The sequence below is a fragment of the Hyperoodon ampullatus genome (genome assembly GCF_949752795.1).
Source record: "Hyperoodon ampullatus genome assembly, chromosome: X".
Classification (NCBI taxonomy): Eukaryota; Metazoa; Chordata; class Mammalia; order Artiodactyla; family Ziphiidae; genus Hyperoodon; species Hyperoodon ampullatus.
This window is the reverse complement of record NC_136913.1, coordinates 43,659,058-43,731,146: the sequence shown is the minus strand read 5'-3', so window position 1 is coordinate 43,731,146 and position 72,089 is coordinate 43,659,058.

Genomic DNA, 72,089 nt, shown 5'->3' with positions numbered 1-72,089 from the left:
GTGGGGTCTATTTCTCCACTCTCTTCTGTTCTATTGATCTGTATATCTAACCCTCTGCCAGTACCACACTGTCTTCATTACTGAAGCTTTATGGTAAGTCTTGAAATCAGGTAGTATGACTTCTCCAACTTTATTCTGCTTTTTCAAAATTTTTTGGCTCTTCTTTTTCCTTTGCCTTTGTCATTATATATCAATTTTAGAATAATTTAATTAATTTTGTTTGGCTGCGTTGGGTCTCCGTTGCACGGGCTTTCTCTAGTTGTGGCGAGCAGGGGCTACTCTGTTGTGGTGCGTGGGCTTCTCATTGAGGTGCCTTCTCTTGTTGCAGAGCACAGGCTCTAGGCGTGTAGGCTTCAGTAGTTGCAGCACGTGGGCTCAGTAGCTGCAGTGCACGGGCTCTAGGGTGTGCGGGCTTCAGTAGTTGTGACACGCGGGCTCAGTAGTTGTGGCACACAGGCTTAGTTGCTCCGTGGCATGTGGGATCTTCCTGGACCAGGGCTTGAACCCGTGTGCAGGTGGATTCTTAACTTCTGCGCCATCAGGGAAGTCCCCTTGCTAGGATTTTGATAGGAATTGAGTTAAACCTATAGATCAATTTGGGGAGAATTGACATCTTTATTATGTTGTGTCTTCCAGTCCATGAACACAGTATGTCTCTCCATTTATTTCAATCGTTTATTGATTTCATCATCATTTTGTAATTTTCAACATACAGAGCGTATACATTGTGTATTAGTCTGCTCAGGCTGCCATAAAACGCCACAGACTGAGTAGCTTAAACAATAGAAATTTATTTTCTCACAGTTCTGGAGGCTGGAAGTCCCAGATCAGGGTTGGTTTCTGGTGAGAACTTTCTTCCTTGTAGACGGCTGCCTTCTCACTGTCCTCACACAGTCTTTCCTTTGTGCATCTGCAGAGTGAGAGGGAGCTCTGGTGTTTCTTCCTATTTTTAGAAGGACACCAGTCCTCTTGGATTAGGCCCCACTCTTATGGCTTCATTTAACCTTAATTACCTTCTTAAAGGCCCCATCTCCAAATACAGTCACATTGGGGGTTTGGGCATCAACTTAAGAATTTTAGGGGGGGACACAGTTCACTCCATAACAACATGGCATGTTTCATTTTTAAGCCATTGTAAATGGTTTTGTTTTAAAATTTCAGTTGCGAGTATTCGTTGCCATTATATAGAAATATGATTGATTTTTGTTTGTTGACCTTTGCTATGGTCTAGATGTTTGTGTGCCCCCAAAATTCACATGTTGGTATCCTAATGCCCAAGGTAAATGATGGTGTTAGCAGGTGGGGCTTCCTCTTCTTATTTATTTATTTATATCAGTAATACAGAATTTTTATGGATTTTAATTTTTTTCAGTGGATTATAATCCATTACTGTCACTGTTTATTTTGCTGCTCACTTGTCCCTGAGTTATCCAGCGGGAGTCCCTTTAAGCTGGCTTTTATGTCCTTCTGTCACATCCCGATAATTTTCTGAGCACTTCCTTAGTTTTGACATAATAAGGTGTTCCAGCCTCCATCTTTTACTTTCCCTACCCCAGGCCTAGAATCAGCCATTTCTTTTTTTTTTTTTTTTTTTTCGGTACGCAGGCCTCTCACTGTTGTGGCCTCTCCCATTGGGGAGCACAGGCTCCGGACGCACAGGCTCAGCGGCCATGGCTCATGGGCCCAGCCGCTCCGCGGCATGTGGGATCTTCCCGAACCGGGGCACGAACCCATGTCCCCTGCATCGGCAGGTGGATTCTCAACCACTGCACCACCAGGGAAGCCCAGAATCAGCCACTTCTTCAAGGAGCACTGGTTCCTGTTAGTAAATAATTATTTATAGAAATCAAAATCTGGGTGCTGGGTGTGCTCATTGCTTCTGGGCGTCATTACTTCTAGGCCCTTTCAGTGAACTCTGTGTGTGTGTCTCTATTTATATGTCTGTGTATGTATGTGTGTGTCTGTATATATACACACACATACCTTGAATTCATACAATATCCCAGGAATCTTCTTAGACCTCTCTCATTCCATATTTGCATCTGCCTTCACCAACAGTGAGAGCACTGGATCCTAGCATCAATATATTGACTCATTTGCTCAGTCTTACAATATACAGAAAGTAGAATCAGAATTCCTGCACCACATCTGTGAAAAATCAACCTATTGAGTACAGTACATGATTTGTTTGCATGCCTTTTATACTGAGGATATGTAATCAAAGTACTCTGTTTAGAAGTTACTTGAATTAATTTTTCCTTTTGGTTTTTTTTTCTTTTCCTATCTAGTGTGCTTATGTTATTTATTTGGTATACAGTTAGGTTCATTTTTTTCTGTTTGTATTCCATTTTAGATTTCCTTTCTTTCCATTTTTGTTGATTTAATTTTATTCTTTATATGTAAAATGTTAATATGATTTGAAGAGACAAAACTATACAAAAATACATACACATAGTTGTCACCTCTCCCCTGTACCTTCTACACCATTCGCACTCTACCTTGGAGATAACCAATCTTGTTAGCTTCTGATTTATGCTTATAGTGTTTCTTTATAAAAGAAACAGATAAAGGTATATTTTAAAAATTTCCCCTTCCTTATTACTCAAAAAGGTAGTATACTTTATTTATAGAGTCTTTTGCACTTTGCTTTTATCCCTTAACAATATAACCTAGAAATTGCTCCATGTATGTTTATAAATATTGTCCTCATTCGTTTTATTTTAATTGAGATATAATTGACATATGACATTATATTAGCTTCAGGTGTACAACACAATGATTTGATATTTGTGTATATTGCAAAATGATCACCACAGTAAGTCTAGTTAACATCCATCATCACAGTTACACGTTTTTTTCTTATGATGAGAACTTTTAAGATTTATTCTGTTAACAACTTTTATATATACGATACAGTATTATTAACTATAGTCACCATGCTGTGCATTACATCCCCAGGACTTATTTATTTTATAACTGGAAGTTTGTACCTTTTGACCCCCTTTAGCTATTTTGTCTACCCCCCCTCCCCACCACCTGGCTCTGGCAACCACCAATCTGTTCTTTGTATTTATGAGGGTTCTTTTGTTTGTTTGTTTAGATTCCACATATAACTGAGATCATATGGTGTTTATCTTTCTCTGACTTACTTCACTTAGCATAATGCTCTAAAGGTCCATCCATGTTGTCACAAATGTAAAGATTTACTTCTTTTTATGACTGAATAATATTCCATTATGTGTGTGTGTGTGTGTGTGTATGTGTGTTTGTATGTATCACATTTTCTTTTGTTTTTTTTTTGGCGGTACGCGGGCCTCTCACTGTTGTGGCCTCTCCCGTTGCGGAGCACAGGCTCCGGACACGCAGGCTCAGCGGCCATGGCTCACAGGCCCAGCTGCTCCATGGCATGTGGGATCTTCCCGGACTGGGGCACGAACCCGTGTCCCCTGCATCGGCAGTTGGACTCTCAACCACTGCGCCATCAGGGAAGCCCTATTTTTAATTTTTTGAAGAACCTCTATACTGTTTTCCCTAATGGCTGCACCAATTTACATTCTCACTAACAGTGCACAAGGATTCCCTTTTCTCCACATCCTTGCTGACACTTGCTATTGCTTGTCTCTTTGATAATGGCCATTCTGACAGGTGTGAGATGATAGCTCATTGTAGTTTTGATTTGCATTTCTCTGATGATTAGTGCATCTTTTAATGTGCCTGTTGGCCATCTGTATGTATTCTTTGGAAAAATGTCTATTCAGGTCCTCTGCTTTTTGTTTGTTTGTTTGTTTTTGCGGTATGCGGGCCTCTCACTGTTGCGGCCCCTCCCCTTGCGGAGCACAGGCTCTGGATGTGCAGGCTCAGCGGCCATGGCTCACGGGCCCAGCTGCTCCGCGGCATGTGGGATCTTCCCGAACCGGGGCACAAACCCGTGTCCCCTGCATCGGCAGGAGGACTCAACCACTGCGCCACCAGGGAAGCCCCCTCTGCTTATTTTTTAATTGGGTTGTTTGTTTTTTTGACACTGAGTTGTGTGAGTTCTTTATATATTTTGGACATTAACCCCTTTTCAGTTATATGATATGCAAATGTTTTCTCCTATCTGATAGGTTGCCTTTTCATTTTGTTGATGGATTCCTTTGCTGTACTGAAGCTCTTTACTTTTTATGTAGTCCTATTTGTTGAGTTTTGCTTTTGTTGCCTTGCTTTTGGTGTCAAATCCAAAAAAATCATTACCGAGACCAGTGTCAAGGAGCTTACTACCTATGTTTTATTCTAGGAATTTTATGGTTTGGGGTCTTATGTTCAAGTCTTTAATCCATTTTGAGTTAATTTTTGCACGTAGTATAAGATAGTGTTCCAGTTTCATTCTTTTGCATGTGGCTGTCCAGTTTTCCCAACACAGTTTATTTTAGAATTTATTGAAGAGGCTGTCTTTTCCCCATTGTATAGTCTTGGCTCCTTTGTCATAAATTAATTGACCACGTATGCATGGGATTATTTCTGGGCCTTCTATTCTGTTCCCTTGATCTATGTTCTGTTTTTATGCAAGTACCATACTATTTTGATTACTATAGCTTTGTAATATAGTTTGAAATTAGGGTGTGTGATGCCACCAGCTTTGTTGTCCTTTTTCAAGATTGCTTTGTCTATTCAGGGTCTTTTGTGATTTCATACGAACTTTGGATTATTCTGTTTATGTGACCCATTCATTTTTATAGCTGTATAGTATTCTATTAGTGGATGTACCAGTTTGTTCAACCATTCTCCTATGTACATGTGAATTTTGGTTGTTTCAGTATTTTGCAATTAAGAATAATGCTGAAATGAAATATATTGTGCATATGTTGTTTCCTTTTTGTGCAGGTATATGTTCTATGTAAATTCCTACAAGTGGCATTGGTGGGTCAAAGGGTAAACACAATTTATTAGATATTGTTAACTTCCCTTCTATAAGGGTTGTACTTTTTAACATTCCCACCAACAATGTGTGATAGTACCTGTTTCTCTATGGCTGTACCAACAGAGTATATTGACTGGCTTTTAAGTTTTTCCAATCTGCTAGGTAAGAAATGGTATCTCTGTATAGTTTTAATTAGCATTACTATTATTATGAGTAAAGTTGAATGTAATTTCATATATTTAAGAGCCATTTACGGGAGTTCCCTGGCAATCCAGTGGTTAGGACTCAGCGCTTTCACTGCCATGGCCCCAGGTTCAGTTCCTATTTGGGGAACTAAGATCCTGCAAGCTTGCAGTGCAGCCAATAAATAAATAAAATATGTATAAGAGCCATTTTTATATCTCTTGTTAATTGTCTTACGTTTTTTGTCTAATTTTCTATCACATATTTGTTCTTCTTTTCCCTTTGATTTTTAAGAGTTCTTTATATATTAAGGATATTAATCTTTATCTGTGATATATGTTACAGCAATCTTTATTTGTGATATATGTTGCAACAGATTTCCCCGCCTGGTTTGTTATTTGTCTTTGGACTTATGTCTTTGGACTTGCCAAAATGTTTTTATATTTTTGTGGTTGTATTTATTAATCTTTTATTACATCTGAATTTTTATTCATAGCTAGAAAGTCTTTCCCTCCATTCAGGTTATATGGACATTCACCCATGCTTTCTTCTAGTACTTTGTTTGGTTTCCGTTTTTTACATTTAGCCCCCTGATCCCTTTGGTGTTTGTACTTGTGTATGTAATGAGGTATGGATCCAATTTAGCCTTTCCCAAATTGCTCTCCAGTTGACCCAGCACCATTTATTAAAAAGTGGGTCTTTCACCCTGTGCTTTAAGAGAATGCCTGTATCAGAGTATGTTCTGGTATCTGGTAGGGCTACTCCCTTCCTCACAGTTTTTCTTTTCCAGACTTTTTCTAGCTATTGTTGCACATGTATTTATTTATTTATTTATTTATTTATTTATTTATTTATTTATTTGCGGTATGCAGGCCTCTCACTGTTGTGGCCTCTCCCGTTGCGGAGCACAGGCTCCGGATGCGCAGGCTCAGAGGCCATGGCTCACGGGCCCAGCCACTCTGTGGCATGTGGGATCCTCCCGGACTGGGGCACGAACCCATGTCCCCTGCATCGGCAGGCGGACTCTCAACCACTGCGCCACCAGGGAAGCCCCATCTTATGGCATTTTAGTCATATAATGTTTCTGGTGGGTGCCAAGTGGTGTCTCAATGTGGCTTAAATTTTCATTTACCTGAGTGCTTACAGGGTTGGGTATATTTTCTTATGTTCATAGAACATATGTCCATATGTTTATTTTTTCTTTTTAGTGAAGTATCTGTTCACATCTCTTGTCTATTTTTCAGCATTGTTTGTATGTTTCTTTTGATTTGTATGGGTTATTTTATATGTTCCAGATCAGAACGCTTTATCACTTATGAAAGCTGCTGATAATCTCCCCATCTATAGCTTGCCTTTACTGCTGTATTTTTAATCTTGTAACATGTGTGTCTTTTCCTTTATGAGTAGTGCTTTTCATGTCTTGTATTTGAATGTTTTCCCTACCCCAAGCTTATGAAAACATTTTCCTATATTATTTTCCAGACACTTCATTGTGTTACCTTTCACATTAGATTTACAAATTACCTGTAGCAGATTTTTGTATATAGTGAGAGTTAGGGGGTTAAATGTCATTTTTGTCCCCATATAGATTTCTGGTAACCCATCCACATTTACTTGAAAATATCATCCTGTCCCCACTGTTTTGCATTTTCAACTTTATTATAACTCAGGTGGCCGTACATATTTGGATTATCTTTTTAGTTCTACTGGACTATATGTCTATCCGTCTATCCTTGTGCTAATGCCACATTGTCTTAAATATTCTGTTATTTAATGTAATAGTTTCTCTACCATGACTTGTGATTTTTTTCCCCACAAAGTAGGTCACTAACTTGATAGGCATCCTGTATTAAGTTATCATCATGAACTAGGAACCCAGTCAGAAGTTCCCCTACATTCATTCCATCCTTATCACCCAGTGGTAAGCATATTAGAATAAAAGAATGTGCAATTATAGGGACTCATGACATTTGAGGATGTGGCTGTGGATTTCACCCAGGAGGAGTGGCAGTACCTGAACCCTCCACAGAGGAACCTGTACAGAGATGTGATGCTGGAGACCTACAGCAACCTGGTCTCTGTGGGTAAGAATGGCTTCCTCAGGTAATTTTGCTGTTTATGATTATTCTGTCCGATAGAACGCCTTTCCTTTCTCAAGTTTGGAAACTTCCAAGGCCTCTGAACTGATTGAAGAGTTTGTCGTTATATTCCATGGATCAGAGTTCCTTTTCCCCCTTTGCTTTCCTGACAAGGTGTTTGTGAACTCAAAACTCAGGTGAATTGGTTTGACGACCATTGTGTCAAGTTATATATCGCTTGTACTGCCCCAAACTCCACCTTCCTTTTTCTCAGAGGCTCTGAAGACCAAGGAGGTATCGCTGTCATTTCTCATTAGCAGGGCAGCAGGTTACCAAACCAGATCTCATCCTCAAATTGGAGGTAGAAGAGCCATGCCTACCAGAAGGAAAAATCCCAATTTGGAGCTTTCCAGGTAAGTAGGATTGACTCAGGCTATAGGGACAGGAGGTCCCAGCTTGTCAGTCAGGGGTGAGGACCTGTGAAAGGACTTTCAGGAATATCTCAGGAATGGTTGTTGGAGGACAGGGACATAAACACCTAAGACACCCCCTCCCCTATCCTACACCCACCAGACCACTCTCCTTAAGTTGGTGCTCACCGATAAGTTTCTGCACAGCTCCATTTCCCTGTATAAAGTTGTCTTGTAAATGACAGTCCCCTGGCCCCACACCCTGCCACTTCTATCGTTCTTACCTCCCACTGCTAATCTGAAGCCAGGCCCACATGAGTCACAGGCCTAGGCCCTAATGCTCTAATTCCAGATTGGGTTACCTGATTCCATCCAGTTTAGACATTCCTATCAGATTTGTTCTCCTAAAGCATCTTGATTCTCTCTTTAACAATAGCTTTATTAAGATATAATTAACATACAATAAAATTCACTCTTTTGAAGTGAAACTCAAAAACTCAGGATGTTTAGTATATTCACAGAATATACTGTCTAACCATCACCACTATCTATTCTAGAACATTATCATCACCTTCCAAAGAAACTCCTATCCCTTATCAGTCACTCTCCATTCCCCAACCCTCATCCCCTGACAAGCACTAATCTACTTTCTATCTCTATAGTTTTGCCTATTCTGGACATTTCATATAAATGGAACCATGCAAAATGTGGAATTTTATGTCTGGTTTCTTTCATTTGGCATGTTTTCAAGGTTTGTCCATATTGTAGCATGTGTCATCCCTTTTTATGGCAGAATGATATTTCATTGTATGGATATTCCACATTTTGTTTATCCATTCATCTGTTGATGGACATTTAGGTTATTTCCACTTTTTGGGTATTATAGATAATGCTGCTATGAACACTCATGTAGAAGTTTTGAAATGTACATTTTCATTTCTTTTGAGAACATACATAGGAGTGGAGTTGTTAGACCATGTGATAGCTGTTTGTGTTAACATTTTGTGGAACTGCCAAACTGTGTGAGTATCCTGTTCCTCCAAAGTTTTTACCCGGTGGTTTTAATGTTCACTGATGATTCTTGCCTGAATCAATTATTACTAAGATGGTTGGGAAAATGGTGCATTTTCTATCATTCCTTCTACATTTGTAAGTTGGCATTTTTCTGTAAAGAACTTTCCTTCTTTGTTGATTAGCTGGAATACTTCAATAAAGAGGGATTGCCCTCCATCTATTACAGTTGACCCTTGAAAAACACAGGTTTGAACTGTGCAAGTCCACTTATATGCGTTTTTCAATAGTAATGGTACAGTGCTAGATGATCTGCGGTTGGTTAAATCCACGGATGTGGGACCGCAGACTAGGAGGAGAAACTACCTATATGGAGGGCCAACTATAAGTTACAATTGGATTTTCAACTGTGCAGAGGGTCAGTGCCCCTAACCCCTGCATTGTTCAAGGGTCAACTGTATTTGGTTATATATGAGTTACATGTATTTTTCCATTTCTTTGTCAGTTTTCAAAATGAGTTGGTTTTGTAGCATCATTCAAAGCCTAGTATGTCTTTTTGGAGTATCATTTATGGACTTATGGATTTAAACACTTTTATGTTTTGATCCATTGCCTTATCCTTATTATAAATCAAACTGCTCTACCTCTGGCCAGTGGAAACCCCTTCAAGTTGGGTCCCTAGTCTTTGGTAGCTTCCTTGCTTTCTGTTGTTACAAGATGTTCCAGGCTCATATTATACAGCTCCTTTCTCTGCCTTGGAATCAGCCATTTCTCCAAGGAGCCTTGGTTCTTTTTAGTGGTAAATAATGTTTTGTGACCACAATTTGGATGTTAGGGAATTGTTTCTAGGCCTTTTCATTGACATATCTAGGAACCATGTAAACAAAGATTTTTAAGAGAAAGACATATCATGTATTCAAATGTATATTTCCAAATCAAATTCTGGACTTAAAGGTTTTTAATTTATTAATCTTACATCTGATGGTAATATTGTAAATATTATTCTGAGACTGCTGAATGTGTATAGTGGGTTGAATCAATTGAGGTAATCATGTTGGTGCCATTGAGAATCAAGATTTTTTAGCATGGTTATTAGGAAATACAGATGAGGGGATATTTATTACTATTAGGGAATCCTTTTATTTTCAATTTTGCTTTATGAGTATATAAAATATTTGCAAAATATTAACTTGGTTCCAAAATCAAACCTAGAAAATAAAATCGAATCTAGAAAACAAGGTATATTCAAAGAAGTCCAGCCTCTTTCCCTCTCCATCCTATTCTCTCTCTTCCTTCCCCCATAGGTAACCATTTATTAAAATTTAAAGATTTATCCTTCCATTGTTTTTTATAGCATGAGCCTATATTATTTTAAATATATACTTATATATTTGTTTCCTCCTTAGAAAAATGGTAGGCTACTGTGCTTATTTTTATACACCTTCTTTTTTCAGTTAATTCAAAAACATGTTAAATATACTGAGATAGTCCTTACTTCTTTTTATAGTAATGTAGTGACTTAATCATAATAGTAGTAGCTGTATTGCAGTAGTGGTAGTTGTTGTTCTAGTAAACATTTGAAGTGCTGTACATAAACATTACATTTCAGTGGGCACTGTTATAATTCCTGTTTTCCAGGTGTGAAAGTAAGATGCAAATGGATTAGCTAATATGCCTAAGGTCACAGAACATGTAAAAGTCTGATCCAGGATTTGATCCTGGCCTAGAGAACTTATGACCCTCGCCACATGTGCTATGTTGCTTCTTAACCACCTAAGGAGGTCCAGATTCAGTAGATCCTTGGTGGAGCTTGGGTCCCATCAAATGTATTTTGTAAAAGCTTTTCTTATGATTATGATATTCACTCTCAGTTAAGAACTAGTGCTTTACTATGGAAAGAAAGGAAGTCATAGGAAGAGAAGCCACAGCTGCATGATCCCTTTTAAAATTCAGTATTACTCTCAAATGTTGTTATTAAATCTAAGTGGTAATATGAGTAGTTATTGTACTCTTCTTTCAACTTTTCTGTATGTTTGAAATTTTTCATATAAAATTTTAGGAAAAGGTGAGAAGAAAAATTAAACTACAAAAAATAAAAATTCAGTGTATGTGCAAAAAGTATTTACTGTCCAGGATACCATTGGTTTTAAGACACACCACTGAGAAATAAAATTTGCCACCAATTTATAACATGTCATTGATTGTAAGGTGAATCTGGATTCAGAGGTTTTAAAATGTGGAATAATATGCACCTTATAATTGATGAAGTATGATATATTTAAGACAAGGCCTTGCAATTTTAACTGTCTAAATGAGTGGTACAGATAACTGACTACTTTAGAAGTTAATGAAAGTTAAAGTTATTGAGGAAGATCAGATTAAGCTTTTTTGAAAAGACTGAACTGCTTCTTGAAAGTTCTCTAGATTCTGAATATAGCAAAATATGGAGGACTGGGCTATGTGAGTGACGGAACACGAGGAAGGGTTTGGAGTTAATAATAGATGGAGTTTTTAGTGGAATTAGTGTAGACAGAGGCAGAAGGTGGTGTTGAAGAACTGAATGCAAACCTGGATGAATACAAAGGTGAATCAAATTGGGCAAAGATATTTAGGTTTCTTTGTTTTTGTAAGGCTAATTATTCTAGATATTTCTCTCATTTACTGAGAATGTGGGTTTCAGGATTGTTGTAAGATTTGAGTCCACAAGTCACAGTGTTGTATTTCTGTCTAGGTGGAAATATTGTAAGTCAGGAACAGTTAAGAGTCCATATGATAAATAAAGGGTGATAATATCCCCAGAGTGATGTAAAAGTAGTGGTAAGAAAGACTGAGATGTTAGGGTAAGATTGTTTTTGGTAACAAAAAGGCTAGCAGGTGGGAGTTTAGTAAAAGAACAGGATTTGACGGCTGTGATTCTCTCTCCAGGAACTCATAAAATGAGATATCAGTATCAGTTTTCATATGGCAGGGCATTTCTAAAGAAGGTCCATTCCATAAAGTATAAAGGTGGTTTATTGTACTTCTTTCTAGAAGAAGCCTGCCAGGTTGATGAACAGTTTGAGAGACAGCATCAGGATGACCAAGATAAATATCTGATGCAAGTTGGATTCCCTGACAGGAAAACAGTTACCACCAAGAGTGGCCTTGACTATAATGAATTTGGAAACATACTTCATCTGAGTACAAACCTTGTTGCTTCAATACAAAGGCCCCATAAATATGAGTCATTTGGATATAATATGGTAGATAATTTAGACTTATTTAGTAGAAGCTCTGCAGGAAAGAAGCATGATAATGAATGTGCAAAATTATTCTTCCATACTGAGTATGAGAAAACAACTCCTGGAGTAAAACCCTATGGATATAAAGAGTGTGGGAAGACCCTCAGGCAAAAGAAAGGTCTTAGTCTACATCAGAGAATTAAAAATGGAGAGAAACCCTTTGAATGTACTGCATGTAGGAAAACCTTCAGCAAGAAGTCACACCTCATTGTACATTGGAGGACTCATACAGGAGAGAAACCCTTTGGATGTACAGAATGTGGAAAAGCCTTTAGCCAAAAATCTCAGCTCATTATACACCTGAGAACTCATACAGGAGAGCGACCCTTTGAGTGTCCAGAATGTGGAAAAGCCTTCAGAGAAAAGTCAACTGTCATTATACATTACAGGACTCATACGGGAGAGAAACCTTATGAATGTAACGAATGTGGAAAAGCCTTCACTCAGAAGTCAAACCTCATTGTCCATCAGAAAACCCACACAGGAGAAAAAACTTATGAATGCACCAAATGTGGGGAATCTTTCATACAGAAGCTTGATCTAATTATACATCATAGTACTCATACAGGAAAGAAACCCCATGAATGTCATGAGTGTAAGAAGACTTTCAGTGATAAGTCAACTCTCATTATACATCAAAGAACTCATACGGGAGAGAAACCTCATAAATGTACGGAATGTGGGAAGTCTTTCAACGAGAAGTCAACCCTCATTGTGCATCAGCGAACTCATACAGGAGAGAAACCCTATGAATGTGATGTGTGTGGGAAAACCTTCACGCAAAAGTCAAACCTTGGTGTACATCAAAGGACTCATTCAGGAGAGAAACCCTTTGAATGTAATGAATGTGAGAAAGCATTCTCTCAGAAATCCTATCTCATGCTACACCAGAGAGGTCATACAGGAGAGAAGCCCTATGAATGCAATGAATGTGAAAAAGCATTTTCCCAGAAATCATATCTCATTATACATCAAAGAACGCATACAGAAGAAAAACCCTATAAATGTAATGAATGTGGCAAAGCCTTCAGAGAAAAGTCGAAGCTCATTATACATCAGAGAATCCATACAGGAGAGAAGCCCTATGAATGTCCTGTATGTTGGAAAGCTTTCAGCCAGAAGTCACAGCTCATAATACATCAGCGAACACACACAGGAGAGAAACCCTATGCGTGCACTGAGTGTGGCAAAGCCTTCAGAGAAAAATCAACATTCACTGTACATCAGAGAACTCATACTGGAGAGAAACCCTATAAGTGTACAGAATGTGGGAAAGCCTTTACTCAAAAGTCAAATCTTATTGTACATCAGAGAACACATACAGGAAAGAAAGCCCATGGGAAAGGCCATACCCGGAAGTCTAAGCTCATTGCACATTAGAGAGTCAACAATGCAGTTATCTTCACTGAAGGGAAGTTTTGTCAGTTTAAGTAAACATTTTAAAAGTATGTTCTGACTTCTGGTTTAAATATGGGGAGTAAAGTCAGCTTTTTTTTCTTTCCATCTCAGTCTTCGCCCAAAACTACTAGGAGAAAAAGAAGTGGACGTGTAATCTCTGTATCTGACAAAATTAGGAGATCGCTTTAACCCTAATGAGAGGGCTGCCAGAGGCAGAGGAAATCAAGCACCAGTGCAAGGAGATTTCAAAGGCTAGAGAGGAGTGGTCAAGGCTGCAGATGTGAGATAGCACTGGTAAGGACTCTTAGCCGAGTTTTAGGCTGAGTGCAAGACCAAATAGATACATAACAATGGTAACAGAGAGCATGGGCAGGTGGGACGTTTCCTAGACCCATTTGGAGTCTCAGGAGAGACAGGCAGGGGCCTCAACAAGGAATTGCTCAGACAAGCCATATTTGCAGAAAGTAGTCTATACTCATGAGAGGAGCAGTTGGCAGGGGCTGGGAAAAGAGAAGGGAGTGTTCTTGTGAAGAACCCAACAGCTGCCCCTATTTACTAACTCTGGAAAGTCAAGTCTGAAAAACCTACCAAATGCAAAAGTAATCCCAGTTAGAAAAACTCTGATCTGTCTAGAATGTGGCCCCATTTCTTCCCTTACGTGATCTTCCAGCAAAAAACAAGTCCAGGAAAAACTCTTATTCAATGAGGAATGATTCCAAGGCAATCAAAACCATAAATGTACATGGCTTTTGAGCCAGCAATTCCACTTCTAGGAATGTATATACTCATGCATGTACAAAATGATGAACACACAGAGGTATTCAGTGATGCACTGTTTGTGAAAACAAAAGATTGGAAGCTTTCCACATGGCTCCTGAAATCATGGAATGTTCGCACAGCAACCTTTTAGGTAGACAAAAAAAAATGGATAAAGAGAACTTGGACACCATTTGTGTAGTGATGTGGGATGACCTCCAATATACATTATTAGAAAAGCAAGGTGCAGGATACTGAGGATAATATGCTACCATTTGTAAGTAAAAAGGAGAACAAATGGTGAATACATAATTGAGTGTATATGCATAAACTATCTCTGGAAAGATATACAAGAAGCTGGGAACCCTTATTACCTCTGGGAAAGGGAAGGGGAAGTGGGTGGCTGGAGGGAAGGAATTGGGAGGGAGACAACTGTATATCCTTTCAGAACTTTTGAAAATTGTACTATGTGGATGTACTACCTTTGCAAAAAATAAAACTTTTTAAAGAGCATATTTTCTATTACTATTCTAATGAAGTCAGATTCTAGATGCAGGATTTCATAACATTTAGTATAGATATGCTCAATGTGGAGTTTAATTTTCTTAGAGTGAGTAAATTGAGTTATCAGTCAGACAAAACATATATCCAGCCAGTTCCAAAGGCACACAAGCATTGCTTTCTTGAGGTTGCCAAATAAAGTGATTCTAAGGTCAGCTGGGACTGCATTATGTAAATCTACAATAATTGAGACTGGAACACATTTCTTCTTTAGTATGCACAGTGACATCTGTGAAAATATCCTGTACTAAAGCCTGCCAATGCCTTTCTGTATCTTAAAATGATTTAAATTACTTCATTCATGCATGTGTATGTATTCTTTTTACAAGAGATATAAAGCATAAATCCACAGAAAGGTTGAATAACTTGCCCCCCCAAATCACACCTCTGCTGGTGACAGCATTTTCCAAGGTGAGAGACAGATTGAAAGCCATGATCTTAATGGATGCAGCCAAAGTCCATGTAATAGCACTTTTGCTCCAGAAGGAGAGGTCCCACTGTATGAATGACCATATTTGTGGCCCTCACCCTATTGTGGTTTTTCACTGAGGCCATCTCTGTGGTGGAATCAAGCTTAGTAGATGCAAACTATTACATTGAGAATGGATAAACAACAAGGTCTTACTGTAGAGCACAGGGAACTATATTCAATATCCTGTGATACACCATAATGGAAAAGAATATGAAAAAGAATGTATATATGTATAACTGAATCACTTTGCTGTATAGCAGAAATTAACATGACATTGTACATCAACTGTACTTCAATAAAATTAAAAAACAAAAGAAACATTTCATCCTCCTGCTGATAGAGAATATTCCTGGAGTTTCAGGCCCATCAAAGGTCACGGGATGGGTGGTCCGATCTGCCATTTCAGGTTGATCTTGGACTCCTGCTTCTTGGGGCCCAGATGGCAGTCTGATGTGATGGGCCATGTGTGTAAGCAGAGGTGAGTGAGGCAGGGACCCAGAGGGGAAGGGGTGGAAATCTCCAGCAATAGATGGGAATAGCAAAGTGGATCTGGGGGTCATCATTGATAAGAAAGTAGTACTTAGAGAAAAAATGTGTCTTTGTGGCATTTTACAGCTGCTGTATGAGTTTAGGAGAAATAGTATTTCCTGTTAACTTGCACTTGTCTTTATCTGTACCTGGCTGCCTTTTTCTTTCTCACTCTGAGCTGATTTTCACTCTTTGTGTCCCAAAGGAGTTTTTACTCTTCACTACCCCATTTGGCCAAGGGCAGGTGAGGTCAACTGTAGAATATTATTCTGGAAAATTCACATCTTCACCATTGTCTGGGTTACATTGATCTAAAGACGGTTTGGAGAACATAATCTGTAGTTGGACAAATGTCCATTCTTCACATTCCTTCAAAAGCACCTTAGTGTTGCATCATCAGAAAGGACAGTGGCTGCACAGTAGCATTTAGGACTCTGGAGGTCCCACATTTAAACACTGTGACACAAATACTAGGGGAATGATTATACTAAGAATGTGTAGTACACTCCTAAGTCAAGAGCCAAGTTTACCCAAGTAAAGGAAAAGAGCAGATCCCATTCCTAATGTGAAGAGTATGCAGAAGCAGATATTGGTACACTAGCAAAAATATCAAGATACATTGATTTGCTTGTTTGTTTCTCTGATATTTTTAGTAATGTTAAAGATCCCAGAGAACCTATTGGAATATAGGTACAACATTCTTCCACCTTGAGAGGCCAATATTATATCTAGAGTGGCTGTATGCTCAACCACTGCTTGTCTGATCTCATGAACCTCTCCTGCAAGGAGTTCTATAGCCTTAGTGACCTTGTCTAGTTTTCCTGCTGTTCTCTAAACAATAGTATGTAGAATTTCACCCACTTTTCTGGCCTCTTACAAAGTGTGGAAAGATGAGACTTGGTGACAGAAAAAGGCAGCCCAAAATTCCTCCTGAGTAAAGTCTTTGGACTCAAATCAAGGTCCAGTCTCTCTCCTTCTGGAATCAAATTATCTAAAGACTTCTTTATCTGAAAAGGAAACTTATTGAAGCAAAAGAAACCCTGGGTGATATTAGGGGCTCTTCTGAAGGTAGGCATTAATTTACCAAGATAACAGATGTTGTGCAATTTGCAGTTAATAGTCAGTAGGCATTTATGTCACAAATCCAATACAGTTCCGTCAGGGGCCACCAACTGATCTGTCTTTGATCAAGATAACCCCTATGGGGTTGTCAAATGGTATTGTATTGCAGCATTTGACAAGAGTGGTCCCATGCCAAGCATTGACAATTTTAGTAATAGAGACTATTGAGTAGATCTAAGTCAAAAGAACTGGGGCTGCACCTATATAATATGCTTTTTAGTAAGTTGTGCATATGTAAGACAGCCTCATTGCTGTGGCTAGGACATATGGCTCAATGGAACATAATAGAGAACCCAGAAATAAACCCACACACCTACCTCCTCTTCGACAAAGGAGACAAGAATATACAGTGGAGAAAAGACAGTCTCTTCAGCAAGCAGTGTTGGGAAAGCCGGGCAGCTGCATATAAATCAGTGAAGTCAGAACGCTCCCTCACGCCATATACAAAAATAAACTCAAAATGGCTTAAAGACTTATAAGACATGACACCATAAAACTCCTAGAAGAGAAAATAGGCAAAGCATTCTATGAGATAAATCGTAGCAATATTTTCTTAGGTCAGTCTCCCAAGGCAAAAGAAATCAAAGCAAAAATAAACAAATGGGACCTAATCAAACTTGTAAGATTTTGCACATCAAAGGAAACCATAAAGAAAATGAAAAGACAACCTATGGACTGGGAGAAAATATTTTGCAAACAATGCTATCTTTAAAAAAATTTAAAATATAGTGATTCACATTTTTAAAGGTTATGCTCCATTTATAATTATTATTAAATATTGGCTATATTCCCTGTGTTGTACAATATATCCTTGAAGCTTATTTTATACCTAATAGTTTGTACCTCTTAATCCCCTACCCCTATATTGCCCTTCCTCAGATCTGTACTATTTTTATTTTGCACTTATAACATCACGGTATGAGAGTGACTGTGTCCCCACTCCCTCATCAACCTCTTTTTTTTTGCCATTGTCATAGGTAAAGGATAATAACTCGATGTGGTTTAAATATGTTTGAGTTATCTATAGCTGAGTAACAAATTATTCACAATTTAGTGGCTTAAAACAGCAAATAGTTATTATATCACAGTTTCTGTGGGCCATGAATCTGGGATTGGCACAGCCGGGTGCTTCTGACTCAAGATCTCACAAGAGGGTGCAGTCAGGATGTCACCTTGGGATACAGTCATCTGAAGGATCCACTTTTAAGCTAATTCACATGGCTGCTGGACTGAGGGCCTCAGTTCCTTGTGGGCTGATGGACTATGGACCTCAGTCTGCCACACCACGTGGGCCTCACAATAGGGCTGCTCAAAACATGGAATTTTTTTTTTGCCAATGTAAGTTATCCAAGATAGAGAGAGTGCCCAACATAGAAGCCACAGTCTTTTCATATTGGAAGTGATATCCCATCACTTTTGCTGTATTCTCATTAGAAGTGAATCAATACATCTAGCCTCACTCAGGGGGAAGGGATTACACAAGGGAGTGAACAGAATGTGGCTATCGTTGTGGCCATTTAGAAGCTGACGACCACAGTACATATTGGTCTACCTAGTGCTGGTGAAGATGTGGAGCAATTGGAACTCCCATAAATTCCTGGTGGAAGTGTGAAATGGTATAACTACCTTGGAAAACAGTTCAACAGTTTCTTATAAAGCATATACTTACTATGTGACCAACAGTTCTAAATTCTACACCTAAGATGTTTTTGATCATGATCATTCAACTTTTATTTAGCCATTTATGCTGAAATAATTTTAGACACAGAAAAGTTGAAAAAATAGCACAAAGTTCTTATATTCCCTTTGTCCAGTTTCTTCTCATGTTAACATAACCATGATATAATTATGAAAACTAAAAACTAACATTAGAACAATATGATTAACTGACCTACAGACTTTATTCATCAGATTTTACCAGTTTTTCCACTAATGTCCTTTTTTAGTTCCAGAATCCAATCCAAGATACCACATGGCATTTATTTTTCATGTCTTTTTAGCCTCCTCCAATCTTTGGAAGTCCCTTAGTCTTTTTTTGTCTTTCATGACCTTGACACTTTTAAAGAGTACTAATCAGTTATTTTGTAGAATGTTCCTCAATCTGAGTTTGTCTTGTGTTTTCTTATTATTAGGTCGAAGTTACACATTTTTGACAAGAGTACTACAGAAGTGATATACCCTTCCCAGGGCTATATATCAGGGGGCACATAATGACTATGTTATTTTCCTGGTGATGTTAAACATTTTTTTTCAGATTTCATAGCTTGTATATTTAGCTCTTATGAAAACAGTGGAAACACTGCACAAAATGAACTCAACTGTTTTTATTTCCCTTCTTGATACATGCACATTCTCTACCTTAGGCTTACTGATGAGCAAGGAAGGACTGAAAGGAAGAGGAATTCTGTGTTGCCTGATCTTTCTTTCCTTTTATATCATTCTCAGTGTAAAGAGCTGGCTCACACAGGGAAGTAATACAAGTGAAAAAGGACATGCCAGAGTTCTTTGGGGTTTTGAGTTTCTTAGAACGCTATTGCAAGCTTTCTTCATTTAGAGCAAGTTCTGGTTCAAATGGAAAGTGTGGACTCTTGGGTAGGGTTTCCAGAGTTAGCAAATAAAAATAGACAAATCTGGATCTCAGGCAAACAATATGTCATTTCTTAGTATAAGTCTGTCCCAAGTATTTCATAGGACATATCCTATCTTGGGGCTGTCAGTGCCCCCTTCTTCCTCAGTTATAGATGTAAGATTACTTTTTTTAAAATTGTGGCAAAATACATGTAACATAAAATTTACCATGTTAATCCCCCATTTTTTTGGCTGTGCTGTGCGCTTGAGGGATCTTAGTTCCTGGACTGGGGATTGAACCCACACCCTCAGCAGTGAAAGCACAGAGTCCTAACCACTGGACCACGAGGAAATTACCAATATTAACCCAATTTTTTTTGCCAGTCTGCCTGCTTTTATTTTTTATTTTTATCTTTATTGGAGTATAGTTGCTTTACACTGCTATGTCAGTTTCTGCTGTACAGCCAATATTAACCCATTTTTAAGCATACAGTTCAGTGGCATTAACTACATTCACATTCTTGTGCCACCATGGTGATGTTAACCTTGATTGGTTAACCCAGTGGTGTCTGCCAGGTTTCTCCACTCTAAGTTTACTATTTTCCCTTTGTAATTAACAAATATCTTGGGAAAAATATGTTGAGACTATGCAAATACATTGTTTCCTATCAAACTTTCACCTACTAATTTTAGCACCCGTGGATGGATCTTGTCTGCAACATTTTTTACTGTGGTGTTCTAAAAAAAATAGTGCTTTTATACTCCCCTCATTCCTTTTGCCTTTATTAATTAGAATTATTCTGTAAGTAAGAGTTGTCCCTTTCCCCCATCTATTTATTTATTTATTTATATCAGCTTGTACTCATTTATTTTATTCTATGGGTTATAATCTAATAATATGGTTATTTATCTTCTGTCTCAAATTGTTCCACCTTTGGCCATTGCAAGCAGACTCAGGTTGGCTATGGTGCCCTTTTGGTATGCCCGCATCTTTTTTTTTTTTTTTTTTGAGCACTTCCTTACTTCCTGGAACTACAAGTTGCTCCACCTCATTTTGTATTTTCCCTGCCCCAGTTCAACTATTTCAAGGAACTCTGGTTCCTTTTATTAGAAAATCATATTTAGAAACCTAGATCTGGTTGCAGTGTATGCTCATTGGTACTCATTGGGTTATTATTTCTTCTAGGCCCTCTTAGCTAACTTGGAGACTTGGAAATACAGTCAGCACTCCATATCTGTGGGTTCTGCATCGGCAGATACAGAGGGCCAACTGTAAGGGACCTGAGCATCCTCAGATTTTGGTACCTGCAGGAGTCCTGTAACCAATCCCCATGGTTACCCAGGGAGGACTGTATATGAATGTATATTAACTCAAGCTACACACATTTTCTTTTTCTTCTTCCCTCTCTCCCTCTCCCCTTCCCTACCTCCCTCCCTTCCTTCCTTCCTTCCTTGCTCCTTCCTCCTTCCGTTCCTCTCTCTCTCTCTCTCAGAATTTTTTTGGCATTTAGTATATTCACAATGTTGAGCAACCATCAACACTATCTAGTTCCACAATATTTTTGTCACCTCAAAAAGAAACCTCCTGGGGCTTCCCCGGTGGCTCAGTGGTTAAGAATCCGTCTGCCAATGCAGGGGACACGGGTCTGAGCCTTGGTCTGGGAAGATCCCACATGCCACGGAGCAACTAAGCCCGTGCACCACAACTACTGAGCCTGTGCTCTAGAGCCGGTGAGTCACAACTACTGAAGCCCGCGCCTAGAGCCTGTGCTCTGCAACAAAAGAAGCCACCACAATGGGAAGCCCACCCACACTCGCCACAACTAGAGAAAGCCCGCACACAGCAACGAAGACCCAATGCAGCCAAAAATAAATAAATTAAAAATAAATTTAAAAATTAAAAAAAACTTCTTAAAAAAAAAAGGTCTTACCCATTAAGAATCACCCCTCATCCCACTCTCCCACAACCCCTGGCAACCACTACTGCTTTCTGTTTCTACAGATATGCCTGTTATGGATAGTTCCTTTAAATGGAATCATATAATATGTGGCCTTTTTTGTCTGTCTTCTTTCACTTAGCATAATGTTTTCAAAGATTATCCATGTTGTGGCATGAATCCATGCTTCATTCCTTTTTATGGCTGAATAATATTCCATTTTATGGATATACCATGTTTTGTTTATCCATTCATCAGCTGATGGACACTTGGGTTGTTTCCACCTTTTGGCTATTGTGAATAGTGCTTCTATGAATGTTCATGTACAAGTTTTTGTTTGAACACTTGTTTTCAACTATTTTGGGTATATACCTAGAAGTGGAATTGATGGGTCATTTGGTAATTCTATGTTTAACTTATTGAGGAACTGCCAAACTACTTTCCACAGAGGTGGTACCACATTATATTCCCAAAAGCAATTCATGAAAGTTCCAATTTCTCCATACCCTTGCCAATATTTCAGAAAACATAACTTCTTTCAGAAAAAAAGAGGAGGGAACACTTCCCAACTCATTTTATTAGGCAACATTACCCAAATACTAAAACCAGAAAATGATATGACAGAAAAAACTGAAGACCAATATCCTTCATGAACATGACACAAAAATCTTCATTAAAATATTAGGTATATGTATAAATATATAAATATATTTTATATATTTATATTTGTAAAGATAAAAATATACAATTTATAGAAGAGATTTATAAAAAATATACAATTTATAAAAGAGATACATATACACATATGTATATGTATACACGTGCATACAAACACATGTATCTCACATATCACAACAATGAGGGGTTCATGCCAGGAGTGCAAGGCTGTTTCAACATTTGAAAATCATTTTAATTCACCATATTAATGGACTAAATAAGACAAGCCATATAATCATCTCAGTAGATGCAGAGAAAGCATTTGATAAATACCCACTTGTGATAAAAACTCAAAGCAAATTAGGAACAGAATGGAAATTCCTTAACCTAATCTACAAAAACCCTACAATTTACATCATACTGAATGGTGAGAAATTGCATGCTCTCGTTCTAAGATTAGAAACAAGGCAAGGATGTCTTATCTGATCACTCCTATTCAATATTCTGCTGGAAGTCCTAGACAGTGCTATATTAGATAAGAAAAGGAAATAAAAGACATTCAGATTGGAGAGAAAAAAAGACAACTGTATTTTCAGACAACATTATTGTCTATGTAGATAAAAATTTGAAGTCTAGAAAAAAGCTCCTAGAACTAGCAAGTTTAGCAAGATTTCAGGATACACTCAAATACACGAGTCAATTATATCCTACATACCAGCTATGAACAATTGGAATTTGAAATTTAAAAATATAACACATGTTAAAAAAACACAAAAAACAAAAATATAACACACATAATATGACCACAAAGACAAACTAATTAGGTATATATCTAACAAAATATGTACAGGATCTGTATACTGAAAATTAAAAACATCAATGAAAGAAATAAAATATCATGTAAATAAATGGAAAGATAGGCCATGCTCATGGATTGTAAGACCCAATATAATTAAAATGCCAATTCTTCCCCAATTTGATCTATAGATACAATGTAATTCCAATCAAATTCCCAGAAAGCCTTTTAAAGTTATTTTTTAGCTAATTCTGCAGTCAAATGCTCTACCCCTGAGCTGTACCCCACCACCCTTGACAAGCTAATTCTAAAATTGTTATGGTAAAATAGAGGAGCAAGAATAGCCAAAACAATTATGAAAAAACAAAATTGGAGGATTTGCACTAACCAATTTCAAGACTCACTGTAGAGCTACAGTTATCAAGACAGTGTGGTAATGACAAAAATCCAGAAACACAGATCAGTGGAACTGAAGAGAGAATAGGGAACCCCAAAATTGGCCCACAGAAATGGAGTTAACTGTTTTTCTTTCCTGTCAAGAGAAAGAAGTGCAAATAAGCAAGGGCCGGGAGAAGGCTAAAGGAACCCTGTATTACTGGGTTCAAGTCAGGAATATCAGCATGAACTCATGTTTCTTTTAAAATATATACAGATAGATAGCTAAAGAAATAAAAATAAATATGTGTATACATGGGTAGGATACATACTTGTATTTCCTAGCTCTTTGACACTCCTAGCAGTGACACACTAGTAGCAATACACATACATAATGCCAAGAGCTTGGTTTCTAAATGCCACTTTCCAACAAAAGAAACCAGATCTCCTTGGAGAAATTAATAGCTGATTCTAGGTCTGGATCAGGGAAATTACAAGATGAGCCTGGACCGTCTTATAGTTCCAGTAAGTAAGGAAGTACCCTCCTCCACAATAAAATGATGGGGGCATGTTAAAGGGACTCAGGAGGCAAGCTGAAAGACCTAACAATGGCCAAACCTGTAACAATTTGTGCCGCATAATACATAATGTAGTACTGGATTATAATACAAAGAATAGAAAAGACAAATATTCCTTATAGAGGAATGCCAGTTAATAAATGTAGAAGCAATGAGGGAAAGAAAATCACTATTAGAACAAAACAAGAGCCATTGATGAACGCTAAAATTAATGGATGCAACTTTAAGGAGAAACAGGATATTTGCATAACCTCAAAATAATTCCCTTGTGGTAGTTTTAACAGATGACTACAAACTCTTTGATGCCCCTCCATCCAGAAGGTAGAGCTTAATCGCCCTTTCCTTCAGTATTAGGACTTTGAGTCAGTGAAGAGTATGGAAAGAGGAAAAACAGTAACTTTACAACAGAGAAACTTGGGAGACACCACCATAACAAAGTGACCAAGGTTAATATCACTTAGTAATATCACTTAGTAATAAGTCATGTTCATATAATCTGTCCCCTGAAATGATGCAATGAGAAGGGCACATAATCTCTGTGATATCTATCCCCCAAATCCATAACCTCAATATGTTCATGATAAAACAGACAAATGCAAATTGAGGAACATTTCTACAAGAGTACTTATCATGTCTACACGACTAATCTTCAAAAGTGTCAAGATCATGAAAGATAAAGACCAAAGAAGCTGTCACAGGTTGGAGGAGACTAAGGAAACATGACAACTCAAAGCAATGTGATAAACTGCATTGGATCCTGGAACAGAAAAAAGGTCGGTGTTCAGTAAAGGATAAACCTTGCCCAAAGAAAGGCTTGGCCCCTTGACCCAGCTCCTAGGAGGTAACCTCTAAGCCCTTGGAGTGTCCTGCCTGATAAGAGTGTCTGTTACCTGGGAGCCTGGAGCCATGCTGGGTAGTCTATGCCAACAATGGGATTTATGGTAAGGGTTTTGGGCCATGTGGTATCAGTTCAGCCTCTGGAAGGGCTGGAGACTATATATAAGTGTGTGTGATGGGAAAATACATACTTGCTAAAACAGATCAAAAGAAAAAAAGAAGTGGCTATTAATATAAGAATTTTACCATGATAGAGTCATTTCATAATGAAAAACGGGCGTACTCAACAAATGGACATAACAGTCCTAAATGCTGTATACCTAATAACAGAGCTTCAAAATAGATAAAGCATCAACTGTATAACTGAAAGGAGAAATAGAAAGAAGCACAATGTTAGTTGGAGATTTCAATACCTCTCCCTCAATAACTGATAGAATGGACATAAAATCAGTAAGGCTACAGAAGACTTGAATCATACTATCAAAAATCTTAATTCATATTTATAGATCAGGCCACATAACAAGAGCAAAATACATTCTTTACAAGTGTGCATGAAACTTTTACCAAGATAGACCATATTCTGTACCATAACAGAAGTCTCAATTAATTTATAAGTATTCAAGTCATACAAAGTATATTCTCTGGTCACAATGGAATCAAATTATAAATCATAACAGAAAGTGGAAAATTCTAAAATATCTGGATACTGTAACACACATCTAAATAACACATGGGACAAAGAAGACATCCCAAGGTAAGTTAGGAAATATTTTGAACTGAATGAATATGTAAAGACAACATATCAGTATATATTAGATGCTACTAAATGAGTGCTCAAAGGGTTATTTATATCACTAAAGCTTTATACTACAAAAGAAGAAACGTCTCAAATTAGTGACTCAGCTTCAACCATAAGAAACTAGAAAAAGAAGAGCAAATTTAACTCAAAGTAAGCAGAGAAAGGAAATAATAAACAAGGGAACATAAAATTGAAGACAGAAAAACAATAGAGAAAAATCAATCACACCAAAAGCTGGATATTTGAGAAAAATCAGTAAAATTGATAAATCTCTAGCCAAACTGCCCAGAAGAAAAATGAGACACAAATTACCAATATCAAGAATGGGAGAAGGGAACATCACTTCAGATCCTCCAGATTTTATTAAAAGGATAAAAAAGGAATATGATAAACAACACTTTGCTCCTAAATTAGACAACTTATGTGAAATAGACAAATTCTTTGAAAAATACAAACTACTAAAGCTCAGTGAAGAAAATGATAACCTGAATAGCCTTATAACAGTTAAATTGAATTTTTAGTTAAAAACTTTTTTAAAAAATGAGACATAATTGACATTTAATGTTGTGTAAGTTTAAGGTGTACAACCTGTTGATTTGATACACTTATATACTGAAGCATGATTACCACCATAGCATTAGCTAATACCCCTATGATGTCACATAATTATCATTTCTTTTTGTGGTGAGAACATTAAAGATCCAGTCTCTTAGCAACTTTCAAGTATATAATACAGTATTGTTAACTATAGTCACAATGCCATTCATTAGATCCCCAGAACTTATTCATCTTCTAAGTACAAGTTTGTACCCTTTAACATCTCCCCATTGCCTCACCCCTCCCAGTCCCTTGTAAACACCATTTTGTTCTCTGTTTCTATGAGTTTGGCTTTCTAAGTTTCCACATATAAGTGATATCGTACAGTACTTGTCTTTCTCTGTCTGACTTCCTCACTTAGCATAATGCTCTTAAGGTCCATCCATGTTGTCACAAATGGCAGGATTTTCTTCTTTTTCATGAATAATATTCCATGAAATATACACCACAACTTTTATAAAAGAATACCAGTGCCAGATGGCTTCACTGGCAAATTCTACCAAACATTAAAGGAAGACATAACACCATTTCTACACCAACTCTTCCAGGGGAGGGACCACTTCCCAACTCATTCTATGAAGTCAGCATTATCCTGATACCAAAAGCAGACAAAGAAAATATAAGAAAACTAAAAACCAACATCCTAAATAAGAATACATGCAAAAATTCCTTACAAAAACTTTAGCAAATTGAGTCCAGTGATATATAAAAATGATAATACATCATGACTAAGAGGGGTTTAATTCCAGAAATGCTAGATATATTTAACTATCAAAAATCAATATAATCAATGTAATTTGACAGATTAACAAATTAAAAAAGAAAAGCTATATGATTGTCTCAATAGCTGGAGAAAAAACATTTGACAAAATCCAACATCTATTCTTGATAAAAAAAACTATCAACAAATTGTAACAGAGGTAACTTCCTCAACCTGATAAAGAGCATATATGAAAAACCCACGGCTAACATACTCAAAGGTGAAAGACTAAATGTTTTCTTCCTAAGATCAAGAAAAAGGCAAAGATATCCACTCTGATCACTTCTATTCAACATTGTACTGTAGCCAGTACAATAAGACAAGAAAATAAATAAAAGGCACCTATAATGGAAAGGAAGAAGCAAAACTACCATTTCTCACAGATGACATGATTGTCTATGTAGAAAAGCTTAACAGGATCAACAATAGCTACTAGAACTAATAAGTGAGCTTAGCAAGGTTATGGGATACAAGATAAACATGTGAAAGTCAATTGTATTTCTCTATCCTAGCAAATAACTATTGGAAATTTTAAAATAATTAATACCATTTAAAATAATATAGACATATGAAATACTTAGGGATAAATTTGACAAAATGTGTAAAATTTGCATACTAAAAAACTGCAAAGCACTTCTGAGAGAAATTAAAGAAGACCTAAATAAATGGAAATATATACCCTGTTCATGGATCTGAAAACTCAATATTATTAAAATGTCAGTTATTTCCAAATAGATCTATAGATTCAATTAAATCCCAATCAAAACCCAAGCAGGCTTTTTATAGTAACCAACAAGCTGATTCTAAAATTCATATGGAAATTTAAAAGACCTAGAATAGCCAAAACAATTGTGGAAAAGTAAAGTTGGAGGACTTAACACTATCTGACTTTGACTTATTATGAAACTACAGTAATCACTAATGCTAGAGTAATACAGAAGTTACAACAATGTCAATACTGATATTGGCAGTAAGATAGACAAATGGAAAAATAGAACTGAAGTACTTCCAGAAATACAACCAATCAACGGACATTTTTACAGAAATGACAAGGCAAGTCAATCGAGGGAGGATAATTTTTTTTTAAACAAATGGTTCTGGAAAAATTGGACAGCCATATGCAAAACAAAGTGAACCTAAACCCTTTTCTAAGACCATATACAAAATTAAATCAAAATGGATAGGACTAAATGTAAGAACCAATATTATAAAATGTCTAGAAGATAGCATAGGATAAAGTCTTAGTGACCCTGAGTTTTGCAAAAATTTCTTAACCATGACTTAAAGAGCATGAACTATAAGGAAAGTATAAATGAACTGAACTTATTAAAATTAAAAACTTTTGCTCTTCTGTTATTCAAATGAAAAGGCAAACTTGGGAGAAAATGTTTGCCAAATATATATCCAACAAAGGACTTATATCTAGGATATATAAAGAACTCTTACAACTGGGCAAAATATTTTAAAAGATATATCAACCAAGATGATATATAGATTGTAAATAAGCACAAGATGATCTATAGCATTAGTTATTAGGAAAGTGTAAGTTAAAACCACAGTGAGACACCACATCCCACAAAAATGGCTAAAATTAAAAGGAATAATCATTCCTAGTGAGGGCAAAGATGTGAAGCAAATGGAACACTTATATGCTGCTGGTGGAAATGTAAAATAGTACAGCACTTTGGAACACAGTTTGCAAATTTCTTAAATAGCTAAATATACACTCAGTATATGACCAAACTATTCAATCCCAGGTATTCACACAAGAGACATGAAAGCTACATCCACACAAAGACTTGTATTCAAATGTTCATATCAGTTTTATTTGTAATAGCCAAAAACTAGAAACAACACAGATTTCTATCAACACATGAATGGATAAACAAATTTGGTACATCTATACAATGAAATACCATTTAGCAGTAAAAAGTAATTACTATAGATACATGTAACAAAAAAACGAATCACAAAATAATTTTGCTGAATGAAAGAAGCAAAACAAAACAAGAATGCCTACAGTACGATTCCATTTATATAAAATTGTAGAAAATTCAAACTAATTTATAATGACAAAAAACAGATAAGTGGTTGCCTGTGGATGGGGGGAAGGGTGTGGGGAGGGAGGGTTGGATGACAAACGGGCATAAGGAAACTTTTATGGGTAATGGATATGTTATTTTTATTGTAGTGATGGTTTTAAAGGTACACACATATGTCAAAACTCATCAAATTGTACACTTTAAACAAGTTCCATTTACTATATGTTATTATACCTCAATAAAGTTGTAAAATATATTTTGGAGACAATGAGGGAAATTTGAAAATGGACTGGATATATTGTATTAGATATCATATGAGAATTAGATTGATAATGATCTAGTTATGGGGGAGAATGTTCTTATTTTTAGGATATGGATGCTCAAATATTTGAGTGTAATGCTATAATGTCTATAACTTACCGTCAATTATTCAGGAAAAAATTTACATATACATTGTTGAATCTAGATGAAAGTTGTATGTGTGTTCATTGTACTGTTCTTTCAGTAATTCTACATGACTGAAAATTGACATAATTAAAATGTGGAGAAAACACAATATTGTTATATTGATTTATTGCCCATCCTCATCTTAGGAAGAGAGACATACCTTTATTGTCCTAGAATGTAAGTAAATCTTCTCTGGGAATGTCTCCAGGGAGGGAGACATTCTCTATCTTTACTGTTCTGGAATGTAAATAAACCTGAGCACACTGGCTGTTAATGTCTAGACATTAAGAATTCATGGAGAATTATCTCTGAACAGGAGGCTAGAGCCAATCACAAACAACCAAAAAGAATAATGTTATGAAACGAATGTAGAGTGGTAAGAAATGGACGGAGAAGATGACAAAGACACATTACATATGCATACTTGATGTCCCTGAAGAAGAGAAGAGATGGACCAGATAAAAAAGTTAAACAAAATAAAACTTCCCTGAAATAAAAGGCTTGAATCATGATTGGAACAGCTCACTATAACCCAGTTAAAATTAGCTCACAAAAATCAAGACTAAGGCATATGCTTGTAAAGATCCTTAACTTCCAGCATAAAAAAAGAATCACGTGGCAGAAACATACAAGAAAAATAGAGAGCAGGTTAATCTAAGACTTCTTAATGGTACCACTCAATTTTAGAAGAACAACGTTTACCAAGTTCTCAGGAAAAGAAAGTGTAACTTTAACAATCAGAGTTCAATCAGGGAAGTGGATTCATTATGAGTATTATGGAATAAGGAATTTTTATATGAATTAGATCATGCACAATTGTGGGAGTAGCTGGGGAAGTAAAGGTATGGAAGGGGAAGCTGGAAGATTAGAGAAGTCACTAAACCAGCCCTTTTGAAACACTGGCATGGGTGGATAAGTCAGTGCTTGCAAGAAAATCTGAGAAGCCAGGCACATCCAGCTGCTTAAGTGAGACTGTGAAAGGGGAGCTGATGGAGAAATGTTTGAAGAGCTGTTGCCTTTGTGTGTTGCAGCCAGGCATCTGGTGGCAGGCCTGGGGCCACTGTAGGTAAGCAGGGCTGGGAGATAGAAAGGGCTGAATACAGAGTGGAAGAGAGTGAGGAAAAATTAGGACCTTCCGGGTATCTCTGCATCTGTCCTTCCCTGTATCTAATCTCAAACTTTTGGAGTAATGGTTGCTCCTTCACTTTGACCTCCCAAATCTCATGCAATTTCTACTTTGGGCCGACTCTCACCTGGAGTCACACAGGATTCTTGAAAACACATTTCTCAGCATAACCCAGACAAAAGTAGAACAATACAGCCCAATAACCAAACTTTTTTTTTTCTACTGGAAAAGTTTTGTGGTGAAGTAACACCACCTGAGTTCAGAAACTCCTTCAAATTTGCTCAACTGTTTTCCTTAAATTTACTTCTAAAATAACACTCACCAAAGTTAATAATGACCTCCTTGTCACAAAATCCAAGCACTGGTTTTCTTTGCTCATGTGAATTGACCTCTAGTCTGGACAGTTCCTCCACTGAAACACTCCTTGGAAACACTCTGTTCTCTCTGAACCCCTTGCTCACCTGGTATGTTTTCACCTCTCCAGCTGCTCCTTCACATTATCCTCTGTAGATGAATCTTTCTTGGCCTGGTCCTCAAATGCTGATAGCACAAGCCTTGGTCCTCGGCCTGCTTTCCCTGTCACTCTAAACATTTTCTTTAGGTAGTTGGATGAGACTAAGATACCACACACAAACTCTCAAATCCTGCCCAAGCATAGAGAATGGTAGGGGGGCCTTGGCAGGCTCAGGAAGTGGGGTGTATCTAGTATTCATCAAGAACTTCTCCACACACATAGTTCTAAGTGCTTTACACAGACAAGTGCATCAACTTCTTGTTATGAGTAATTGTGTACCCCCCAAAGATATGCTGAAGTCCTAACCTCCAGTACCTCAGAATGTGACCTTACTTGAAAACAGAGTCTTTACAGAAGTAATCAAGTTAAAATGAGGCCAGTAGGGTGGGCCTAATCCAATGACTGGTATTCTTATAAAAAAAGGGAAAATTAGACACAGAGACAGACTAGCAGAAGGAACACGACGTGAAGACACACGGGAAGAAAATGGCTGTGTGACTGGAGTGATGGATCCACAAGCCAAGGAATGACTGAGACTACCAAAAACTAGGTGAGAGGCACAAAACAATTCCTTCTCTAGTGCCTTCAGAGGGAGTGTGGCCCTGCTGACACCTTAATTTCAGACTTCTCCCCTCACAATACATTTCTGTTGTTTTAAGCCACTCAGTTTGTGGTACTTTATTACAGCAGCCCTAGGAAGTTTATACACATCTCATGTCAAGTCTATGAGATAGGTACTACTGTGAACATCCATCCTTTACAGCTGAAGAAATCAGGACAGAGAGGTTAACTAACCTGTCCAAGGTCACATAGCTAGTAACTGGTAGAGTAAGGATTGAAACCCTAGCTGACTGGTTCCTGAGCCTATCTACCCAACCACTATGCAAATTGCCTCAATATTTTGAACAGCATTGCTCCTAAGTTGAAAAGGGGGTGTATAAACAAATCTTAATATGCAAATGGTTGAATAAATTATTGCATATCCACCCCAAGAACTATCATGCAATCATTCAAAAGAGTTATTATTATTATTATTATTATTATTTTTGTGGTACGCAGGCCTCTCACTGTTGTAGCCTCTCCCGTTGCGGAGCACAGGCTCCGGACGCGCAGGCTCAGCAGCCATGGCTCATGGGCCCAGCCGCTCTGCGGCATGTGGGATCTTCCCGGACCAGGGCACGAACCCGTGTCCCCTGCATCAGCAGGCGGACTCTCAACCACTGCGCCACCAGTGAAGCCCCAAAAGAGTTATTGATGAGTAATAAAGCAAGCAGAGATAGTTGTGTGACATGATCCCATATTTGAAAATCAAGGAAGAAAACAATCCTTATACAGCTTCTGTCTGATTATAAGCACGTAACATATGTATGTCTATATACAATTATGAGCACAGATTAAAACATGAAAGTGTTCATAGTAGTTAATTAGTACTGGTTATCTATTGGGGATAAACAGTGGAGGAGGAAATTCAGTAAATAATAAATGTATTAGTTAGCTTTTTCTCGGTAATAAGCCACCCAAAACTTAGTGGCTTAAAACAATCAACATTTTAATCCACGATTCTGTGAGCTGTCTGGGAGGGGTGGGGTGGATGGCAGTGCTTTTCTAGTCTAGGCCAGTGTATTACTATTGTAATCTATTACTATCTAACAAATTACCCTAAAATTTAGCAGCTTAAAACAACATCTATTATCTCACGGTTTCTGTGGGTCAGGAATTCAGGTGAGGCTCAGAAGGGTGCCTTTGGCTGAAGCTCTCTCATAAGGTTGCAGTCAAGCTGTAAGCTGAGGCTATGGTCTTATGTGAAGGCTAGACTGGAAAAATATGCTCCCAAACTCATTCATGTGGGTCTCTCCATAGGGCTGCCTCATGCTTCCCCTAGAGTAAGCCCTCTGAGAGTGACAGCATCCAAAATGGAAGCCCCCATCTTTCTGTAACCTAATCTTGGATGTGACATCCCATTGCCTCTGCCTCATTCTATTCACCAGAACCAAGTCACTAATCCAGCCCAAACTCAAGGGAACAGAATTACACGAGGGTGTAGATACCAGGAGGTGGGGATAATTCAGGGTCATCTCAGAGGCTGCCAACCACAGTGGGCTTGACCATGGCTAGATGGATAGAATGGCTTCATTCACACATCTGGCAGATGAAATATGGTTGGTCTAGGACACCTCAACTGGGATGGCTCATCTCTGCTCCATCACTGCTCCGTAAGGTCTCTCATCCTCTAATAGCATAACCCAGGCTTTTTCACACTTGGGCTCAGGATTTCAAAGAGCAGCAAGAGTGGGCAAACCTCAGTGTGCAAGTACTTCTCAAGCCTCTGCTTGTGTCATATTTGCTAATGTCCTATTGGCCAAAGAAGTGGCCAAATCCAGTTTCAAGGGCTGGAGAAACAGACTCTACCTCTTGGATGAAGTGGCAAAGTCACATTGAAAGGTGGCATATATTCTGATGGTAGTGGCTAAAGGAGACCATCCAGACTTCTGGATTCTGGCTAGAACGTAGACACCTGAAAAGAGCTCCCATTCTTATAATTAGAAAAAATTCAGGTAATCTACAAAATCATAACTTTTCTTGAACTCATCATAGAGCAACCAACTAGCTTGATATATAAGACAAATGCCTCAAAGGAGACAGGAAGTTATCACTGGTCACCTATGGCAGAGCAGGAAGGAAGATGGGTCTACCACACCAGCAGTAAGAATTCAGCAAGAATTTTACATAAATTTCTAAAGGCTGAGTGTGGGATAGTGTGAGAATATAGGACCTCTGAGAGCTGGAGACTTAGGGGTAGTTAGTCCCCATTTGCAGGTTCTTCTCCACAGACCTCCACTGGGTGCTCACAAGAAACACTGGGGATAGGGTGGGACTGGAGAAAGCCTCTATCTGTGGTGTAGGCCTGCAAGGGGACAGCTGCTGATACAGAAATGGCACAAAGCCCCAATGGGACCCTATTCCCTTACAAAACAAAAGCCTTAAGCCACTGGGGGAAGTGCAGCAAACCTTGTTGCCCACAGGACATAGGTGAAGATCCACTGTGGCTAGAGGAAAGGAAAAGGGAAAAAACCTTCCACTCACAGGGGAAGGGCAGGAAACCATCCTAGGCCCAGACCATTTAAGGCTTTATACTAATGGGGAGGGCAGGATCACTGAAAAAGCCTCACCCTCCAAGACCTAGGGATACAGGGCCTGCCTAAGACTGAGGCTGGCCCAGGACAACTCCTGTCCCCCCACTCATCAGGTCACCAAGACCCAGGTAATAATAGAAGCCTACTACTAAGGGAGAAGCAAGAGCATAGAGAGGGAGCCTCTCTGAGATGCAGGCACATAGGAAACACCTAAAGGCAAGGGTGGTTCAGGAATATTGAGAAAAATTATCTGGAAAACCAGTGCCTACTCTAAGCACAAGGTAACACTAGAGAAATTTGAAGTCATTGACACACTGCAGGTAAAGAGAGCAACAAAACCTAAACCCTGCCTAAATCCTGACTAGATGGACTCAATTCCCCTATGCTAATGACCTATAAGGAAAGCAGCCATCATCTATTCCCAGGAATAAATATTTACCTCAGTTTCTACTCTCCTACATACAACATCAGACATTCAGCCAAAAATTACATGCAAAACAGCAAGAGAAAACAATCCACTGTCAAGAGACAAAGCAATCAACAGATCCAGAATCAGTTGATCCAGTTGTTGGAACTGTGAAACAGGGAATTTAAAATAACAATGATTAATTAATATGTTAAAGAGGGTAGTGGAAAAGGTAAACAACAGGTATGAACAGATGGGGAATTTCAGCAGAGAGAATGGAAATACTAGAAATAAAAAGAAAACATAACTGAGATGAAGAATGCCTTCAATGGGTTCAACAGTGGATCTAACAGAGCCAGGGTAGGGGTTAAAAATCAGTGAACTTGAAGATAGGTTAATAGAAATTATCCCAACTGAAACACAAAGCAAAATAATGACTGAAAACAGGCATACATATAGGGATGGAAATTTGTAGCATTTTCTATCTAACAGTCTCTCCTCTGGTCATAAATTATTTACATTATCATACCATGCAAAATATGTTCACCTCCATTCCAAGACCTCTAAACATTTATCCCAAATTATAGCATCAGGCTCAAATCTAAGACCTTAAGTCTTCTGCTTCAGGTTCAGATATGGCTGAGGCTCCTTGGGTGCAGTTTCTCAGTTTCTTGATCCAGAGACCTGTGAGTTAAATGATAAGTTATATGACCACCACCCCCAACCCAACACACGCACACACACACACACACACACACACACACACGCACACACACACACACACATATAAATACAATAGTGGGATAGGGACAGGATAACTGCAACAGATACTCCCATTCAAAAAGGGGAGGAACAAGAGGCATATATGTCACTGTTCCATAATAATTCTGAAATCCCACAGAGCAAATATTGTCAGCTATCCCTGCCCCAGGGGCAAATAATGTTTCTTGCTTAGGTCACAGTTCTACCTGGGAATGGCTTCCCAGTCCATTTTAGTACATTGTTCTTGGGTCTTCTCTCTGAGACAGCCTTCTTTTCCCATAAGAAATGGCCCATGTTTGCAGATGAGTAACTTTCTCAGCTTGCTTCCTGTTCACAGAAGTTAGAGAGGGGAGTCCAGAGGCCACTTTTCATTTTGGACTGTTTCAGTCCCTTTAAGTCCAACCTGGAGGTAGTTTTGCTAGAAAAACTCTATTAAAAATGTTACAAGTTTCTATGAATCTGGTTTGTATTTACTCCATGACCCAAATGCAACATCAACAATTCTTTTTACCCTCCCTACTTTGAGCAGTGTGTCAGGCTACTGGGAAAATGTTGTGAAGTTTTTAGAAGCTGTTTGACTTAGCTGAGAGAGTCTCCCAAACTCCAACTTAAATATTTCACACATTTTAACAAAGGGTCTTAGAGCCACATCTACTATTTGATCTCTACCTTTGGGCCATTTTTTCACCTTGAGAATATTTTTGTGGCTGGAGAGACTGGAGATGTGAAGCAGTTATTTTCAACCCAGCCAAGTCCTGGCTTTTCTGTTATTTCTTCTGAATTCTGCTCGCAAATGGAACAGTTATTTGCTTAGTTCATACTTTTCTTTCTGTATCTTATCATATGCAGCTAAAAGAAGCAAACTGATACTTCCAACATTCTGTTGAAAATCTCTTTAGCCAGATCCACAAGTTCATTTGGTACATTCTCTATCTTTCCACAGAGGATGGTGACTGTTTTGCTATTTTTTTCCCTTACTAAACAACACAGACTGCCATCTTTTCCAGCCTTTCTTAACAGTTTTCCTCATTGTTTTTCCAGTCTCTGCCTGCTGCCCAGGCCCAAAGCTAATGTCACGTCTTATGTTTTGATACAATACCCCCAGGAGGCGTACACTTTTAGGTATTACTTAGCATTTGCTGTGCAACAGACTACCCCAAACTTAGTAGCTTAAAACAATAATCATTTTATTTATCTCATAATTCTCCAGGTTGGCTGGGATAACTGGTGTGGCTCTTCTGGTGTGGGCTGGCGTGGCTGGGGCTGGAGGTTGATGAAAGCCTCACTCCCATGTCTGGCATTTGGTCTAAGGGGCTTCAGCTGGCCTGGTTCTTCTCTGTTCCATGTGGCTTCTCATCCCTCAGTAATCTGAGTTTCTTCACACGAAGGTCTTGGAATTCGAAAGAGCAGCAAGAGAGGGTAAGACTTGAGGCAGGCTTTACACACTTCCCCAGCATCTTCTTGAATCTCTTTGTTAATGTACATTGGCCAAAACAAGTCACATGGCCAAGCTCAGAGTCAAGGAGTAGAGAGAGAGAGCTCTACCTCTTAATAAGAAAAACAACAGAGTAATATTAAAAAGGGGAGTGCATAAAAGGATGGGAGAGATCTGTGGCTATTTTGCATTGTACCACAATGAAGGAAGATAAAAATACGATGTCATGGAAACCAGTATGAATGATAGGATTATATGTATGTGTTTGTGTAAAATTATATCAGCAGATGTGTGTATATATAAAACCATAATGACTTTAAAACTGTGGATTCACATGAGCAAAATATTCAATAGGAAACATATTTGATAGACAATTACATTAAATCCAAAAAAAAATTTCAATTCAATTATTCCTCCCATTGTGAAATGTGTTCTGCTACAAATATTCTACAGAACTGAGAGCAGGTCTACACATTAAATATATCATTTTGTTGTCCTACCTTTTGTTGCCACTTTAAATTGCTTAATATAACACAGTAAACATTACATTTATATAATTTTGCATACTCCATCTATAAAGAATTTGGTAATAACTTGCCTTATATAATACTTTGTACAGGAAGGCTTTTCCTAATGCCTCAAACTGACAGCATTTTCCCCGGTATGAATTCTATTATATTTTGTGAGGCTGTGAAAATATGGAAGTTCCCCTTCATTCAGTGCATTCTTAGAGGGTCTCTTCCGAATAATTTTTCTCATCTCAGGTGAAAGAGCCTGATGAATTCTTTTTATTATACAACGTATTCATATATGATCGGTCTTGGTTGAATTTTATAATACACACTTAGACCTGATTTCTGTGATAAGGTTTTCTCATTTTCAAGAAACAGGGTTACTTTCATGTATGAATATTGCGATGCATACTCAGAACTGATTTCTGAGTGAAGCCCTTTCCACAGTCACTACATTTATAGGGTTTCTCTCCAGTATGAATTGTCTGGTGTTTATTGAAATTTGACCTGTCAGTGAAGGCTTTCCCACATTCGGCACATATATATGGTTTCTCTCCTGTGTGAATTCGCTGATGTACTTTGAGATGTGGTTTCTTGGAGAAGGATTTCTCACAGTCAGAACATTTGTAAGGCTTCTCTGTAGTATGGATTCTCTGATGTGTAATTAACTCTGACTTCTGGATGAAGGCCCTCCCACAATCAGCACAGACATAGGGTTTCTCTCCAGTATGAATTGTCTGGTGTTTATTGAAATTTGACCTGTCTGTGAAGGCTTTTCCACATTCTGCACATATATAAGACTTCTCTCCAGTATGAGATTTCTGGTGAGTATTGAGATTTGACCTGTTGGTAAAGGCCTTCCCACAGTCAGTGCATATATAGGGTTTCTCCCCTGTGTGAATTCGCTTATGCATCTGGAGTTGTGACTTAGAAGGGAAAGATTTCCCACAGTCACTGCATTCATAAGGCTTCTCTCCAGTATGAATTCTTTGATGTGCAATCAAGTGTGCCTTTTGGATGAAGGCCTGCCCACATTCAGTACATATGTAGGATCTCTCTCCTGTATGAATTCTCTGATGCATTCTGAGCGTTGATTTTTGGGTAAAGGCTTTCCCACACTCACTGCACTTGTGGTGTCTCTCTCCAGTATGAATTTTCTGATGTACATTGAGGGCTGAGTTGAGGGAGAAGCCTTTTCCACATTCACTGCATTCATAAAGTTTTTCTCCAGTATGGGTTGTCTGATGCCTAAGTAGAGATGACACTTGGAAAAATGATTTTCCACATTCACTACATTTATAGGGTTTTTCTCTAGTATGAATTTTCTCATGCATAATTAATTCTGAATTTTGGATGAATGCCTTCCCACACTCAGAACATATATATAGTTTTTCATCTCTATGAACTCTCAAATATATACTGAGCAGTGGCTTCTGTGTAAAAACATTCACACATTTGCTAAGTTCATGAGGTTTTTCCATAGTATGAATTCTTTGAGGTGCAAAGAGGTGTGACCTCTGGGTGAAGATCTTCCCAAGTTCAGTACACATATTTGCTTTCTCCCCAACAGGAAATTTCAGATTGTGACTGAGTGCTTGTTTGAGGCTGAAGACTTTTCCACACTGATTGCTGTCACAGAATTTCATGCCTGTATGTGTATTTTCATGGTTAGTATAAGAAGAGCTCTGGGTGAAAACTTGACCATGTCCAATAATTTTATCAAAGTTCTTTGTTGCATTGTTTTTATTGTGAATAGGTACATCTAAATTATACTTTAAACTCTTTCCAAATGAGTCACGTTTATGGGATCTTTTCTGTGAAGGAATACGATTTGGGCCTGGATGAACAAATTTTCCACTGTCTTTATATTCATAATCCCATTCTGTATTCAACATTTTCTTATTGATGAAAGCAGCATGACTCAGAGGTTTGTTCTGTTTTTCCTGATAGCTTTTTATCTCTTCAGCACCATGCCACAGTTCTTCTAAAATGGAATACAATGAATTATCTCTTGTATCTTCACCCTCCATTTCACTATGAAATGAAACTTTTCCAGAAATTCTTTTTTGTGAGGTCTTAATCCCAAACTTTCCATCTAGAAAGAGAATGAAAAAGTAAAATTGACACAAAGAATAGACGGCAGAAGATTAAAAGGTACACATAAATTAATCCAAATTGAACACAGGGAAACCAGTAAATTTGATGATGATGATGACGACAATGAGAGAAAATACATATATAGCACTTATTATGTGCCAAGCTCTTATATGGCACGATGTTCCAGGTATTGTTCTAAGAAATATATACATATGAACTCATTTAATCATTTCAAAAGCCCTATGAGGTATTTTCTATTATTATCCACCATTGTAGATAAGGAAAGTGAAGTTCAGAATGATTTTATATATATATATATTCAGTATTGGAGACTGGAGTTCAGCTAAGCAATCTAGCTCTATTTTGGTAGGGGATATCAAGTAGGGTGAAGTGAAGATTAAACAGACAAGGGTTTTAAGGGGAAATTTCTGTGGAGAGCCTAGGCTTGAAGGGGTGACTCAGAGTCTAAGTCCTCATTAGCTTGGCTTGAAGGGGTGACTCAGAGTCTAAGTCCTCATTAGCTTTCAATTCTAAATCCTCACTTATCTCACTGATTCTTGCTTATTAGCAACAATATCAAATTAAGGTGATAAAAAACAGTTGAATTTGCTAAGACAGTAGATCCTAACAGTTCTCATCACGAGGAAAATTTTTTTTTCTCTCTTTTTTTTTTTTGCGGTACGCGGGCCTCTCACTGCTGTGGCTTCTCCCGCCATGGAGCACAGGCTCTGGACGCGCAGGCTCAGTGGCCATGGCTCACGGGCCCAGCCGCTCCGTGGCACGTGGGATCCTCCCAGACCGGGGCAAGAACCCGTGTCCCCTGCATTGGCAGGCGGACTCTCAACCACTGCGCCACCAGGGAAGCCCTCTTTCTCTTTTTTATATCTATGTGATATGGACGTTAACTAAACTTACTCTGGCAATCATTTCACAATATATATATGTCCAGTCATTATGGTGTACACTTTAAGTTTATACAATGCTGTATGTCAATTATATCTCAATAAAACTGAAAAAATTAATTTATTCATGCCTATAGGAAAAATATTGTGATCACAGCCATCTTGACATATACAAACAATAAATGGATGTCTATACTCCAACTCTCCATCCAGGTGTTATTGTTTTCTTGGAACAAAAATTATATATATTTAACAAGAAGTACAAAATCAGAGAGGTGACACACCAACTGTGGTAGACTGAAAGCTACCCACTGGAATCTGTTTCATCATTCTTTTGCAATAACAGAATAGTAGCCAGGCATATGGCTGCCCAGTCATATAACATTTCTCAACCTCCTTTGAAAATTGGTGTGGCCATGTGACAATGTTCTAAACAGAATGTGAGAGAAAATAATGGGTGCTACCTTCAAACCAGAGCATTGAAACAGTAGGCATGTTTTCTCTATACCTTCTTGTAACCTCTTGCTTACTAAAACCTGAACTTGACAGCAACATGGATTCAAACATGCAGATGCCACAAAGAATCCAAGAGACAGTGGAGTTGAGTAACAGAAGGAACCTGGATTCATGAATAAGCAGGAGCAACTAGGTTTTCCAATGGCCTGTGATATTAGAGACTTTACATAAGAGAGAAATAAAATTCTGTATTTAAGTCACTGTATCTAATGCTCTCTTTACTACTGTGAATTACTTTTAACAAAATTAATATACTATTCTTGCCCAGAGTGGGAATCACAGATTGTTCCATTACCAGTACAGTTCATGAGACATATGCCAATCTCAATAATAATTGTAAAAGGAAGAATTACACACTATCTCACCAGCAAGAGTTTTTAGGTACTGAGAATGCTCTGAATCATCAAATCCAGTTTTCCCCTGTTAGTCATTTTGATACTTTACTCTGAACACATGTCCCATAAAAAATCTCATCCTCTTATTCTTTTTTTTAATTTTTTAACATCTTTATTGGAGTATAATTGCTTTACAAGGGTGTGTTTGTTTCTGCTTTATAACAAAGTGAATCAACTATACATATACATATATCCCCATATCTCCTCCCTCTTGTGTCTCCCTCCCACCCTCTCTTTCCCACCCCTCTAGGTGGTCACAAAGCACCGAGCTGATCTCCCTGTGCTATGTGGCTGCTTCCCAGTAGCTATGTATTTTATATTTGGTAGTATATATAAGTCCATGCCATTCTCTCACTTCATCCCAGCTTACCCTTCCCCCTACCCATGTCCTAAAGTCCATTCTCTACGTCTGCGTCTTTATTCCTGTCCTGTCCCTAGGTTCGTCAGAACCTTTTTTTTAATTCCATATATATGTGTTAGCATACGGTATTTGCTTTTCTCTTTCTGACTTGCTTCATTCTGTATGACACACTCTAGGTCCTTCCACCTCACTACAAATAACTCAATTTCGTTTCTTTTTATGTCTGAGTAATATTCCATTGTATATATCTGCCACATCTTCTTTAACCATTCACCTGTCGATGGACACTCAGGTTGCTTCCATGTCCTGGCGATTGTAAATACAGCTGCAATGAACATTTTGGTACATGACTCTTTTTGAATTATGGTTTTCTCAGGGTATATGCCCAGTAGTGGGATTGCTGGGTCATATGGTAGTTCTATTTTTAGATTTTTAAGGAACCTCCATACTGTTCTCCATAGTGGCTGTATCAATTTACATTCCCACCAACAGTGCAAGAGGGTTCCCTTTTCTCCACACCCTCTCCAGCATTTATTGTTTGTAGATTTTTTGATGATGGCCATACTGACCAGTGTGAGATGATATCTCACTGTAGTTTTGATTTCCATTTCTCTAATGATTAATGATGTTGAGTATTCTTTCATGTGTTTGTTGACAATCTGTATATCTTCTTTGGAGAAAGGTCTACTTAGGTCTTCTGACCATTTTTGGATTGGGTTGTTTGCTTTTTTGATATTGAGCTGCATGAGCTGCTTGTAAATTTTGGAGATTAATCGTTTGTCAGTGGCTTCATTTGCAAATATTTTCTCCAATTCTGAGGGTTGTCTTTTGGTCTTGTTTATGGTTTCCTTTGCTATGCAAAAGCTTTTAAGTTTCATTAGGTCCCATTTGTTTATTTTTGTTTTTATTTCCATTTCCCTAGGAGGTGGGTCAAAAAGGATCTTGCTGTGATTTATGTCATAGTGTTCTGCCTATGTTTTCCTCTAAGAGTTTTAGAGTGTCTGGCCTTACATTTGGGTCTTTAATCCATTTTGAGCTTATTTTTGTGTATGGTGTTAGGGAGTGTTCTAATTTCATTCTTTTCCATGTAGCTGTCCAGTTTTCACAGCACCACTTATTGAAGAGGCTGTCTTTTCTCCATTGTATATTCTTGCCTCCTTTATCAAAGATAAGGTGACCCTATATGTGCGTGGGTTTATCTCTGGGCTTTCTATCCTGTTCCATTGATCTATCTTTCTGTTTTTGTGCCAGTACCATACTGTCTTGATTACTGTAGCTTTTTAGTATAGCCTGAAGTCAGGGAGCCTGATTTCTCCAGCTCCGTTTTTCGTTCTCAAGACTGCTTTGGCTATTTGGGGTCTTTTGTGTTTCCATACACATTGTGAAATTTTTTGTTCTAGTTCTGTGAAAAATGCCAGTGGTAGTTTGATAGGGATTGCATTGATTGCTTTGGGTTATATAGTCATTTTCACAATGTTGATTCTTCCAATCAGAGAACATGGTATATCTCTCCATCTGTTTGTATCATCTTTAATTTCTTTCATCAGTGTCTTATAGTTTACTGCAGGCAGGTCTTTTGTCTCCTTAGGTAGGTTTATTCCTAAGTATTTTATTCTTTTTGTTGCAATGGTAAATGGGAGTGTTTCCTTAATTTCTCTTTCAGATTTTTCATCATTAGTGTATAGGAATGCAAGAGATTTCTGTGCATTAATTTTGTATCCTGCTACTTTACCAAATTCATTGATTAGCTCTAGTAGTTTTCTGGTAGAGTCTTTAGGATGCTCTATGTATAGTATCATGTCATCTGCAAACAGTGACAGCTTTACTTCTTCTTTTCCAGTTTGGATTCCTTTTATTTCTATTTCTTCTCTGATTTCTGTGGCTAAAATTTCCAAAACTATGTTGAGTGAGAGTGGGCAGCCTTGTCTTGTTCCTGATCTTAGTGGAGATGGTTTCAGTTTTCACCATTGAGAACAACGTTGGCTGTGGGTTTGTCATATATGGGCTTTATTATGTTGAGGTAAGTTCCATTTGTGTCTACTTTCTGGAGAGTTTTTATCATAAATGGGTGATGAATTTTGTCGAAAGCTTTTACTGCATCTATTGAGATGATCATATGGTTTTTCTCCTTCAATTTGTTCACATGTTTTATCATATTGATTGATTTGCATATATTGAAGAATCCTTGCATTCCTGGGATAAACCCCACTTGATCCTGGTGTATGATCCTTTTAATGTGCTGTTGGATTCTGTTTGCTAGTATTTTGTTGAGGATTTTTGCATCTATGTTCATCAGTGATATTGGCCTGTAGTTTTCTTTCTTTGTGACATCTTTGTCTGGTTTTGGTATCAGGGTGATGGTGGCCTCACAGAATGATTTTGGGAGTGTTCCTCCCTCTGCTATATTTTGGAAGAGTTTGAGAAGGATAGGTGTTAGCTCTTCTCTACATGTTTGATAGAATTCACCTGTGAAGCCGTCTGGTCCTGGACTTTTGTTTGTTGGAATATTTTTAATCACAGTTTCTATTTCAGTGCTTGTGATTGGTCTGTTCATATTTTCTATTTCTTCCTGGTTCAGTCTTGGAAGGTTATTCCTTTCTAAGAATGTGTCCATTTCTTCCAGGTTGTCCATTTTATTGGCATAGAGTTGCTTGTAGTAATCTCTCATGATCTTTTGTATTTCTGCAGTGTCAGTTGTTACTTCTCCTTTTTCAAGACTATTGATTTGAGTCTTCTCCCTTTTTTTCTTGATTAGTCTGGCTAACGGTTTATCAATTTTGTTTATCTTCTCAAAGAACCAGCTTTTAGTTTTATTGATCTTTGCTATTGTTTCCTTCATTTCTTTTTCATTTATTTCTGATCTGATCTTTATGATTTCTTTCCTTCTGTTAACTTTGGGGGGTTTTTGTTCTTCTTTCTCTAATTGCTTTAGGTGTAAGGTTAGGTTATTTATTTGAGATGTTTTTTGTTTCTTGAGTTAGGATTGCATTGCTATAAATTTCCCTCTTAGAACTGCTTTTGCTGCATTCCATAGGTTTTGGGTTGTCATGTTTTCATTGTCATTTGTTTCTAGGTATTTTTTTGATTTCCTCTTTGATTTCTTCAGTGATCTCTTGGTTATTTAGTAATGTATTGTTTAGCCTCCATGTGTTTTTAATTCTTACAGATTTTTTCCTTGTAATTGATATCTAATCTCATAGTGTTGTGGTCAGAAAAGATACTTGGTACGATATCAATTTTCTTAAAGTTACCAAGGCTTGGCTTGTGACTCAAGGCATGATATACCCTGGAGAATGTTCCATGAGCACTTGAGAAGAAAGTGTATTGTTGTTTTTGGATGGAATGTCCTATAAATATCAATTAAGTCCATCTTGTTTAATGTATCATTTAAAGCTTGTGTTTCCTTATTTATTTTCATTTTGGATGATCTGTCCATTGGTGAAAGTGGGGTGTTAAAGTCCCCTACTATGATTGTGTTACTGTCGATTTCTCCTTTTATGGCTGTTAGCATTTGCCTTCTGTACTGAGGTGCTCGTATGTTGGGTGCATAAATATTTACGATTGTTCTATCTTCTTCTTGGTTTGATCCCTTGGTCATTATGTAGTGTCCTTCTTTATCTCTTGTAATAGTCTTTATTTTAAAGTTTATTTTGTCTGATATGAGAATTGCTACTCCAGCTTTCTTTTGATTTCCATTTGCATGGAATATCTTTTTCCATCCCCTTACTTTCAGTCTGTATGTGTCCCTAGGTCTGAAGTGGGTCTCTTGTAGACAGCATATATATGGGTCTTCTTTTTGTATCCATTCAGCCAATCTGTGTCTTTTGGTGGGAGCATTTAATCCATTTACATTTAAGGTAGTTATCGATATGTATGTTCCTATTACCATTTTCTTAATTGTTTTGGGTTTGTTATTGTAGGTTTTTTCCTTCTCTTGTGTTTCCTGCCTAGAGAAGTTCCTTTAGCATTTGTTGTAAAGCTGGTTTGGTGGTGCTGAATTCTCTTAACTTTTGCTTGTGTGTAAAGGTTTTAATTTCTCCATCGAATCTGAATGAGATCCTTGCTGGGTAGAGTAATCTTGGTTGTAATTTTTTCCCTTTCATCACTTTAAATATATTCTGACACTCCCTTCTGGCTTGCAGAGTTTCTGCTGAAAGATCAGCTGTTAACCTTATGGGGATTCCTTTGTATGTTACTTGTTTTACCCTTGCTGCTTTTAATATTTTTTCTTTGTGTTTAATTTTTGACGGTTTGATTAATATGTGTCTTGGCGTGTTTCTCCTTGGATTTATCCTCTATGGGACTCTCTGTGCTTCCTGAAATTGATTGACTATTTCCTTTCCTGTATTAGGGAGTTTTTCAACTATAATCTCTTCAAATATTTTCTCAGTCCCTTTCTTTATCTCTTCTTCTTCTGGGACCCCTATAATTCTAATGCTGGTGTGTTTAATGTTGTCCCAGAGGTCTCTGAGACTGTCCTCAATTCTTTTCATTCTTTTTTCTTTATTCTGCTGTGTGGTAGTTATTTCCATTATTTTATCTTCCCAGTCACTTATCCGTTCTTCTGCCTCAGTTATTCTGCTATTGATTCCTTCTAGAGAAATTTTAATTTCATTTATTGTGTAGTTCATCATTGTTTCTTTGATCTTTAGTTCTTCTAGGTCCTTGTTAAACGTTTCTTGTATTTTCTCCATTGTATTTCCAAGATTTTGGATCACTGTTACTATCATTACTCTGAATTCTTTTTCAGGTAGACTGCCTATTTCCTGTTCATTTGTTTGGTCTGGTGGGTTTTTACTTTGCTCCTTCATCTGCTGTGTGTTTCTCTTATTTTGCTTAACTTACTGTGTTTGGCGTCTCCTTTTCACGGGCTGCAGGTTCGTAGTTCCCGTTGTTTTTGGTGTGTGCCCCCAGTGGCTAAGGTTGGTTCAGTGGGTTGTGCAGGCTTCCTGGTGGAGGGGACTGGTGCTTGTGTTCTGGTGGATGAGCCTGGATCTTGTCTTTCTGGTGGGCAGGACCCTGTCCAGTGGTGTGTTTTGGGGTGTCTGTGACCTTATTATGATTTTAGGCAGCCTCTCTGCTAATGGGTGCTGTTGTGTTCCTGTGTTGCTAGTTGTTTGTTATAGGGTGTCCAGCAGTGTAGCTTGCTTGTCGTTGAGTGGAGCTGGGTCTTGGCGTTGAGATGGATATCTCTGGAAGAGCTTACGCCATTTGATATTACGTGGAGCTGGGAGGTCTCTGGTGGACCAATGTCCTGAACTCGGCTCTCCCACCGCAGCGGCACAGGACTGACACCCGGCCGGAGCACCAAGACCCTGTCAGCCAAATGGCTCAGAAGAAAAGAGAGAAAAAAAGAAAGAACGAAAGAAAAAAAGAAAGAACGAAAGAAAAGAATAAAATAAAATAAAGTTATTAAAATAAAAAAATTTAAAAAGTATTAAAAATTTAAAAAAATTAAAAAGTAATAAAAAAAGAAAGAAAGAAGAGAGCAACCAAACCAAAAAACAAATCCACCAATGATAACAAGTGCTAAAAACTATAGTTAAAAAAACAAACAAACAAACAAAAAAAACCAGACAGAACCCTAGGACAAATGGAAAAGCAAAGCTATACAGCCAAAATCACACAAAGAAGCATACACATACACACTCGCAAGGGAATTTTCGCAAGGGAAAAAGGAAAAAATAAAATATCTTTTGGGAAGTCTGAGGTCTTCTGGCAGCATTCAGTAGGTGTTCTGTAGGAGTTGTTCCACATGTAGATGTATTTCTGATGTATTTCTGGGGAGGAAGGTGATCTCCACGTCTTACTCCTTCGCCATCTTGAAGGCCTCTCCCTCCTCTTCTTTTTTTTTTTTTTTTTGCGTTATGCGGGCCTCTCACTGTTGTGGTCTCTCCCATTGTGGAGCACAGGCTCTGGACGCACAGGCTCAGCGGCCATGGCTCACGGGCCCAGCCGCTCTGCAGCATGTGGGATCTTCCCGGACCGGGGCACGAACCCGTGTCCCCTGCATCGGCAGGCAGACTCTCAACCACTGCACCACCAGGGAAGCCCCCTCCTCTTATTCTTAAGTTGCATTTTATTCTCACACATTTGCCTTTAGTTTATTTGGAAGTTACTAAGCCCTGGATTCTTAGGCTTGGTTTTAGAGGTGGCTTCACTTCTCACTTAACTTAACACTTAAATGTATATAAAATGTCTAACATAAATAGAACTTAACTTCTAACCCCCTGCTGTATTGGACAGTATTTAGATCACCAGCACCAATATTCATCGTAAAAAATTTGCTCCTGCAATAAAAAGCTTCTCTACACCTTTCCTGAGCCCATATATTCAATGAACAGTACATAAATGGAGAGTCATTAGTCTAGAAAGAACTGTACATGCAACCTGGCATTCTCTTTGCCACTCAAAAAGATGCCTCACAGAAGTTCAGTTTATTCCCAAATAAAAGGACATGTTCATATCCTCTTCCTCCATTCCTGCTTAGCATCTTCTTTTGTGCCATTTAAAAATGTATGTATGCTTCATCAAATAGTTTGAGTCTTTTATTTTGAAAATTAATCTAATCATATTGCTAGTGAGACTTTTTTCTGAACCTCAGAAGCAGACACCCTATGTGCTATTCATTTTGCTAATCACTTTAATAGACTTCTAATAGCAGCCAAAATAAATAAATGTTTTAAAAATAGAAACACAATGCATAGACAGTAAACTTTTAAATATTTGATTCTATTATCTTTACTTTCCAATTACAGTCTATGTTCCATTGAATTCCTCTCAGTAGAATTTTTAAAAACCCTTCTGAAATAGAGCAAAATACTCATATTCTTGTCCCCCACAAATTTGATTAGTTAATATTGGTATTTTCTTTGTGCTTAGCATTTGGATAATGAAAATAAGATACAGGCTCTTATTTTCAGGGACTTTCAAAATTACTAGGGGCAGAAGCATCTGAGTGATGGGGGAACAGAAATGGAAAAGAGCAATTACTTTGGAGTAGGTAAGGGGAGTTTCATGGAATAGACGATAACCTTAGATGAAACAAAACGAAAGTGCCTATTGCCTAGATAGGCAAAGCCCAAAATAATAAAGAGTTTAGATGCAGAGACGAGCTTCATATTTGGTAGGCATTAAAGACGAGGTGAAAATCTGAGGAAAGCATGAATTAAGGAAACTGCACAGATACAACTTTTATTGGAAATAAATGGCCATGTTGTAGGTGGCACTGAGAGAAGAGCTATTGGTCATGTATTATATAACATGGAGTAACTGACACAGGGAACTATATTCAATATCCTGTGATAAACTATAACAGAAAAGAATATGAAAAATAATATATATATGTATAACTGAATCACTGTGTTGTACAGCATAAATTAACACAATGTTGTAATCAACTATGCTTCAATAAAATAAATTTTAAAAATAAAAACACTTGGACTGCAAAAAAATTAATATTTAATATTAATAGCTTTACTTCATAAAGCTAATGGCAAAGAGAAATGCAGTGTCTCAGGTAATGAAATCTATCAGTGGCATTTAAGATGAACTAGAAACAAGAATGGAAGCTGCAAATCCCATTAGGAACAGAGTAATCCAAGCATAAGAAGATACAGACTTGCTCTAGGTGATGATACTAGGAGTTAAGATGAGAGGATATCTAAATAGTATTATTTTAAAGAGAAAAAAAGGAATTGCAGAGTAATGAGTAGGAGAAGATAGCTAAGAGGGAAGAAACAAGAAACAGCAGAATCTGACAAAGTTTGGAACGTTGAAGATTCCTGATTTGGGCAATGATAATGCCAATTCCTCACATACTAAGTAAGGATAAATAAAGTAGAATATTCTGTGTGAATTGTCTAATATGCAGGTAAGTGTGGTACTAAAGCCCAGTTATAATATAGCAACTAGTGGTGCCAATATGGAAGTCATAAGAATACAAATAAAAAGCTTAAGTGTTCAGAATGGAAAGATCTTCTGAATTAATTACTATGGGAACAAATATCCAGAAGACAGTAAACAACATCCATAGCCAGTGGCATCTCAGTGGGGGGAAAAGGCTCAATGGAAAAGGAAGTGAGCAAATTAGGTACAAGTCAAAAATAGAAAAAACTATATGGTTAGACAAGATAAAATAATAGGAACAAGAAATTCACAGGAGAGGAAACCCAAATGGATAACAGATATTAAAAAGGGGAAAAAACCCCACAATACCACTTTACATCCATTAAATTGGCCACAAAATAAGAAATCTGGATAATGCCAAGTACTGGCATAGATGTGGTGAAATGGGCACACTTGTGTACAGCATGTATACTCCAATGATCAAGCAATACCATTCCTATATAAATATCCCCAAGGAATAATCTCACAGGCTCATAAGATGATCTGCATAAGAAATTCTTCATTTATTGAGGTATAATTTCTATACAGTAAAGTGCAGATGTTAAATGTAGAACTCATGAGTTTTTTCATATTATACCCCATGTAACCACCACCTAGATGAAAATATATTTTAATTATCCCAGAAAGTTTCCTTGTGGTCCTTCCCAGTCAATTACTGACCTCCAGAGGTGACCACCATTCTGACCATGATGATACCTTTGGAAGAAGAGTAATTTTTTATTCTAATATAGTTCAATTTACTATCAAATGAGGTGGAAAATGTTATTTTTTGTTTTTGTTGTTCTCCAAAGGAACTTGTACGATACTGGTATTATTTCTTTAAATGACAGGAAGAACTCACCAATGGAGAGAGGTTTTAAATTCTAGGTTAAACTTCTTTAATAGATAAAAAGACTACTAAAATTTTTCTCTTTCTGTTTGTGACATTTCTTATAACTTGTGTTTTTCTAGGACTGTGTCCATTTCATCTCAGTTATCAAATTTGTTAGCATAAAGTTCATCATAATATCTTCTTAATATCCAGTGATACAATCCCCCCTGGTCACCAGAACCAGGTGCTCCAGGGGTATCCTGTGTGGGCTGCATGTACTCACCTGTTGTGGTTGGGCCATGATTGCTGTGAGCATGCTGGAGGGTGGAATGGCCCCCTGGAGCAGGACCCACTTTGGGGGGGGCACTGGGGCCAGCTGAGGCTCCCCACTGGGTGGAGTGGGGTGGGTCCTTAGAGGAACACTGGGTGCATGGTGTTAGTGAGGCTAATGGAGAGTGGGAGAGTGACAGAAATGGTACCTGCCAGCACCAGGCCAGCTAGGTGGAAGGAGAGTAAAAAAAATGCACTAGCACTTCTGTCCCTAGAGAAAGTTCCACTAGATCCCTGCCCCTCTGGCACATGCTCTAAAATTAGTCAGTGAATCTCATTCTCGTACAACCCAGGTACTTTCAAGCTGCTGCCTCTGCAATGGGACTCAGAGAGAGTAAGTCTGTATGTGAGCCCTTCAAGAGTGGAGTCTTAGTTTCTGACAGCCCTCCAGCTTTCCCAGATGTAAGCCCCACTGGTTTTCAAAACCAGATGTTGGGGGACTTGTCTTCCTAGTGCAGGTATCCTGGGCTGGGGAGTGCAATGTGGGGCTTGGACCCCTCACTTTTCAAGGGGGACCTCTGCAGTTATGAAACCTTCTTGCTTGTGGGTCATCACACTGGGTGTGTGGGTTCTGAATAGACTGTGTCTCTGCCCCTCCTACATATCTCAGTGTGGCCTTTTCTTTATATCCTTAGTTGTGGAAATCTGTTCTGCTAGTCTTCATGTCATTCTCAGAGATAGTTAGTTGTTCTCTGTGTAGCTGTAATTTGAGTGTGTTTGTGGGAGGAGATGAGCTCAGGATTTTCCTACTCTACCATCTTGATATAAAGCAATAAATTTCTATCTGGGTGGTACTTCAGCTTCATCCCACAAGTTCTGATGTGTCATATCTTTTTTTTTTTTTTTGCGGTACGCGGGCCTCTCACTGTTGTGGCCTCTCCCACTGCAGAGCACAGGCTCCGGACGCGCAGGCTCAGTGGCCATGGCTCACGGGCCCAGCCGCTCCGTGGCATGTGGGATCTTCCTGGACCGGGGCACGAACCCGTGTCCCCTGCATCGGCAGGTGGACTCTCAACCACTGCGCCACCAGGGAAGCCCTGATGTGTCATATCTTCATTATCATTCTGCTCAAAATATTTTCTAATTCCACTGTGGTTTTTTCTTTGACTTATGAGCTATGTGTATATATGCTGCTTACTTTCTAAACATTTGGATATGTTCTAATTGTCTCTCTGTTCAGAGTTTTGATTTATTTCAACAGTAACTAGAGAACATATAATGTATGATTTCAATCCTTTGAAATTTGTTGCAATTAGCTTTATGTCCCAAAATAGGGTCTATTTTGGTCAGTGTGCCACATGCACTTGAAAAGAATGTGTAATCTACAGTTGTGGGATGGAGTGACCTATGTATGTCAGTTAGGTCATACTGGTTTATCATGTTCAAATCCTCTACATCTTTACAGATTCTTTTGTCTGTAAACAGACAAAAATCAGTTACTGAGATAGGTATGTCAAAATCTCCAACTATGATTGTGTATTTTATCTTTCCTTTTAGTATAATCCATATTTTCTTTATATATTTTGAGGCTATGTTATTAAGTGCATACAAGTTTATATTTTTGTAATCCTGTTGAATTGAAATTTTATCAATTTCAGAGAAAGAGGGCACATTACTGAAGATACAACAGACATTAAAATGGTAATACAGGAATATTATGAAACAACTGAATGTCAAATATTGACAACTTAGATAAACTGCACAAACTCCTTGAAAGAAAAATTATCAAAATAAGAAGAAATAGAAAATGTGAACATCCCTATATCTATTAAAGAAACTGAATTTTAAATTAAAGATAATCCCACAAAGAAAACTTCAGACCCAGATGAGTTCACTGGTAAATTTTATCATATATTTAAGGAAAAATTATAAAATTTAAGGCAATCTTATACAAAATCACCAAACAGAGGAGTGAACATTGAAAAATCCTAGCAAATACAGCAATTTTACACAAACTCTTCCAGAAGACAGAGCAGGCATGGAATTTCAACTCATTTTATGAGGTTAGCATTAACATGATACTGAAATCAAAGATGCTATAAGTGAAAAAATTCCCCCCAAACTAAAGATTAATATCTCTCAGAAACATAGAGATAAAAATCCTTACCAAATACTAGCAAACTGAATCAAGAAATACATGAAAGAAGATAATACATCATGATCAAGTAAGTTTTATCCTGGGAATGCAAGGTCAGTTTAACATCTGAAAATCAGTGAAATTCATCACATTACCAGAATAAAATGTTCATCTCAATAAATGCAGAAAAAGCATTTGGAAAATCTCATATCCATTCATGTTAAAAACTCTTCAAACTGGAAATAAAAATAAATTGCCACAAATTAATTAAGGAAAACCACAGCTAATACACTTAATGCTGAAAGACTGAAAGCCTTTGCCTTCAGATTGGGAACAAGATAAAATAAAAATAAAGGGCATGCAGACTAAAAAGGAAGTGATAAAAAGACATAATGGATACAGAAAATTTTAAGGAATTTACAAAACGACTCACTAGAATTAATGAGTGAATTTATTAGCAAGGTCTCAGAATACAGGGTAAATGTACAAGGATCAACTGTAAGAGTTCCACTTCTAGTATGGAGAAGTAACCTCCTAAACAAAAATTCTTCTACAGAGAGTAACTGTAAGCTCTAGAAAAACAAAACAAAACATGTATTGGTAGAGTGAATAAAAGCAAGCAGATTTTGGAGAGAAGTCAGAAGTTAGAGGAAGTCTGAACAGAGATCTGAGTTGCTATCCACCTTAGGTGAGACAGCAACTCCGATTTGAGTATAACCTGGTTAATTGCCTACTATGAAAAAACACAGAACAGTGTAACAGAATATAGTGTTACTATAACATAACACTGATAATGTTCAAGATACAATCCAAAATTACTCAATATATGATGACCTAGAAAAATGTTCTTTTGGTCACTCTCCAGTGTCTTCAGTAGTTTTTAAAATATATTTTCCAGAATTAACAGTTTTGATCTGTTAGATGGGTTGGTCCAATAGAAACAATTCAGTCCTACTATGGCTCGTGTTAATTTTTGTATATGGTGTGAGGTTTGGGTCAAGGTTTTTTCCTTCCATTTGATACTAATACCCATTTGTTCAAGTGCAATTTGTTCAAAAGATGTTCCTTTCTCCCACTGAATTGTATTTGCACCTTTCTCAAAACTCAGTTGTCCATATACGTGTGGGTCTATTTTTGGACTCTCTTTTGTTCCATTTATATATCCATTTGTCCTGACATCAATACTACACTGTCTGAATAACTGTAGCTTTATAGTAAATCTGAACATTAGGTAGTGTAAATCTTTCATACTTTTTCTTCTTTCTCAAGACTGTGTTAGCTATTCTAGGTCCTTTGTATATCCATATAAACTTTAAAATCTCCTTGTCAGTTTTTATCCCCTATAATTACAAATAATTGATTGAACAAGTAGAATATAATTCCATAAAGCAACAGATCTCAACAACACACACAACACACAACCAACTTTAAATCTATATATAGAGAGATTATATATATATATATATAATATTAGTACACAACACCCATCAACAGCTAAATATATTCTTTTCTCAGACCACGACAGAATTAAATTAGACAACATAAAGGAAATAGACAAATTCCTTAAAAAATACAACTTACTATGTATGACAAAAGATGAAACAGAAAATCTGAATAGCCCTATGTCTATTAAAGAAATTGAATTTGTTATTAAAACTTTCTCATAAAGAAAATTCCAAGCCCGATGGTTTCACTGGTGAATTCCATGAAACAGTAAAAAAGGAAGTAACAATCTTACACAAACTATTTCAGAAAATAGAGAAGGGAAAACTTCACAGCTCACTTTTTTTGTGGCCAGCATAACCCTAATACCGAAACCTGACAAAGATATTGCAAAAAAAGAGAAAACTACAAACCAATTTCACTCATGAAAAATGCCAATATTTTTTTAAAAATCAGTAAATAGAATCCAACAATGCATTGATATAATAAGGGTAATAAATCAAAATCAACTAGTATTTATCTCAAAAATGCAAGGTCAATTTAACATTTGAAAATCAATAAATAAATTCACATATTAACAAAATAAAAGTGATCATATGATCACTCTAGTAAGATGAAGAAAAAGACTTGACAAAATACTACATGTAACCATGATAAGAGAAAACCTCTTCAATAAGCTAGGATTAGAAAGAACTTACATAACCTGATAAAGGGCAGCTTCAAAAAACCTACAGCTAACATCAAACTTCATGGTACGAACTTTCTGCCCCAAATGTCAGAACAAGGCAAGCATGCCCATGCTCAACACTTCTATTCAACATCGAACTAAAGGTCTTAGACTGTGAAATAAGGAAAGGAAAAGAAATAAAAATCTTGAGATTGGAAAGGAAGAAGTAAAAGTGCCCCTAAAGTGATGATGATTACTTACATGAAAAACCCCAAGGAACCTACAAGAAAACTAATAGGTGGATTTAGAAATGCCTCAGGATACAAAGTCAACGTACAAAAATAAATCACTAGCAATTTATACTAGCAATAAACAACCTGAAAATAAAAAAAAAAACAATGTCATTTATAATAGTATCAAAAAACATTAAATACTTAGGGATAAATTTAATGGAGGATACATAAAACGTCTAAACAGAAAGCTATAAAACATTGCTGAAAGAAATAAAAGATCTAAATAGATGTAGAAAGTTGCCATATTCATGGATTAGAAGGCTCAATATTATTAAGATGTCAGTTCTCCTAAAATTGATCTACAGAATTAACACCAAAATCGCAGCAAGCTTTTTCAAAAAAATTACAAACTGATTATAAAATTTATATGGAAATGCAAATGACCTAGAAGAGCCAAAGTAATTTTTTTAAAAAGCCAAGCTGGAGAACTTACCCTACCTGACTTCAAGACTCATTATAAAAGCTACAGTAATTAAGTATGGGTCTGGCAAAAGGACAGTGTATTAACTATATTTTCTTATTTTCTGTATTCTTGATGCTCTGGCATCTGATGCCTTGCTGATCCTGGAGAGACTGCCCCTCCCAGGGCTAGTTATTTCCTAGAGGCAGTAAATGACTTCCCTGTAACGATACCTTTCATATGCAAAACAACCAATCCAGAGCCCATATCCACCAATTATCTCCTTCATCACGATCTCACAGGTTGAGCCACTAGCCCCATGCCCAAATCACCTCAGGGCTGGGTACCAGGCAACTAAGGACAGTCCCTACACCCCAGAGCCCGCTGAAATTACTCAAACTAGCTAATTCTAAACCTCCCCAGCCTGATTACTCTGGCTCACCCATTATTTCCATGAAAATCACAATAAAGTCTCTTGCCCATGCTTCCTCCTCACAACTTCTACCTCCTGATTGACCCTGGTGCTCCCTGGTGTGACCCTACGTGGTGTGGCATGCCTCCTCCTCTTGAGAACTGTGAGTTACAAACTATTTTGAATGGCAGTTGTCTCTGGATCTGTTGACCTCACCATACCTAAATAATAATAAAACCTTCATTTTAAAACAGAAAGACATATAGATCAATTGAACAGAATAGAGAATCCAGAAATAGGTTCACATATATGAAATCAATTGATCTTAATAAATGTGCCTAGGAAATTCAGTGGGAAAAAAGTCTCTTCAACAAATGGTTCTAGAACAACTGAATATCGTATTGAAAAAAATGAACATCAATCCTTACATTAAACACACAAAATGGATCATAGACCTAAACTGAAAAAGCTAAAATAATAAAACTTATAGAAGAAAATATGAGAAAATCTTTGTGACCTTGTAGTAGGCAAAGATTTCTTAAACAGATCACAAAAAATACTAAAAGTTTGAAAAAGATGATAAATTAGACTCCATCAAAATTAAAACATTTGCCTTTTGATAGGCACCAGTAAGAAAATAAAATTGCAAGGCACAAACGGACTCACAGACTTAGAGAATGAACTTATGGTTACCAGTGGGGGGAAGGGTGGAGGGAAGGGATAGTTAGGGAGTTTGGGATTGACATGTATACGCTGCTATACTTAAAAAGGATAACCAACAGGGACCTACTGTATAGCACAGGGAACTCTGCTCAATGTTATGTGGCAGCCTAGATGGGAGGGGAGGCTGGGGGAGAATGGATACATGTATATGTATGGCTGAGTCACTTTGCTGTGCACCTGAAACTATCACAGCATTGTTAATCGGCTATACTCCAATATAAAATAAAAGTTTAAAAAAATATTTTAAAAAATTGCAAGGCACAGATTGGATCAAAGTATCAGTGATACATATATCTCTGGCTTAGGAGTTGTATCGAGCAAATATAAACAACTCTTAAAACTCAATAAAAAGAAGACAAACAACCCAATAAAAAATGGAAAAGATATTTGAATAGACAACTCACAAAAAATGTACAAATGGTCAATAAGCATATGAAAAGATACTTAACATCATTACTCATCAGAGGAATGCAATTTAAACTCATAATGATATACCATTACACATCCACTATAATAGCAAAGATTAAAGAGACTGACGATAGCAAGTGTTGGTGAGGATTTGGAGCAACAGAAGTTCTCATGTATTGCTGTTAGGAATGTAAAATAATACAGCCACTTTGGAAGACAGTTTGGTAATTATAAGAAATTATAAGAAAGGTAAGCAAACACTGATTATATTATACCAGCAACTCCACTCCTAGGTATTTACCCAAGAGAAATGTAAACATATGTTCACACAAAGACATATCAGAATGTTCACTGCAGCTTTATTCATAATAACCAAACAATGACCACCTGTCATCAACAGGTATAGAGATAAACAAATTACAGTATAGTCATACCATGGAATAGTATTCACTATTTAAAAGGAACAAACTAGTGATACACTCAATAACATGAATGAATTGCAAAATCATTATGCTGAACAAATAAAGTCAGACCCCAAAGGGTATATACAGTATGATTCCATTTATATGAAATCCTAATAAAGACAAATCTAATCTATAATAACAAAAAGCATGCCAATGGTTGCCTGGGGCTGAAGTGGTGTTGAGTATTAACTTCAAGGGGCATGAAGGTGCATTCTGTGTGATGGAATGTAATATGTCATGATTGGGGTGGTGGTTATAACAGTGTGTACCTTTGTCAAAACTCAGCAAACCGTACTCCTAAAATGGATACATTTTATGGTATGTAAATTATACCTTAATAAAGCTGATTTTAAAAGAAAAAATGCTAGGTGACAGTGATCATAAAGTCAGAAGATGGGAGAGAGGCGTGAAATAGGGAAGGTGGAGAGAAGTGAGGAATCTAAAGGCAATACCTACAAAGAGAAAAGAAGGTGAGGCTGGTTGTAGATGACAGTTTATTGGTATCTTAGAGTGAGAAGATGAAAATGAGATGGAGAAGAAGGTGAAAGGGCACCAGGGAGAACAGGAGTGAGGCAACCAACTGATCTTCAAAGATGGAAAATCCATTAAAACCTGAATGTATATGATAAGGATCTAAGACCCTGGGAGTGGGGTTTCGGTACTAAAGCATAAAAATGTGATGGAAGGAGAGAATATCCAAGAAAACCAGATCCATACTGAGGAAGCCTGTCATATGATCGAGATTATACATATTGCAGCAATTCTCCTGGAGGAAAGCCAAGCCAAGAAGACAGTTGATAACAGTAAGGGAAATAAAGGGAGAGAGCAATTTGGTACCAGAGAGGCCAATGTTATCTATTTTCAAGAAGTTTCTAAAGTTTTGAACCGTCAGTGGGAAGCAGCCACATAGCACAGGGAGATCAGCTCAGTGCTTTGTGACCACCTAGAGGGGTGGGATAGGGAGGGTGGGAGGGAGGGAGACTCAAGAGGGAAGAGATATGGGAACGTATGTATATGTATAGCTGATTCACTTTGTTATAAAGCAGAAACTAACACACCATTGTAAAGCAATTGGAGTATACTCCAATAAAGATGTTAAAAAAAAAGAAGGGTAGCAATCATAGCCTTTTAAAAGTATCAGCCTCAAGTATTTCCATGTCTCCCTTCTGCTCGGATCACACTCGCTCACCTGAGCAGCTCTGATGTGGGGTTTCCTCCTCCAACGTCCAAGGCTCCTCTCCTTGCTCCAACTTGAAGATGACCTCTGGCTTGGGAATTTCACACCCTGTTAACAGGAAATGATAGAAAATGGGGTCCAGCTAATTGCTTTCCATTTGTTCTTTGGAAAACTGACCACGTTTCCTTGGGAAAAGGGTAATAAGCGCAAAGGTGCAAAGGGACTGAAGAATCTCAGACCAATCAAGGATGACACCATCACACACTTCAGATGCCCCAGAGCACTCAGCAGCTGAGGATGGAAGCAGCCTCTCTGAGGTTCTGTGTTAGTTCCCTAGGGCTGCTCTAACAAAGTACTGAAAACTGGGTGGCTTAAAACAATAGGAAGGTATTGTCTCATATTTCTGGAGGCTAGAAGTCTCAAATCAAGGTGTCAGCAGGGTCATGTTCTCTCTGGCAGATATAGGGGAGAATCCTTCCTTGCATCTTCTAGTACTTGTGCTTGCCAAAAATCTTTAGCACTCCTTGGCTCGTAAACGCATTTTACTCCAGTCCCATGGCTGTCTTCTCCCTGTGCGTCTCTTCTCATTGTCTTCCCTCTGTGTGTGCCTATTTCAGTGCCCAAATTTCCCTTTTTTGTAAGGATACCACTCAATTAGGGCCCACACCAATGACCTCATCTTAACTTGATCCCCTCTGTAAAGATTACTACTTGCAAATAAGGGCACATTCTGAGGTACTGGGGGTTAAGATTTCAACATATCTTTTTTTTGAGGGGACACAATTCAACCCATAAGAGCCGGCCCTCTGATGCCCCAAAATTCATGTCCTTCCCATGTGCAAAATATACTAACCCCATCCCAGTATCCCCCAAAGTCTTAATCATCCCAGCATCAACTCTTATGTCTAAAATCTCATCTAAACATCAACTCAAAGTCTCAAATCACATCATCTAAATCATCCAAATCTTACAGGTGAGACGAGTATGAGTCATTCTGGGACAACATTCCTCTCCGTGCAAACCTGTGGAAACAGATGAGTTATCTGCTTCCAAAATACAGTGGTAGGACAGGCAGAGGATAGATACTCCCATTCCAAAAGGGAGAAATTAGAATTTAAAAAGGGATGGGAGGGCTTCCCTGGTGGCGCAGTGGTTGAGAGTCCGCCTGCCGATGCAGGGGACGTGGGTTCGTGCCCCGGTCCGGGAAGATCCCACATGCCGCGGAGCGGCTAGGCCCGTGAGCCATGGCCGCTGAGCCTGCGCGTCTGGGGCCTGTGCTCCACAACAGGAGAGGCCACAACAGTGAGGGGCCCGCGTACGGCAAAAAAAAAAAAAAAAAAAAAAAAAACGGATGGGAGGTCTCAAGCAAGTCTGAAACTTAGCAGGGCAAATTCCATTAGATTTTAAGGCTTCACAATAATTCTCATTGGTACAACACTCTGTCCTCCAAGCCCACCAGGGTGGTAGCCCCACCCACTCGGCCCCGGGCCAGGAGTGGCACCACTTACTATTACCACTAGTGACCCATTAGCAAAAATTCTGCTTCCTGTACCGGCAACCTTATGCTCTGCTGTTCTATACGTTTCAGTTCCAAAGGGAGGAACACTTCCACCGAGAGACACAACAATGATTCCATTGAACTGGAAATTAAGTCTGCCACCTGGACATCTTGGTCTTTTCATGCCTCTGAATCAACAGGCAAAGAAGGGAGTTACTGTGCTGGCTGTGGTGGTTGAGCTTGACTACCAAGGGGAAATTGGACTGCTGTATCATGATGGAGGTAAAGAAGAGTATGTCTAGAATACAGGAGACCCCATAAGGCACACTATCAAGCCCTGTGATTAAAGTCAATGGAAAACTACAACAGTTCAACTCAGGCAGCACTACTAATAGGCCAGACCCTTCAGGAATAAAGTTTTGGGTCATCCCACTTGGTAAAAAACCACAACCAGCTGAGGTGCTTGCTGAGAGCAAAGGGAGCAAAGAACGGGGTAGTGGAAAAAGGAATTCTGCTTCAGGACTGCGACATAAGAAATCTGCCTAGATTGCAGTCCGTGGCCTGCCCTGTGGATTTCAGATTCAAAAGTTTGACATCAACTCACCTGAATTTCCAGCCTGCTGGCCTGCCCTTCAGGCTTGCCAGTCCCCACAACTGGGTGAGCTGGTTCCTTAAAATAAATCTCTCCCCCTACTCTGTATTTATGTACACACGTGCGCATGCACGTATGTGTATACTCTCTATATGTATATACCCGTATCCTATTGGTTCTATTTCTCTGCAGAACCATAATACAGAGTTTGGTACTGAGAGTGGCTCTAGAGGAACAGAATCTCAAGGATGGGTTTTCTGAATTAGTTATGGGATTTCTGGAATTGGTTCCTTATTCTGATTAGATTCAAAAGCACTAATGACTCTATCTCAGTAGTAAGGAGGGCACTAATAGTCCCTGGTGTGACATGGCAATAGAGATATCCAAAATATCAACACTGGATACTCCTAATCAAATGCTTATAAGAAGTGAGGTTCTGGATAACCTTGTATTTGATACCTTGGAATTTTTGGTCAAACTTCTAAGTATAATAAGATTGCCTGGTTGCTCCTAATTGCGCTGGATGAAGTGGGGAAAGAAAAGGATGAGCTCAGGGATTTGATTTTCCAGATTATGCATCGCGTAAGTGACCTGAAAATTTCTCTGTCTGTCCTGAAAGTAACCCTTAGCTCCTGTAGCTGCAGAGCTGAGATGGCTGAAAACCAAACCCAGAGTCTCATCCTGTGAGTGGCTAAATTACAACACAAATTGAATTCCCAACCTCACAGAGTGTCTGCTGTTAAAGGAGAGCATTGATGAGGAAGGAACAGGATCCTGAAAACTGGAATGGAGACATATGAGGACACTGAACTTCTAAATTCAGATGAGTCTTTGCCAGTAGAAGCAGCCCTTTTACCCTCAACTGAGAAGTTTAACCCTCCTCTGCCAGAGGAGCCTGCAGTGAGCTCCCCTGAGGGACTTGCCTTGTAAGGTACTGCTGGTTCCCCTCAGGACCTATGCCTACCACCCTTCTTTGCTTCCAGACCTATAACTAGACTTAAGTCTCATCAAGGCCCAAGGGTGAGGTACAGAGTGTGACCCATGAGGAGGTGTGAGATACTCCAAAAGAACTGCATGATTTGTCCAATCTATACGGCAGAAATTGGGGGAATATGTGTGGAAATGGATATTAAGAGTGTGGGATAACGGAAAGAACATAAAGTTGGATCAGGCCAAAATTATTGATATGTGTACACTAAGCAGATTCTGAATGTAATGTTGCCACTTGAGGGGTTAGGAAGGGCTGAAACAGTGTGTTTGGCTGGTTGGTTGAAACATGGACCAAAACATGGCCCACACTAAATGCAGCTGAATTTCCAGGACTACTTTGGTGTACTACAGAGGAAGGCATCCAAAGGCTTAGGGAGATTGGAATGTTAGAGTGGATTTATCGTGGAAGGTCTGCTCACTCACACTGGGAGGGTCCAGAGACACACCTGTCAGGATGACTGTGACTAATAAATTTGTGAAGGGGCCCCGGGTAACCTGTGATTGCTCTTTGCTGTAGGTCAGAAATTTCAGTGGGAACTTCTGCCAGTGAACTGGGAAACCTAAATGCAATGGGAGTAATTGGATCCTGGGGTGGCAGGGGCCAAACGGAGGCATTGAGTTGTCAAAGGCAAGGTGGATGCGGTTACCACAGGGTCAAAGCAGTAATCAGAAAAGTCCGATTCACACATAAGAGTAGAAGTTTTTATAATACTGTTTTAATTCATTCTCCTACTCATTAGACTTCAGACATCTTTCAAAACAAACCTTTATCTTAGTGTTCCATTATTTAAGAGATAACCTTCTTTCAAGGCAGCAGAGTTAGGACAGTCTAAGAAAAGCAGGACAAAACCAGTATATGAACATTTAGCAAAGGACAGTTTTCAGATATTTATGAAACTATGCTACATACTCATATATTTATGTGTTATATGTCTATACCTCTCTGTCCTTCTCTCTAACACTCTATGAGAATAGGGGGACTAGCATTAAATATAACACCTGTTACAGAGTGGTTCATCTGCTCACAGACAGACATATCAACAAATTAAGAGCAAGGAAAGGGGAAATAAAAGAATACTGAGTATTCATTATGTACCAGACACTGCCCTAGGCACTTTAGATAAATTCATTCATTTCATCTTCAAAATAACTCTCCTCTTAGTCCCTTTAGATAAGGAAACTGAGGCTCAGAGAGGTAAAATTCCAAAATCACAGAGCCAGTAAGAGGCTTAGTTATTCACTCAACAAGTGGTTGGTTGAAGATTTAGACTTCTTTCTCATATACCATACTACTGTCAAATAGGAAAAAATGCATACATGTCTTTAATATACATTAGAAATAAACCAAACTTTCTGCGCTGCCAAAAACAACAACAACAACAAAAAACCCAGTCCAATTCACAGAGATCTATGGGGTTGGCTAGTTGATCCTGACATCCCTAGAAAAGAAATAGGTGGGCAATCTACTAAATTCTTACTTGATCTGTATGAGGAGAAGAGTCCTAGGTCAAGTGAACAGAAGTCTAACTTGAAACATCAAAACAGAGTCCTGGCTCCTCAATCAATTCTCAGACTTGAGCCAGTTTATATACCCGGAATGAACACTTTTGAATGAAGGGGAGGCTGGGTCCCTGAAGGAAGGAACCCATGACGCTGCCAAAAATTTATACTACTAACCTTTCTCCCAATCTCCCCTAAAGGGACCTATAGCCCTTTACAGGGTACCTGTGCGTTGGGGAAAAAAACAATGAGGCTTACCAGGTATCACTGGACCCTGGCACTGAACTGACACTAATTCCAAAAGACCCAAAACATCACTGTGGCCCAGCAGACAGCGTAGGGGCTTATAAAAGTGAAGTGATCAATGGAGTTTTCGCTCAGGTCCATCACACACAGTGGGCTCAGGGGATCCCCAAACCCATCTTGCGGTTATTTCTCTGGTCCAGGAATGCATAATTGGAATACACATACTCAGCAACAGGCAGTATCCCCATATTGGTTTCCTGACCTATGGAGTGAGGTGTTTTATGGTGTGAAATGCCAAGTGGAAGCCACTAGAACTGCCTCTACCTTGGAAAATGGTAAACCAAAAGCAGTACCACATTCCTGAAGGACTGCAGAGATTACTGCCCCCATCAAGGACCTGGAGGATGCAGGGTAATGGTTGCACTACATCCCTATTCACCGTGCCTATTTGGCCTGTGCAGAAGACAGTAGATTATCACAAACTCAACCTGGTAGTGACTCCAACAGAAGCTGCTGTACCAGATATGGTTTTGTTGCTTGAGCAAATGAACGCACTCCTTGATACCGGGTATGTAGCTATTTATCTGGCAAATGCTTTTTAAAAAAAAAATACCTGTTAGTCAAGACCAGCAGAAACAGTTTTCTCTCCATTAGCAAGGCCAGCTATACACCTTCACTGTCCTACCTCAGAGGCAGATCAACTCTCCAGTCCTATGTCATAATTTAGTCTGCAGGGATCTTGATCAACTTTCCCTTCCACAGGACATCACATCAGTCCATTATATGGATGATACTATGCTCATTAGACCTAGTGAGCAAGGAGGAGCAACTACTCTAGACTTATGGATAAGACATTTGTGTGGCAGAAGGTGGGAAATAAATTTGACAAAAATTTAAGGGCCTTCTATCGCAGTGAAATTTCTAGGGGTCCAGTGGTGTGGGATATGTTGAGATATCCCTTCTAAGGTCTTGAAGAGTAAGTTTTTGTGTCTGGCTCTTCCATAAACAAAAGGAGGGGCAACACCTGCCTCTCAGTGCTGCTTGTAAGGGGCCCAAGTCCTTATGATGGAGGCCCAGCCTGTGGATGGTGTGAGGCCAGGAGCTGCCCTTGGAGCACTGAGACTGGGTCCTCCCAGAGTCGTGTTGCTTGAGAATGTGCCCAGAGTGGGCGGTAAGCTCCGTCTAAGGCTAAATACTGGCTCAAAATTGATAGTCAACAAGTACCATAAGGGACAGTTGAAGAGAGTTCAAGAGAGCATGTTAAGAGGTGTGACCTCAGATCAGATGTGGCGACCTCACACCTGGGTGGTGGCCCTGCCCTTTTAGCTCTGGAACCAATTAGGTGGCTTACCTTCTGGAAACAAAGAGACGACAGTCAGTCACCCTGCATCTTCCCAGTCTGTGCCCTCTGGGTGTGTGATGGCAGTGACAGCCCTGCTGGCTTCTGAACCATCTGGGGGTCATTCATCCCTTTTCTTGAAGGGTGTTCACAGCCAAATAGCTTTACTGGACTGTTTCCTGTCTGTAGAATCCCAGAACCCCAGCCTTCCTTCCTTTTTCCCTGCCTCGGTCCTCTTCAGCCCAAGCTGGCAGCGTTTCTCCTGAGATAGTTAACTGGATCCACAAATCACATACCTAATCTTTTTAGCAACTGGTTGTCCAGCCACACCCTTGGTGCTCTTTCCAGAGTACACCTTCTTATATTTTGCAGTATGGATAGGCTGAGAATTTTCCAAATCTTCATATTCTAGTTCCTTTTTACTAACAATTTCTTCTTCAATTTCTCTCTTTCCTCTAGCATTTTACTGTAAGTATGAAGCAGAAACCAAGCCCTGCCTTTAACACTTTGCTTAGAAATCTCCTCAGCTAAATATCCAAATTCTTCACTCACGACTTCTGTTTTCTACCCAAGAGAACACAATTCAGCCAAATTCTCTGCCACTTTATAATAAGAATCACCTTTCCACCAGTTTCCAATTATATGTTCCTCACTTCCATCTGAGACCTCACCCAAAACACCTTTAACACTCCTATTTCTACCAACAGTTTCTCTGAGGCAATCTAGACATTTTCTATCAAGCACCTGAAAATCTTTCCAGCCTCTACCCATTGCCCAATTCCAAAGCCACCTCCATGGTTTTTGTAGGTATTTGTTACGGCAGCACCCCGCTTCCCAGTACAGAAAGCTGTGCTAGTTTCCTAGGGCTGTTGTAACAAAGTACCACGAACTGGGTGGCTCAGAACAACAGAAATTTATTATCTTGAAGTTCTGAAGGCCAGAAGTCTGAAATCAAGGTGTAAGCAGGGCCATGCTCTTTTTGAAGGTGCTAGGGAGGGAACTGTTCCATGCCTCACTCCTGGCTTCTCGTGGCCTCAGGCATTTCTTGTCCTATAGATGCATCACTCCAGTCACACGGTCATCTTTTCCTTGTATGTCTTCACATTGCCTTCCCTCTGTGTTTCTGTGTCTCTGTGTCTAGATGTCCCTTTTTTATAAGGATGCCAGTCATATTGGATTAGGGCCCATCTAATGACCCTGTTTTTGCTTGATTACTTCTGGAAAGACCCTATTTCTAAATAAGGTCACATTCAGAAGTAGTGGGGGTTAGGACTTCAACATATTTTCTTTGGGGGGGGGCACAATTTTACCCATAACAAGGTCCTTGTAGGTTCACAGAGTGGCTCTGCTTACCCAGTGAGAGGAGGTGGCTATAGTTCTCCAGCATCACGTCCTGGTACAGGCGCCTTTGAGTAGAATCCAGCTGCTGCCACTCCTCCCTGCTGAAGTCCACAGTCACGTCCTCAAAGGACACTGACACCTGTAACAACACAATCCCATTCAGGGTGACATGGTCAGCATGGGGGGATAGGGAAGAGATAGATAGAAAATTGTTTTTAGTAATTTTTACCATAATATCCCATAGGGTATGCCTATTAAATACCTACTTATACATAATGTACAGAATACAAATATCTAATTGGAAATTTCTGCTATTCATTGTGTACAACACTTAGTCTTTCATTTTTTAAAATAATATTTCTTTGTCACAGTTTACCCTTCCCCCTCCCCATATCCTCAAGTCCATTCTCTAGTAGGTCTGTGTCTTTATTCCTGTCTTACCCCTAGGTTCTTCATGACATTTTTTTCTTAAATTCCATATATATGTGTTAGCATAGGGAGATCAGCTCGGTGCTTTGTGACCACCTAGAGGCGTGGGATAGGGAGGGTGGGAGGGAGGGAGACGCAAGAGGGAAGAGATATGGGAACATATGTATATGTATAACTGATTCACTTTGTTATAAAGCAGAAACTAACACACCATTGTAAAGCAATTATACTCCAATAAAGAAGTAAAAAATATTTCTGTACAGGATTTGAACTTGATCCTATTTTGTTGCTCATTTTAATGGGAATTTGTGTTTTATAACTTTTAGAAGGAAGCATGTACATTTTTTTTTCCACTTTACATAGCTCCCTCTACTGCTGTTTTCATTTAGTCTTCAAAAATGTAGCCATTTTCTCTTGATGCCTTTTTTTTTGGCCAATTTTAATTTAATTCCATAGTGGTCAGAAAACATACTCTGTATGATTTCAACATATGTTCTATCCAGAAGAATGTTTCATGTGTCCCTGGAAAGGAATGCATATTCAGCTATTGGTGGGTGCAGTTATAATATATAAATCAACTTGATTGAGTGCTGTTGAAATTTTATATCACTTTACTCATTTGTCTTCTACTTGTTCAGCCAATTATTTGTCAACTTTTTGGTAAAAATTGACAGGGAGATGTTAAAAGTTTATATGGCTATGCAAAGGAACTAGAATACACAAAGCAAGGATTAGCATGGAGGATTTATACTATGTAATGTTAAGACTTACTTTAAAGCTACAATAATCAGACAGTGTGCTATTGATCTAAGTACAGACACATATATCAATGGAACAGAATAGAGAATCCAGACACAGATCTGCACACATATGGACAACTGGTTTTTGACAAAGGTGCCAAAGTGATTCAATGGGGGAAAGGAAAAGTCTTTTTTAAAAACTGTGCTGGAACAAATGGATATGAGTTTTGGAGGAAAAAAACAAACCCTGACCCACATCTCACACCATATACAAAAATTAACTTTAGTGTTCTCACCACACACACACACACACACACACACACACACACACACACACACTCAAATGAAGCAACTCTGTGAGGTGATGAATGTATTAAGTAATTCGATTGTGGTATAAAAACAAATATATAGATCAACAGAACAGAAAGCCCAGAAATCAACCCACACATATACGGTCAATTAACTTATGACAAAGGAGCCAAGAATATAAAATGGGGAAAGGACAGTCTCTTCAATATATGGTGTTGGGAAAACTGGACTGCCACATGCAAAGGAATGAAACTGGAGCACTATCTTATACTACATGCAAAAATTAACTCAAAATGGATTAAAGACTAGAACATAAGATCAGAAATCATACAACTCCTAGATGAAAACATAGGTGGTAACCTCCTTGACATAAGTCTTGGAGATGAATTTTTGGATTTGACACCAAAAGCAAAGGCAACAAAAAACAAAAATAAACAAGTGGGAATATACCAAAGTAAAAATCTTATGCACAGCAAATGAAACCTTCAACAAAATGACACAGCAGCCTACTGAATGGGAAAAAAATATTTTCAAATCATATATCTGATAAGGGGTTAATATCCAAAATATATAAAAAACGCATACAACTCAACAGCAAAAAACCCAAAAAAATCTGATTAAAAAATGGGCAGAGGATCTGAACAGACATTTCTCCAAAGAGATATACAGATGGCCAACATATACATGAAAAGGTGCTCAATATCACTAATCATCAGGGAAATGCAAATCAAAACCACAGTGTGATATCACCTCATACCTGTTAGAGTGGCTAACATCAAAAAGACAAGAAATAACAAGTGTTAGTGAGAACACAGGAAAAAGGGAACCCTTGTGCACTGTTGGTGGAAATGTAAATTGGTGCAGCCACTATGGAAAACAAGATAGAGGTTCCTCAAAAAATTAAAAACAGAACTAGGTATGACCCAGCACTTCCACTTCTGGGTATCTATCTAAAGAAAATGAATACATTAACTCAAAAAGATATCTGCACTCCCACGTTCACTGCAGCATTATTTACAATAGCCAAGATATAGAATCAACCTAAGCACCCATAAGTGGAAAAATGGATAAAGAAAACGTGGTGTGTGTGTATACACACACACACACATACATACACACACACATACACACACAATGGAATATTATTCAGCTATAAAAAAGAAGGAAATATTGCCATTTGCAACAACATGGATGGACCTTGAGGGCATTATGCTAAGTGAAATAAATCAGAGAACGAAAATTCCATATGATCTCACTTATATGTGGAGTCTAAGAAAAAGAAAAAAAAAACAGAGCTCACAGATACAGAGAACAGTTGGTGGTTGCCAGAGCCAGGAGTGGGTGGTGGGTGAAATGCGTCAAGGGGTCAAAAGGTACAAACTTCCAGTTATAAAATACATAAGTCATGGGGATGTAATATACAGCATGGTAACTATAGTTAATAATACTGTATTGCATATTTGAAAGTTGCTAAGAAAGTAAATCTTAAAAGTTCTCATCACAAGAAAAAAAATTGTAATTATGTATGGTAATGGATGTTAGCTAGACTTATTGTGGTGATCATTTCACAATATATACAATATTGAATCATCATGTTATACACCTGAAACTAATATAATGTTATATGTCAATTATACCTCAATTTAAAAAAATAACCAAGTGAAAAGTCTAGAGCTGAAAAATATAATCTGGAACTAAAAAATTCACTAGGTGGGCTTAACAGCAGAAAGACTTAATGAATGTAAAGACAGACAAACAGAAATTGCCCAGTCTGAAAAGCAGAGAGAAAAAATTTGAAAATAATACAGTCCCAGGAATGGATAAGACAATATCAAAAGATCTAACATACATGTAACTGGAGAACCAGAAGGAGACAGGAGAGGGGAAAGGGACAGAAAAATATATTTTTTAAAATAATAGGCATGGACTTCCCTGGTGGCACAATGGTTAAGAATCCGCCTGCCAATGCAGGGGACACGGGTTCAAGCCCTGGTTCAGGAAGATCCCACATGCTGTGGAACAACTAAGCCCATGTGCCACAACTACTGAGCCGGCATGCCACAACTACTGAAGGCCATGGGCCTAGAGCCCGTGGTGCTCTGCAACAAGAGAATCCACTGCAATGAGAAGCCCGTGCACCACAAAGAAGAGTAGCCCCCGCTCGCCGCAACTAGAGAAAGCCCGCACACAGCAACGAAGACCCAATGCAGACAAAAATAAATAAGTAAATAAATAAATTTATATAAAAAAATAAGAGGCAGAAACTTCCCAAATATGGTAAAAGACATAAATTTACAGATTCAAGCAGGATAAATCCACAGAAAACCACACCTATGCACACTGTAGTCAAACTAATGAAAACCAAAGAAGAAAAGAAAGCAGCCAGAAAACAAACAAACAAACAAAAAAAGACATATTACATACAGGGAAATAGTGATTAAAATGACCACTCAGTGCTCAACAGAAGAAATAGAGGTCAAAATACAGAATACAAACTACAAAATTTTTACATGCTGAAGAAAATAAGTTTTATCTGGCTGGGCAAATTTAGGAGTTCCTTGATAAGTTCTTCATGGCTTTTGGTTCTACCCTCTGTGTTTTTGGTCCCACCCTCTGAGCCATCTTTCCTATTTCAAGAAAGGTTAAAAGGTAGCGTTTCAGGAAAGGTAGCAGAAGAGTTTTCTCAGTCTGCTTCCTACCGGTAGAATTTTGAAGGTCTGACATCTTGTTTCCATTTTTGTATTGTCTCTATCCCTTTAAGTCTAAGGTGGTAGTGTTTCTGTTCATATAATTTGCTCTAAAATTTTATGAGTTGTCTGTGAATCTCACTGGGTTCACTCCCTTAGACGAAAAGTGCACCTACAGATCTCTTTGAGATAAGCCATTCTTTTCTTGGACTCCTGCTGAAAGGGCTGAGGGAAACACTCTTAAGCTTCCTAGAGGCCCTCTTGTTTGATTGACATCTATGAGGCACTCTTAATCTCTTCAAGGGGAGTTTTGTGTGGCTGAATGCTCTGGTCCTCTGATCTGAGGTCTTAAAAAAAGGTTGTATAGTCACACCTTTTGTTTTATTTCTAGATCATATTTTCCTGATAGTGTTTCAGAGCTATTTCTTAACTTTAGAATCTTGTGCTATCTGCAGAGGCTAATAATTTTCAAAACCATCAAGTCCTGGATCCTTTGTGTTTGACAGTCTTTCTCTCAATTTATCTCCTTTCACATTTCACTAAAAGCCGCAAGAAGAAACTAGATGCCTTCAACACTTTTCTTGGAAATATTAGATAGATCACCAAGTTCATGAGGCACAAATCTCTACTTTCCACATAACTGCAGATGACAGTGTTGCTAAGTTTCTATCACATAAGCTCCTCCAGTTTCCAAAACATATTCTTCACTTCCTTTTGAGCCTTCATCAGCATCCTATGGTCCAAATTTCAACTAATAGTCTATTCAGGCAATTTAGGATTTCTCTAATATGCTCCTTAAAATCCTTCCAGCCTCCACCCACATCCAAGTTTGAAAGATATTCCCACATTTTTAGGTATGTTATGACAACACCCTACTCCCAGTACCAAAATCTGTGTTAGCTTTCTATTTGATGCACAACAAATTACCCTAAAACTTAGTGAGTTACAACAATATCCATTATCTCACAGTGGGTCAGGGGTCCAGGTGTGGCTTAGCTAGGGCCTCTCACTCGGGGTCTCTCACAAGGCTGCAGTCAAGATGTTGGCCAGGGCTACGTTCATCTTGAACACTGACTTGGAATGACCCACGTCCAAGCTCAGGCAAGTGGTTGTTGATAACATTCAGTTTCTCGAGGTCTGTTGTACTGAGTGACTCAGTTCCTCATTGACTGTTGGCCAGTGGCTGCCCTCAGTCCTTTGCCACGTGGATCTCTCCATAGGGAAGTTCACAACATGGCAGCTTGTTTCATCAAAGCCAGCAAGCGAGAAGAGCCAGAGAGAGAGAGTGCCAGCAAGATGGAAGTTACAGTCTTTTATAACCTAATCACATAAGTGACATCCCAACACTTTTACCTTATTCTGTTTCTTAGAAGCAAGTCACTAGGTCCAGCCCACATACAAAGGGGAGTGGATTACACAAGGGTATGAATACCGAGAAGTGGGGATCACTGACAGCCAACTTAGAAGGCTGCTTACTAAAAAAAAATCAAAATTTGCATGAAGCAGATAAATTTCAAAGGAAATTTATAGCTTTAAATGCTTATATTAGAAAAGAGTCTAAAATCAATGACCTAAAATCTAACCTCAAGGAGCTAGAAAGTAAAAGAACAAATAAACCCAAAGAAGGTAAAAGAAAAGAACTAGCAAAGATCAAAAAAATTAATGAAATAGAAAACAAATGACAGAAAAAGTCAACAAAAAATTAATTCAAGCTGTATTATAGACCTAAACATAAAAACTAAAACTAAAAATGCCCCAGAAGAAAACATAAGAGAACATCTTTGCAATGCTGGGACAAGGAAGGATTTCTTGACATAGTACAAAAAGCAACAACCACAAAAGAAAATTTTGATAAATGGGACCTTATCAAAATTAAAACTTCTGCTCATCAAAAGATGTAATTAACTCATAGACATAGAGAATGGACTTGTGGTTGCCAAGGGGGAGGGGCAGTGGGGGAGGGATGGATTGGGAGTTTGGGGTTAGCAGATGCAAACTATTACATACAGAATGGATACACAACAAGGTCCTACTGTAGAGCACAGGGAATTA